This window comes from Quercus lobata, chromosome 1 (assembly GCF_001633185.2).
Source record: "Quercus lobata isolate SW786 chromosome 1, ValleyOak3.0 Primary Assembly, whole genome shotgun sequence".
Taxonomy (NCBI): Eukaryota; Viridiplantae; Streptophyta; class Magnoliopsida; order Fagales; family Fagaceae; genus Quercus; species Quercus lobata.
Window position 1 is genome coordinate 28,469,659 of NC_044904.1, and position 71,489 is coordinate 28,541,147.

A 71,489-nucleotide genomic window follows, 5' to 3' on the forward strand; every position below is an offset into this window, starting at 1 on the left:
TTAAATTGAACATAAAACAGCGTCTAGCCAAAATAATAATTAAAACTCTTGTTTGTATTTTTCTTTGTTTGTATCATTAAAACTCTTGAATAATTAAATAGTTTCACTACTAGCCAAAATACCCACATAGAAAAATACTCTAATTCTAAATAAAACTTGGAATTGACAAGAAAAAAATTATTAAGCTCTTACCTCAATTGTGCAGTCAAACCTTTTCTACTGGAGTAATTTGGGTAGTCTACACTCTTAAAATATCTCTACATATACGTTGACATAATAACCTTATATAGCTAGGGTTTTAACCTTATTTTCTAAAAATCCCTTAGAAATATTAATTATAAAATTGACCCCATAAATAAATTTACTTAAATAACCTTCCTCTTAATCTTTTTTTTATTTTTTTGGGTATTACAATTACATTTCAAAACGATTTAGCATCCTAGCTGGTCCATCATATCTGATATAATATTACCACTTACAAGCCGTGGCAAGGACGGTGTAAGGAACATGGCCAAAGAATGATCATATTGGTTGGACAGTCCCCAATAATTTTTTTGATAGGACAGTCCCTATTTTAATTCACAACGCCAGCCAATATAGCGCCTCGATTTCCAAAAAAAGAACAAGATGGGTATCTTGATTTAAAATATATATATATATTCTTTTTTAAACGATATTACCAGCTCATTATCAAATTTAGAGATCAAACTCAAATTGGATAGCAAAACAGAATCCAATAAAAGACAAACTTCACTGCAGTTTCTCACTTTCTTTCTCCTGCCCCAATTTTGGCCTCTTCTGAGTATGGAATCTATAATCTATCTAATTGCATGCCAAAGCTGTCACTTTACTTCTGGCAAATTCATTAATAATATATATTTTGCTAGGAATGGCTGGTGTAATATGATTTTCGTTTTTAAATAAAGCTCAAAGAGACAGCAGCAAGTAACAATTCAATTAGCTGAACCCCCCCTGTGCATGAGAGAGAGAGAGAGAGATGGAAAAGAATGGACAGAGATCTCGCCGGTTGGTTCTGTTGCCATGTCCATTCCAAGGTCACATAAATCCCATGCTTCAACTAGGCACCATCCTTCACTCCAAGGGATTCTCCATCACCATTGCTCACACTGAGTTTAATTCTCCTAATCCTTCCAACCACCCTAATTTCAAGTTCCTTCCAATACCGGATGGCTTATCCGTCCAAGATATCTCATCTGGGGATATACTAAGTCTTATACAGAGGCTAAATGTAAACTGTAAATCGCATTTGCAGGAATGCATGTCACAAAGAGTGACGGGAGGACAACAAGACGATATCGCTTGCATCATCTATGATGAACTCATGTTCTTCGTTGAGACCGTGGCTAATTTTCTGAAGCTTCCAAGTATCATTTTACGAACCACCAGTGCTGCCACTCTTATAGCTCGCACCACCCTTGCCAAACTCAAGCTAGAAGGTCTTGTTTCCTTAGAAGGTATGCGCAATATCCCGTCTTAGATGTATATGACCTCTATTTTGTGTTCCACATTATACTAATTATTATAGTTTATTTATATTCTACTCATTATTGCATCTTTTTTCTTTATAAATTAACCAAACACAAAGTAGAACTATGAGTCCTAAAGAGCAGTTACTTAAAAAAAAAAAAAAAAAAAGAGTCCTAAAGAGCATGTTTAGTTAGCAATTTACAATGTGTAATTGGAATTAGGAAAGTTTAGGTGGAAACAAAGTGCAGCCAAGGGAGGGGCAGGAGGGGGCAATTGCCCCTCTCACAAAATTCATGTATAAGAGCATCTCCAATAGAAGAGTTAAAAACAAAATCATAGACAAAGTTGAGAGTGAAGCCTTAAAAACCAAGTCTAGCAATATCTCCAAATGAGGCAAATTGTTTTTGCTCATCTACAATCACTTTCTCTATTTGGAAGTTATTTTAGATGAGAAAAATAATTTGTGGCTTAAAAATTTGTAAAGATGAACTGAAAAATTAATAGTTTCTTTTTTCTCTCTCTACATCTTTCTATCTTTTGAAAAATATAGTTGTTGGAAATGAATTAAAAAGATAAAATAAATTAATAAATAATATTTAAATAGGATAGGGAAATTATAAAAAGTCTGTTTGAAAGTGTATTTTAAAAATTATGTAGGAAAAATATAAAAGTAATTGCTTATTCTTCAAACAGTATCAAAATATGGCTAAGCTGCTTGACATGCTCTAATAATGGTCATTTATCATGGTTTGAAAGTTCAAAAACGTGTATAAACACCTTTAAACGTTTAGACCCCCAAATTACAACTTCACCAATTCAAGCAATATGTCAAACATCTAGTGTGCGGAAACTTAACATATGCTATAATATGGAATTGGTAAAAACTATCTAAGCCAAAACAAAATATAATCCACAGCAGATAATAAAAAGGCAAAGATAGAGAGGAAGGAAGATGCAAACACAAAGACAACACGCGATGTGTTATTGAAGAGGAAACCGAAGCCCTCGGCGTAAAACCTCTCCGCCGCCCTCCAAGCGGTAAACAATCCACTAGAAAATACAGTTGAGATACATGGACAGCAATAGACCCTCCAAGCCTAATCTACCCAGTGCACCTAAGCCCTCCAAGCTTCTTGCTCCAACGAGGTTGCGCCGAACCTTTTATTTTCTAGCTTCGGATTCCGCTACTAGACCGTAGCATCAACCAATGAAGATTGGTTCCTTCCTAACTGCTTCCCAGAAATCCAAACAATTGTCCCACAGTGATGATGATGGTAAGAACCAGGTTTGGTATAATGCCTCTCAAGGATTTGACAATGGAAGAAAGAGAGTTGAGGAATTTGAAGAGACTCTAAGGTATAGATTGTGGGTGAATCAATCTTGTTTTTCTTTAGGGTTTCTCTCTCAAAATTCTCTCTGGAAGCTCTCTCACAATCGTGGGTAAAAGGGGTATTTATACTGGAGTGGGAGAGGAATGTGAAACGTCAGGTTTTACAAAACAGGGATGGCTCGCGGCTTGACCAAGTCGCGAGATCCAATCGCGAGATAACCGTATGGCCAGTTGTCCTGTTTTATCCTGTAGTGCTCCAGCTAGCATGACTGTTCATCTTCCAGCATGCTTGGCACGTGTGCTGTGTCTGACGGCTTGCAGTCGCGAGTCACCCGCGAGTCCCAGTCGCGAGTCACCCGCGAGTCCCAGCCGCGAGTCTCTGTTTTCTTGCACACTCTTGAGCAATCTTCACTCTCTCTCACTCACTACCCTTACATCAAACCCACCTAAATACAGGGTTACTAAATGCTGAATTACAAGCAAATTTGGCACGGAATAAAGCCAATTAGATGGTTGAATAAATTCAACCTTACAATCTCCCCCTTTGGCTATTCCGTGACAAAACCCTAAAACAGACTCTAGACTTAACATGTGAGTTGGGAACAGTTGAACAAAACTCACTCACACCTAACTCTAGAAGCTGTAAAGCACTTGAATCATATGAACATAATACTCCTGAAACACAACAATACACCATGATCATTGTAAGCAGAAAATCATAAAATGCATATGAAACAGGCAATATGTGATCAAGCAAAGATGGAGTTAAGAAACAAACCATGGCTTAATCAACCAAGTGAACACCACAAGGTAGTGATCACAGTGCTCATTCACACTTGGAATGAACACAAGGACATACAAGTTAACAAGCACAAGGCAAGACACTTGTATGCTCAACACTCAACCAATGCATAATACACAAGGTATATGCATCTAGGAACAATCCTACAAGGGCACAAGAGTGACAGTACATAAACCAAAATGCAAGACATTTAGATTAAAGTACTGATTTCAACATAGCATAAAGGCTGCAATAAGCAAGGTACAAACCATAAAACCTACAAACTATGCATAAAACATTAACCCTAAAAGCTTACAAAAGCACATGGGTACAAAACACAAAACATCCTGAATAACATCATCAAAATATATAAAAGATTAAACCAAGAGTATAAGTTAAGAGTTAGAAACAACTATACACCAAAAACACAGTATCAAACCCATATAAACATTAAATAGTCCAACAAACATAAACCTAAACCTATAAGTTTAGAGGATAAGACTTAAAACAAAAGTATGTGTGTACTCCCCCTATCACGATGCACACTTCCCTTTGAACTTTCTCCCCCTTACTGAATGCTCTCCCCCTTTTTGGCACGAATAGCTAAAGGCTCTCGTCCATCTTTTGTTGAATAGCATCTAGCTGATTCTCCATAGTCTCAATACGCATTTGGACATGGTTGTTTGTGGAGTAGAGAAGTGCCACAATCTCATCAATGCATTTTTGAATATGCTCAAGTACACTCCCGACTCTATCAGTATGAGGAGCAGTCTGTGTTTGCGGAATACTAGCCGGTGAAGCTTCAGGAACAGCACGCGAAGTAGATGTAGTATGTGCAGGTGTCTCTGATTCAGGGACAGATGGAGTAACCGGAGAGATGTGAGCACTCCTTGGTGATTTAGAGGAGTGACTTCTGCTGGCTTGAAGAGTGAACATGGAAATGGGACGCTGACGGGTCAACATTTTTCCATCTGCAGGAGGAATAATGCCTTCACGAAGAATGAGCTTCATGATGAGACTGCAAAATGGAATAATTCCTCGAGCTGCAGTTCTACACGCGGTCTTCCTCAAGGTGTAGTAGATGTGAGCACATATATCAATGGGGGCTCCTGTAATAAGATCACAAAGGAATAGAGCTCTCCCAAGATTGATGAATGTAGTGTTGGACAGTGGGTAGAGATTGGTGAACATTATCAACTTCAGTGTGGTCAGCTCTGGTGCAAACTTTGCGGTGCTGATGGATGTTCCTGCACTGGATACTTCATGATCGGATCCTAGGATTTGTAGAATTTCTCCAACTTCTGGAGTTCGTTCATCGTAAGGAGTTAGATTCACATTCTGAGGTCTGGTGATGCCGAGAAGATCTGCGATGGAGTCTGGGGAAACACTAAACTCTGTTCCTCTGACCCAGAAAATGAGTTGAACTCCAAGATCAGTTGCATTGGAGAAGCATTCTTTGACCAGCTCATCCATTGAATCATCAAAGTTCCCGAACAAGTTTGTCCAATCTCGTTTCTCAAAGATTCGAGGGATAAAAGTGATCCCTAAGGTGTTAAACTCTACCACCCGTTCCACTATAGTAGTTGACTTGTCAAAAACGTTTGAGTAGGCGTGTGAGTTAAGCGGAAGTCTGAACCTATCCTCATTGGGGTCTTGAGATGCCTGAGATGATAGTCGAGTCCTTTTAGCAACTGGTGTTGCTGGTTCGTTAGCAACAAGTTCTTTACCCCTGGAAGATCGACGAGACATCTGCAAGAGAGCAGGCCCACAGCAAAGAACCAAACAACAGTACCACACAAGATAAATGTCAACAAGATTCAGTGCAAAAAAAAAAATTTCAATACATAAATACAAACTGAAAATAGTGCAGACCCAACCAAACTTCCAACAATACAAAGGAGCACAAAATGACAGGTACAGCAAAAAAATGATAGTGCACAAAGGCATAGAGAGACAAAACAACTAACAAAACTGTCAATGAGACAGGTTACCATGACCATGATATGCAAACAGATACAGCATTTGAACATTAAGAACAGATATCATAAAACATTCCACAAGATATATGAACCTGGGAAAATATTTCAAAATGAAGTCACAAAGCATCCAAACAAGAGCACATTGTTGAGAGACACACAATATGTTATCATAAAAACTCAGTAGCCCAATACCGAAATCCAACATCAACACTCAAGCAAGTGAAATGAGCAAGTCAAATAAGTACCAAACCCATTTACTAAAAGGTTTTCAGTCTCAACAACAGGCAAATATCAGAACAGTGAAAAATTACATTGTGACCACTCAACATGAAAACAGATGAGAACAGTAGCAAACATAACAAGCCATACCCATCACACAAAGAGAGAAATATATCGAACACAATATCAATCCAAACAGTAACAAGAATATCCATGAAATAGGGAAAATGAGATTGAGAAAACAAAACCCATACCTTTTCTTGATGATTTGGACAAGAAATGAAGCACCAATGAGATGTGAAAATGGATTCACGGAGTGTTTGGGAAGGAGATAGTTTAGAGAGAAAATGAACAGTTACAAATGTTCGAGGGAAAACTGAAAAAGATTTAAAACTGCTCCTATTTCTGCCAAACACGCGTTTTTCGCGACTTGATTAAGTCGCCACACAGTCACCAGTTCAAGCTGCCAAGACACTCAAAGACAAAAATTTGAAAAATTCTTCTAAGTGTTTTTCGCGACTGGAAGGTCTACCCGCGAGTGAGTCGCGAGCTGAGCCACAAAAATCTCTGAGTAACCCTCACGACTGGACCTTCCACTTGCGAACAAGTCGCCAAAAATGACCCGCGAAGACACGACTGAGGCACGCGACTTGACATACCCGCGACTGAGCCGCCAAAACAGGGCAAAACTAGATTTTTGAAATTTTCAGATTTTTCAAACAAAATACTTTCCAAAAACACCTAAAACACTCAAAAATCTTTTTGTGCTTGATTTAACAAAGATTGAGCATGTGAAAACACATTTCATCAAGTACAATCACACAAATGAATATGGCATTTATTGAACATAAACTTGTGTGTTGTGTGTGGATATCAACAATGAGATAGACTTTAGTCTAATGTGAAGTTTCAATGATCAATTCAACCAAGACATACACAATTAGCACTAGATCATGTGACCCATCTCAATTATAGAAATATGTATATATGACCTCCCACAAAACTTGATAACATTAATTTGGAGCTTTACATTTGACTCCACTTTTAATCATAACATTTGATCTTTTTGATCTTTTGAGTCAATCACCTCTCATTGTGAGAGTGATATTTGATATTTCACTTTAATAAATAAGCCTTTGGATTTTTGAATAAACATTCACTTTAATATAAGGTCGCTTACCCTTTTTCCTAGTCAAATACTAGAATGTGCGACAGGCTTTTGCAGCTCAATATCTCTTTTCATTTGGAGATTTACATTTGGTGAGCTCTTTTTAGCTAAACAAAAATAAAGAGTGGGAAGATATATAGACACAAGTCTATGCATGTCTCAAGATCAACAAAACCATTCACTAATCATTCATGACAAGTTTGAAGATCTATTTACAACAATCACATAGATTTCAAGATTTTTCCCACAGTGATATGACTGCATGAAAACAAGCAATGCTCGAAAATGCACAAAGCCATTAGCACAAAGGTACAAGGCAAAACAAGTTTTGAGACAAAAACTCAACAAAGACAATCAAGCTTTTTGATTTTCTAAATTTTTTTTATGTGATTTTTGGATTTTTGACACAAGAAACAAAAAGATTGATAAGACAAAATTAAAAATATGCACAAGAAGACAAGCAAACAACCAACAGCAAAAACAGCAAGCAAAACAAACAAACATTGTCACAAAGCATGGGAAGTATTAATACATGGACATGTTGTAATGCTTATGCATGAGTACCCTTTTTCACCCACACGTCACTTGCGTTTGGGGTGATTTCCTTATAGGATTGGGTATGGGAGTTAGAGCTTTCAAACCTTCGTGAGAAGCTTTCCAAGCAGTTAGTGAATGCACCAATCATCTTCATCACGTTCATCATTCCGGGATCACCATTCTGATCTCTAGATTGATCACCTGCCCAAATTCTTCTATCATTTCTAGGTCCTCCTGACCTTTGAGGAGTTGCACTATTCTTTACTCTCAGCTTTTGGCAATTTGGTCGAGTATGCCCTTGAAGTCTGCAGTAATGACACACATAAGTTGCTCTAGGACCTCTTTGTGGTCGTGGGCGTGACTTGGCTCGAGATTCAGACCTGCCCACAGATTGATTACGGGGATTCAGCATCCGTTGGTTCACCACATTCTTCTTCTCCTCCACCTCGAGCTTCTCACTAGTAAGGTCAGCTATAACTGGATCTTTGGCCTTTACAAACTTCACTTCTTTAGTGACATTTCCAGATGAACTACTTCCTCCGGTATATCCCAATCCGGATTTGTCTGAAAAGCTCTTTTGAGATGAGATAACATCATCTAGCTTCTTGGTGGTGACCCTCTCTACTTTAGCATTTGCTTGCACAACCTCATTCTCAAGAAATCTCACTTTTGTGTAAGTTTCGGACAACTCACCATTCAGTGTTTCTATCTCACATTTGGCCTCCCTATATCGGATTAGGAGACTTTTGTAGTCCTCCTCAACCTTCTTCATTTTTCTCACAGTAGCCTTGGCCACCCTTGTGTACTCACCCGACTTCTCCAAGAGTGAGTTATAATTCTCTTGAAGATTTGCTGTGCTTTCATCTTCTTCAGCATCTGATTCTTCAACAATTCCTAGTGATTCATCATCACTATGTTCTCCAAGGTCTCGTACAAGCAGATTCAACTCATCTGAAGACTCAACATGAGCAATAGTCATAAAAGCTGAATAGTTCCCCTCTCCATCACAGCTCTCTTCAGATTCTGAGTCAGACGAATCCGAGTCACTCAAAGTCGTGGCATACACTTTACCTTTCGATTTCAAATAATTCAGACATTCCTTCTTAAAGTGTCCATGCCCGTTACATTCGAAACAAGTGATACCTTGTGTGGGTTGGGATTCTTTTCCATCTTTCTTTTTGAAATCCCTTTTCTCCCTTCCAGAACTTTGGAATTTTCTTTTATCATCAAATTTGCCATTATTTTTGAATTTCAAAAACTTTCTGAAATTTTTGACAAGATATGCAACATCTTTGTCAACCACATCTTCTCCCGATGAGTCTTGATCTTCCACCTTCTCATTAATGGTCTTTAGAGCAAGAGATTTACTCTTCCGTTGATTTGACAGCGACATCTCATAAGTCTGCAGAGAACCAACCAACTCCTGTACTTTGATGTCATCAAGGTCCTTGATCTCTTCAATCGCTGTCACTTTAGCACGAAAACTTTCCGGCAATGATCGAAGGATCTTCCTTACAATCTTTGAATCCTCCGTTTTCTCCCCCAAGTTGAACTTGCTGACAACCACCTCATTTAGCTTCCCATAGAAAGAGTCAAAAGACTCATCCTCACTCAATTTGAGCTCCTCAAACCGAGTGGTCAGCATTTGTAACTTAGTGTCTTTCACTTTCTTCGTGCCTTCATAAGTGATTTCCAAAATCTCCCATGCTTCTTTGGCAATGGTAATGTGAGAAATCCTGTGAAATTCATTTGGAGACACACCACAGAAAATAGCATTGAGTGCTTTACTGTTAGCATTAGATGCAGCAAGTGCTGCCTTATCCCATGTGGATTTGGCTGCCTCAGGTCTGGTCCAACCAATCTCAACAGCATCCCAAACAGATTCATCAATAGAACACAGAAAAACTCTCATGCAAACCTTCCAAAATGCATAATTACTACCATCAAAATATGGAGGTGCATTTAGGGATTGAGACCTATCCATCTCAAAAGGGAGTCAAGGATCACACAATGGTAATGAAACCAATAGCAGTGTACCCGCTCTGATACCAATTGAAAGTTCAAAAACGTGTATAAACACCTTTAAACGTTTAGACCCCCAAATTACAACTTAACCAATTCAAGCAATATGTCAAACAACTAGTGTGCGGAAACTTAACATATGCTATAATATGGAATTGGTAAAAACTATCTAAGCCAAAACAAAATATAATCCACAGCAGATAATAAAAAGGCAAAGATAGAGAGGAAGGAAGATGCAAACACAAAGACAACACGCGATGTGTTATCGAAGAGGAAACCGAAGCCCTCGGCATAAAATCTCTTCGCCGCCCTCCAAGCGGTAAACAATCCACTAGAAAATACAGTTGGGATACATGGACAGTAATAGACCCTCCAAGCCTAATCTACCTAGTGCACCTAAGCCCTCCAAGCTTCTTGCTCCAACGAGGTTGCGCCGAACCTTTTTCTTTTCTAGCTTCCCGGATTCCGCTACTAGACCGTAGCATCAACCAATGAAGATTGGTTCCTTCCTATCTGCTTCCCAAAAATCCAAAAAACTGTCCCACAGTGATGATGATGGTGAGAACCAGGTTTGGTATAATGCCTCTCAAGGATTTGACAATGGAGAGGAAGAGAGTTGAGGAATTTGAAGAGACTCTAAGGTATAGATTGTGGGTGAATCAATCTTGTTTTTCTTTAGGGTTTCTCTCTCAAAATTCTCTTTGGAAGTTCTCTCACAATCGTGGGTAAAAGGGGTATTTATACTGGAGTGGGAGAGGAATGTGAAACGTCAGGTTTTACAAAACAGGGGTGGCTCGCGGCTTGACCTCGTGGCTTGACCTCGCGGCTTGACCTCGCGGCTTGACCAAGTCGCGAGATCCAGTCGCGAGATAACCGTATGGCCAATTGTCCTGTTTTGTCCTGTAGTGCTCCAACTAGCATGACTGTTCATCTTCCAGCATGCTTGGCACGTGTGCTATGTCTGGCGGCTTGCAGTCGCGAGTCAGCCGCGAGTCTCTGTTTTCTTGCACACTCTTGAGCAATCTTCACTCTCTCTCACTCACTACCCTTACATCAAACCCACCTAAATACAGGGTTACTAAATGCTGAATTACAAGCAAATTTGGCACGGAATAAAGCCAATTAGATGGTTGAATAAATTCAACCTTACATGGTTGAAAACTTGAAAGTAGTCTGCACATTGTACTAACAAAAAGGGCTCGTTTATTAGCGGTGTTTAAATATTGATGTTTGAAATTATGTAAAAGCTGTTGTTTAAAAGGTGTTGGGAAAACAACTACTTAAAGTACTCCTAGTGCAAAAAATGTGTTTTATACTATATTTTAAATAACATATTTTCAAACAGTATGTGTTTTTTTTTTTTTTTTTAAGTGATGGCTCATTGAGTATTTTATTGAGAGAGAGAGAGGAGTTTAAAGAGGTAGCATTGTAGGAGAAAAAGAAAAAAATCAAATCAAAAGAAAAAGCAAAAAACAACCAATACTATTTTGGTCAATTTGCTTCTTCGCATATTCACTTTCCCCATGGTAAAAGTCAAAAACTCAAGAATCAAGATTGAATAGCAAGTCCCACGATTTATTTAAAAAAAAATAATAATAATAAAAAATAAAAAAAAAAACCTTTCTATTCCTCTCTACACGTTAGTAGAAGTATACCACTTTACGCTCAAGTAAAGAAGTCACACTAGTCGCCCTTCTCTACCCATTTTTTTAACTAAAAAAAAAAAAAGTATACCACTAAAAGATGAGTAATGCTATTTATAAGTACATGATACTTTTCAAAATAAACTTTGTAACTTTTGAGTTGTGAAGTTGTTACTTATTTTTATTTAAGTCTATCACTAATATTATTTTATTGTCTACTATTTGTAATTTGTTGTCTTAATAATATTGTGAGGAAAAAAAATGGTGACTGTAGACTTAATGCTAAGGGCCCGTTTGGTAAGAGTATTGTAGTTTTTTTTTTTTTTTTTTAAATGTAAAAATTGTGATTTAAAAGTGTACTAAAACACGTTTTTTAAGTACTCATAATGGGAAAAAAAAAAAAAAGGGGTGTTTAATAACATATTTTTGTTATATTCTTTTAAAACTAAAAACACAAAATTGGGTGTTTGGTATGGGTATTTTTTATATAGAAAAAGTGTGCAAAACACGGACATGAATAGTGTAAAATAATTTATTTTATTGAAGAGAGAGAAAACTCCCTCTTGAATACCAACTGCTACTATAAATTTTTTTGTTCTCTCCTTCCTACTTTCTCTCATCTTATCTTCTTCCCATCTCCTCATTGTGTTTACTCTTCATTGCCGATATATATATATATATATATATATATATATATATAATCTTTCCTATAGATGGTCAACTATAATTTAAATTAATTAGGATACATCATGATCCATTTATTGGTGTGATGTGATATAATTGTTACCATGATTTAGAAGATATGGAGAGTCAGATGGGATATTCTAAGGAGTGATGAGCGGTAGTTGGAAGTTGAGAGGAACATCTAAAAGAATAATGTTGATTTGAGAGAAAGCAAAGTGGATTTGAGAGAGAGAGATAACGGTGAGATGTTGATTTGGTACCGATCTAAGATTAGAGAAAACTTGTCTAACGTGTGAAGGAGAGAGAGAAAAGGTAGTAGTGTTTTGTCAAATTAATTGACTATATGTGGGGCCCACGATTTTCACAATATTTATGATTATGTCATTCAGAACTGTAACTTAAGTGTTGAATACACCTTCTTATGTTTTCTCTAAATACATGTTTTAAGCTGCCTATATTGATTACTGCAATCTAAATACCCTTATAAAAGTTCCCCTACCAAACAACTCACTCCAAAGTGGGCCCCACGGTTTTTAACATTTAAATCACACAAAAGAGTCTTCAAATGACCTTGCCAAACGAGCCCTAAAAGAAACCTTAGAGCATCTACTAATCTTTTTCTTACACCTCTTCACATTTTCACAATTTCAAACTTTGAAATTTTGCTATAATTCAAAATTTTAACTACTTAGATGAATAGGGAAAGAAAATGTGAATTCTACTTAGATTTTTAAAAGCATTCCTAACAATGAGACAGGTATACAACTTTGTAGGCAAATTACAATATTCTTATCACTTTTGTATTGATTTATTTTTTTTCAATTTATTTGAAGAAATCATCAAATTAAATAATTAAAATTTATGCATTCAAGTTAATTTCTCAATTTTTTATTATCACTAACTATTTACATCAAAGGCACTTGAGTAAATTAAACTAGGTATAAAAAAATAAATTAAAGTTTACATTTATATTAGATTGCGTGTGACAATTACATTAGCATATAATTTGCTTATTTATTAACATTGAATTAATTTTTTTTTTAGATTAATTTTACTTTCAATATCTTATCTTTTAATCTTACCCCCCTAAGCTAAAATCTTGACTCTACCACTAGGTGGATATATAGCTGCTATTTGGTTCATGTTAGGTTTGTATTAATTTTCTCTTTTCATTTTCTGTTCTCATATTCTCAAACATAATTACTATAGTGGGCCTTTTTGTGGTTAAAGTGGGCTGGGCTGCCTCCGGCGGTATTAGGCCCGAGTGTTCTGAGTAAGGGAGTTGAGACCGGTCCAATTGTAACTCAACTTGGTCCGACTTGTGCACAAACTATGCCTCGTCTACCAAGAGCTCGCTTACGGCGGGCAGAACTATTGGTGCATGCCTGCCGTTCTAACTCTCTATCTTTTTTCTTTCCTTCTTTTCTAATATTCCCCTTTTTCTTATCTTTTTTCTTTCTTAATCCTTGTTTCTATTTCCTGACTTTCTAGTTTTCAATACCGTGGTGCTTATTGTTGTTGTTGTTCCTGTACATGGCAAGGGCCTCTTTATAATGCCTACCATGACCGGATTTTACTATTTTAGCCCTTAACCACCTTTGTCTAGTCTAGGTGTACCTGCCCACCACCACTAGTCCGTCTTCCCCATCGCTAGACAAAAGAAAGCTATTTTGTTTGTTTGTCTGCCGTGGCACCTTTTCCTGCTACGGTGTGGGTGCCTTCTCTCTCCCTATCCCTCATGACATACACCTAGTGGTTCTAACTCAGTTTTGCCCCTTTGGGTGGTATGTCATTCCAGCGGGACACTTCCCCCAAAAAAGCCCTAGTAGGAACCTCAAAATAGGTTTTACCCTCTCCTCACCACCAAACCATGCCCTCTTACCTCTGACCCATGACGTCACCATGTCCTGGATTAGCTGGGTACAGGCTGGTGAGGTCTGGGCCTTGCACGTGCCTCTCTTCCATGTATGTCCAAAATCTATTTGCTGCTCATGCGTCTGCCGTGGTTGGTTTGCACAGTCTGCCATTCATTCTTGTCCATTTTCTGGTTTCCCTTTCCTTTATGGCTTGCCCTATTCGGGGCTGGGCCTTGCTTGATGGTGGGCTTTGCTTTTTCTTCAGCCCACCCTTCTTCCTGCTAACATCTCCTGTCATACCACTTTATCATTCCTGCTGTGAAGTTGTTTTGTTTCAATCTAGCTGGGCCTCTTTGGGCCTACCATTTATTCTTCCCCTAATCGCCCAGCAAGACCATTGGTTCTTGTGTTACATTACTAGCGGGCTCCTATGTCCCATTTGTTTTCCCTTAGACGTCCTGGACCCGTTTGTTTTCCTTGGACTTCCTCGGCCCTTTTCCTAACTTCTCATTACCATGGGTTTTTACTGAATTCTTGGCCAATAGAAACCTACCCTTTAAAGTCTGCGGTAAAGGCTGACCTCCCCGCAGGATCCGCAAGTCTTGTCATGTACTTCTTTCAATTTTCTCTAGGCCTCCTCCTGCCCCACGCATTTGGACAAGACCCTACCAAGCATCCTATGGTATAGTTCTCCTCCCACCAGGGCATAGTCTTTCAGCACTTTCAGTTCTGCGGCACCTTCTTCTTTCATCAAGGCTTCCCTTATAGGGATCCGCCAATCCCCTTTGCATTGTTCCTCCCGGAATCTTTCCTTTAACACTTCAATAATGGATTCTTCCCTCTTGCTGACCACTACCCTGGTGTCATCCCCTTCGAACATTATTTGCAAGCCTAGTGCAGCCAAACCATCTGTGAACCGGTTTTCGTTCCTTGGAGCATGCTCTATTTCGAATGTTGAAAATTTCTCCTCCATCTTCTGGGCCATTGCTCTATATAGGGTTAGGTTGGGTTCTTTTAGGGAGAAGATCTCTTTGGCCTGGCAGACCACCAGGTTCGAATCACCCATCACCCTCAAGTGCTTAACTCCCATTTCAAGAGCCGTGGCCAACCCAGTTAAATAGGCTTCATATTCTGCCGTGTTGTTTAAACAGGGGAATTTCAATTTGAATGATAGCGCTACTACCTTATCTTCTTCATGGTACAACACTACTCCCATTCCCCCTAATTAGGTGGTAGAAGACCCATCAAATTTCATTACCCATTGCTCTCTAACCTCTTCTGCCATGGCTACTTCCCCTGGAACTTCATCGTCCAGTGGAAATTCTTCTTCTCCTGGAAATTGTGCCAATAGATCTGCTATAGCTTGGCTTTTCACCGCCCTAGGTGTCTCCATTCTTAAGCATATTGTGACAATTGTAACAACCACTGGGATATTCTGTCTGAGAGGATTGGTTGCTGCAACAGAGCCTTGATGGCATGGGACTTAGTCATCAGCCATATTTCGTAGGCCAAGAAATAATGACTTAGTCTCTGCGAAGCATACACAATAGCCAGACACGCCCTTTCTGCCCTTGGGTAACGAGTTTCTACATCTTTTAAGGCACGGCTGATGTAGTATACTGGTTGTTCAACACCACCCCCATCCTCTTGGGTGATTAATGCACCAATGGCATAAGAGTTGGCGACCAAGTAGAGTAGCAATGGCTTTCTGTGGACTAGGGTTTGTACCGTTAGGAGGTTCATCATGATCTGTTGTAGCCTCTTGAAGGCCGTCTGCTGCGTTTCTTCCCATTCAAATTTTTGCCCTTTCCTGAGCAATTTGGTGAAAGCAGAGGTGATTGATGCCAACCTAGGGATGAATCTCCAGATATACGAGACCTTCCCTAAGAAGCTCTTTAACTCCTTTACTGTGGCCGGTGGTCTCATAGTGGCTATGGTCGTGGCTTTGGCCGGGTCCACATCTATTCCCCTACTGTGCACCAGGAAGCCTAGGAACTTCCCAGAGGACATTCCAAATGCGCACTTGAGAGGGTTCATTCTTACTTTGAAGGCTCTACACCTCTCAAATACCCTTTTCAATGCGTGGAGTGCTCTTCTCTCCTCCTTGATTTAACTACTATGTCGTCCATGTAGTCCTCTAGTTCCTGATGCATCATGTCATGAAATATGGCCGTCATTGCTCGTTGATAAGTTGCGCCTACATTTTTTAACCCGAAAGGCATAACAGTATAGTAGAAGTTGCCCATGGGTGTTCTGAAAGCAGTCTTCTCTGCATCCTTTGGTGCCATTCTGATCTGATTGTATCAACTGAACCCATCCATGAATGAGAACATGGTGCTTCCTGCGGTAGAATCTATTAGTAAATCCATGTTTGGTAGTGGGAACTCGTCCTTGGGACAGGCCTTGTTGAGATTTCTGAAATCTACACAACATCTTATCTGCCTGTTCTTCTTCTTTACTGGTACTATGTTGGATAACCAACGCGGGTGTTGAATAGGCTTGATGAATCCTGCAACCAGCAATTTTTGTACTTCTTTGACTATTTTCCCTTCTATTTCAGTGTGGAATACTCTAGCAAGTTGGGCCACTGGTTTGGCTTCTGGGTCCACATTCAACGTATGCACTACTAGCCCAGGGTCTAGCCCTGGCATTTCACTGTAATCTCATGCGAAAACTTCTCTAAATTCTTTTAACAGCAGTATCAACTCTGATTTTTCCTTTTCTGTCAGACTTGCACTAATTGATATAGGCCTTGGTTCTTGTGAACCAAACCCCAAGTCAACTTCCTCTAACTCTTCTTCTGCCATAACTTGCACCTCCTTTTCTGCCGCGATTTTTTCATCCTTCTCTTTATTACTTTCTTCCCCTGAACTTTCTTGTGCCACGCTACACGCCAAACTCTTGCGTTGCCCCTCTTGGGTGGGGCTTGCTTGTATTTCACTCGTGGGCCTCGCGCGCTTTCATAATTTGTACACAATCCTGCCATCAGGGCCTCGAACCCTAACACATTAGGGTGTGTCATCTGATTCTACGGTAGGTGCTTCTTTTCTTTTCTTCTTTTATGCTAGCAACTCCCTTAAGTCAGGCTCTAGGTCACCTTGAACCTCTTCCCACTTAGGCACGAAGGTACCTCGTGGCTTTGATACTGAGCTTTCCCCAAACGGAGCCCATGGCTTTGATACTGAGTTTCTACTAAATGAGCTTCCGCCTATTCAAACAGCGAGGAGTTTGCTGCTATGCATATCATCCTATTGCTCAGCCTTCCTTTTACACACTAGTGATAGGTGGAGGAGACCAATCGGTGTTTGTGCAACCACGGCCTTCCCAAAAGCACATGATAGGAGACCTCTATTTTCACCACGTGGAACCATGCTAAAGAAGCTATAGGGCCTACTTTCAACCACAACTGAATGTGGCCTGCGGTGTACTCTCCCCTTTCGCCAAAACCCGTAACTTCCATTGGGCATCCCTGAATCTTTCTTTTCGAAATTCCAGCTGCTTGTAAAGTGTTCAATGGAATGAAATTTCAGAAGCACCTGTATCTACCAAGACTCGCTTGATGGGGATTTGATTTATAGATGCTGCCAAGTAGAGGGGCCTTCGGTGATCTAGGTATCCTACTTCCATATCCTCATTACTAAAAGTGATCTAGGTTGACTCCTGTAGGAGGGCTATGTCATCTGGGACTTCCGCTGATAAGCATTCTACTTCTGCCCCAGAGGCGATGCTCACTAAAGCCTTCGTGGCTATCTTTCTTTCCTTTACTGTGAGCCCCAGCTGGTCAAAAAAATTTTTGAATTTGGAATTTCGCTGCAAAGTGGCAATTGCTGCGACAGGCAGGGCTGGATTTTCTTCTTCGTCTTCCCTTGGATCTACGCAAATCACCACCGCTGCTACACCCTTCCCTTTGTGATTTGAGAGTGGGTTTCTTTGAACTTCCTGCTGGGATAGTTCTAGAGTCCCTTCTTTGATTCTGCGGTGCACCAATCTGCGAAGCACCCAACACTCTACAGTAGGATGTTGCATGTAGTTGTGCAAGCGGCAGAAGCGGGGGTCCCTCCACTCCTCTTCTGTGGGTTCTCTAGAAACTTGATTAGGCTTAAAAATTCCATCTGCTATCCATTTTTCTAGCAGCACATCTAATTCTTTTTGAGTGCATGGTATTGGTGGTGGAGTATCATATTCCCTTCCATCAGTCTTCCTTCTCCGCTCGCCAGTGGATACTGCCATAGCTTACGAAGTGTTTCTTTTGTCCGAAATTGGTTTTACAGACTAGGCAGTCTTTTTGGCCTTTTGCAACAACTGCGTAAACTGGGAGATTTCTAAGTTTTCCAAGACTGCCCTGTACTCCCTGATCATGTTCGTCATACACATTTCCACCAATGTTCTTTCTTCACAATGATCATAGCAATCAAGTGCTACATCCCTGAATCTTTTGATGTATTCCATCAAATCTTTGCCATTCCTTTGCTTGGTTGCTTGCAGGGTTGCAAGCGTTACTATTTCTTTTCCATGGAAGTACTTAGTGCAAAATACATCCAGCATGTTATCCCAAGTTGGAATCAATCCTGGCTTTAGGCCGATGTACCAGGTGTATGCCCGGTCACATAGCGACTTCAAAAATTCTCAGAGACATAAGTCTTTGTCTACAGCGTAAGGACCAAGAGTATCAATAAATTTGCTTACGTGCTCAACTGCACTTCCCTTCCTGCCATCGTATTATGCAAAGGCCCTCAGCTCATACCTCTCGAGGTAGGGTTTGCTGAGTACCCTTAGTGGGTAAGGAGGCCTTCATGCGTAGAATCTCTCCTTAGGCGCTCTGGCTCTCTCTTGTTCCAGGAGAGCCGCTACTTCAGCCATAGTAATGAAAAGTTGTTCCGCATTCGGTGGGACACCTCTTGCTGGTGTCTCTTCTTTGTCTGCCGTATGTTCTGGGTCATGCTGACTTCCTTTTTACTTTGTTTTGTCTATTTTCAGCTGATGGATTTCTTCCATCATTTGTTGCTGTGAGTGTTGTAAGGACTGCAAAACCTCAATGAAGATGTTGGCATTGTCAGTAGGGATTCTTGGCTGTGGCTGAGGTCTAGCCCTCACTCCGTTGTCACCTTCCACTTGGTTAGGCTGCTGTTGGTGAGGCATCATTGGCCTGGACTCTGCTTGTGAGGGCACGACACTAATATTTCGCGTTGTTCTGGACTTTGGAGGCATTTGTTTATGAGGGCTTCTGTCCCTATTTGCTTCTCAACTCCCCAGTGAAGTCGCCAATTTAATGTAGTGGGCCTTTTTGTGGTTAAAGTGGGCTAAGCTGCCTCCTGCGGTATTGGGCCCGAGTGTTCTGAGTAAGGGAGTTGAGATCGGTCCAACTACACCTCAACTTGGTCCAACTTGTGCACAAACTATGCCTTGTCTGCCAGGAACTCGCTTACGGCAGGTAGAACTATTAGTCATGCCTGCCATTCTAACTCTCTATCTTTTTTCTTTCCTTCTTTTCTAATATTCCCCTTTTTCTTATTTTTTTTCTTTCTTAATCCTTATTTCTATTTCCTGACTTTCAAGTTTTCAGTACCTTGGTGCTTATTGTTGTTGTTGTTCCTGTACACGGCAAGGGCCTCTTTATAATGCCTGCCGTGACCGGATTTTAATATTTTAGCTCTTAACCACCTTTATCTGGTCTGGGTATACTTATCAACTACCACTGGTCCGTCTTCCCCATTGCCAGACAAAAGAAAGTTATTTTGTTTGTTTGTCTGTCGTGGCACCCTTTCCTGCTACGGTGTGGGTGTCTTCTCTCTCCCTATCCCTCATGGCATGCACCTAGTGGTTCCAGCTCAGCTTTGCCCATTTGGGTGGTATGTCATCCCAATAGGACACTTCCCCCAAAAGTGCCCTAGCAGGAACCTCAAAATAGGTTTTCCCCTCTCCCCACCATCAAACCATGCCCTTTTACCTCTGACCCATGACCTCACCGTGTCCTGTATTGGCTGGGTACAGGCTGGTGAGGTTTGAGCCTTGCGCGTGCCTCTCTTCCATGTTTGTCCAAAATCTGCCTGTTGCTCATGTGTTTACCATGGTTGGTCTGCACAGTCTGCCGTCCGTTCTTGACCATTTTCTGGTTTCCCTTTCCTTTATGGCTTGCCCTATTTGGAGCTGGGCCTTGCTTGATGGTGGGCTTTGCTTTTTCTTCAGCCCACCCTTCTTCCTGCTACTATCTCCTGCCATACCACTCTATCATTCCTGCTGAGAAGTTGTTTTTTTTCAATCTGGCTGGGCCTCTTTGGGCCTGCCGTTTATTCTTTCCCTAATGGCCCAGCAAGACCACTGGTTCTTGTGTTACATTACTAGCAGGCTCCTGTGTCCTATTTTTTTTCCCTTGGGCATCCCGGACCCGTTTGCTTTCCTTGGGTTTCCTCAGCCCTTTTCCTAACTTCGCATTACCATGGGCTTTTACTGAATTCTTTGGGCTTCCCCAGCCCAATTACGTTATTCCTCATCCTTAGAGTTAATGAGCTTGCTATCAACCCCTTACTTTCTTTGCTTTCATTACTTTGGGCCTACCACGACCCATTCTCACTTTTCCACATCATATACTGCCCATGATTTGCTTTTTCTCTCTTTCCGAGCTCCTTTAAGCCATTTACCTCTTCAAGATCCATTTTTTTATCTCATGGGCCTGTGATCCATTATTCTTGCCGCTTGAGCTTAATGAGTTTTCTATCCGTTTGCCAACTCCTTTCTGTTCGTGTTACTAGGCTTCTCCCTTCCACTTGAGCTTCTGAAATGGCCATCAACAATTACTTTGGCACAAATTTTCAAACATACTTAATTACTTTGGCACATAATAATGATAACAATGGTAATGATTATAATTATGACCGTCAAAAGAGAGAAAAACCTTATGAAAAATATTAAAGATATTACAAGGTTTACTACATAAAACTTAAAAACTCATGTGGCAATGAATATGATTGGTGAGTTTCAACTATCTCATAAATATGTATTTGAATTACCTATTTGTGATTGGTGACATATCAATTTGTAAACTCAATTTAGTAAAATTTGTAATACCCTAGTACTAATCAAACTTTATTTATAGTTACATGAAAAAGTGTACATCTGAGAGTATTTATAGAAAAATAAAAAAATGTAACCTAATCTTATTTTAATCCTAGTCAGACTAAGTTATTTGTGGTGGAAATATAGGTTTGCAGATGCTTGGGCTTTCACAAACTTATATCCTAACAGATCTAATTTGGTTCTAATAGATCTGAAATGACTATGGCAATGCCCTAGTATCTTTTTACCATTAAGTAATCAGAGCCCATGAATCACTAATACTAACCAATCCTAATCTGGATTTCAGATTCTGTATCACAGGACCTAGTTCCTAACCATCACCCTCTCAGGTTTAAGGATCTACCCTTTCCCATTAGTAGAAAATTGGAAAGCTTTTCACAGCTAGTGATTGATATGTACAAAATTAAGACATCTTCATCAGCAATCATTTGGAATACCATGGACTGCCTTGAACTATCATCATTGGCACGTATCCAACAACAATACCAAGTTCCAAACCTCCCCATTGGTCCTCTGCACAAATTTGGTCCAGGCCCTCCCAATAGTAGCTTATTGAAAGAAGACACTAGCTGCATGGCATGGCTAGAGAAGCAAACTAAAAACTCAGTTATATACGTAAGCTTGGGAAGCATAGCAGCCATGGATGAAAGAGAGCTAGTTGAAATGGCGTGGGGACTAGCCAATAGCCAGCAACGTTTCTTGTGGGTGTTTCGGCCAGACTCAATTCGTGGTTCAAAAAACGAAGTATTGTCTCAAATTTTCAAAGAAACTATTGGAGAGAGAGGTTGCATTGTGAACTGGGCACCACAGAAGGAAGTTTTGGCTCATAGTGCAGTGGGAGGGTTTTTGAGCCATTGTGGTTGGAATTCCACCCTTGAAAGTATTTGTGAAGGGATTCCAATGATATGCAAACCGTGTTTTGGAGACCAGAGAGTGAATGCAAGGTATGTGAGCCATGTATGGAGGGTAGGCCTGGAATTGGAGAATGAGTTGGAGAGAGGTGAGATTGAGAAAGCAATAAGAAGACTAATGGCAGGAAAAGAAGGGGAAGCGATGAGGGAAAGAGCCAAGAATTTGAAGGACAAAGTTGAACTTTGCATTAATGAAGGTGGTTCTTCCAACAATTCCTTGAATAAGTTGGTAGAGATGATCATGTCATTTTAATTGTATATATTCCGTCATAATATCAAACCAGGACTCATTTCTAAGGGGTTTTTTTTTTTTTTTAATTAAAAAGCTCTTTTTTACGTATTGATTTTTTTTTTTTTAATTTAAATTTGATATTCAAGGAACAAGGAATTTGAACCATGGATGTTGAAGACATTAAGAGGTGTTAAGAACCTTGTAATGTATTGAAGTGCTAATACTTTTATGTATTTGTATTATATTTGGAGGTCCAAACTCTTCCTTAAAATACTTAATTGGTCATTTAGTTTGGTTAACTGCTAATAAGAATTTCATCAATTAAACCAATGCACAAAGAAATATATGTAGTATTTTGAGTTTTTCTTGAATTATGATTCAATACAAGATACTTGGTATCTTTTCAATTTTATAAGAACTATGGTTTAAATCCATATCTCACTTGTTGTAATAATTGTGTTTGTGTGTGTGTGTGTGATCTATTGAGATGGTAAGTTATTGACTGCCTCTAAGAAAAAAGATAAAGTTATTGATTGTTCAAAATTTATATATTTTTATTATTTGTCATTAACAACTTTTGTTTTTGGGAGAAACATGCATACACACAGGAAAGAGAGAATGAAGTTCTAACACAAATTCACACCACAAACTTCACTTATTAACAACTTAAGCCCCGTTTGGTACTCGAGTTTCAGCAACGTTGTTTGTTGTTTAAACACCCAAACAAGTGGCCCCATGCTAAGTTATGTGTTTGGTAAGTGATGTTGTTCAACTGTTGTTTGAGTTTATGGTGTTCAATTGTTGTTCAAATGGTGTTTGACATATTACCGTTTGAGTGAAACACACTGGGCCCACCTGACGAGACATCTCAACTCTCTTCTCTCCCACGCATCTATGCAAAGTGTCTTCCTGAAGCTCTTCTCTTCTCCCTCTTGCACAGTGGCTGTCCCATCACCTAGCACATACGCTTGCAGCATTAAGCCTCCATTAATCTCACACACCCACCCGAATCCCCTATAACTCATCCCAACGGCCATCTGATCTCATTCATAAACACGTAGAACCCCCAAATACGAAGCCTTAAATTCACCCAAATTTATCCTCAAATCGTATGGCCTGATCACCTCCCCAACCACCATATTTACTCGCACAGCCCAGCCATACCTTTGATCACTGAAGCCCAGGCTTCAATCATCATCTGCGTCGATGGAGATAAGGGAAGAGTACGCAATGGAAAATGTTGCTGCTTGCGTTGGTGCCTCAACTCCTAGTGAATTTAGGAAAAAGAAGATTGGATTCACTCTTAGAGTTGAATCTGCAAATGGGTATCAAAGATTTGGTTTGGATTTGCAAAGAGATAAGCAAAAAGTGAGGAAGAGATCTGGAACAGAGGCGAGAGAAACTGGGGAGGATGTTGTGTGGTGTGAGAGGCAGTATCGTTGTCAATGCCGTTGTGTGTTTTGTCTTCTCCTCTGATGTGTAATCAATTCAAAACAATACCGTTGTCAGCTTTAAAAAAAATAATAAAAAAAAACGCGCACATACCAAATACACAACTTATATTTCTAACACCAAAATATGTTATTTGAAAGACATTACCAAACACATTTTTCTCTTTATGAATACTATAAATACGTATTTTTCACAACACTTTTTAAAGTACATTATCCACATCATTTTAAACAGCGTTACTCAAACTTCTCTATCAAATGGCCCTTATTACCTCAACAATTGTAATATATATAATATAATAAAAGATTGGGTTTATAAAATCCCATCGTCCCATTTTGTTTGGTTTTTTTAGAAAATCCAACTTTTTTAAGAGAATGTCATTTAATGTACAAATTTCTAAAACTACCTTCCTTAACTTAAACTTTAGTAAATGAGAGATACAGTCTTTTTAAAATAAAGTGAAGGGTATGTTAGAAAAATTATCTATCTTGAGACTTTTCAAATAAGAAATATGACATTATTTTGGGGCATTCTAAAATAGAATAGATGTCAAACAATTTGAGATGAAAAGAGTATTGAATAAATTAAGGATCAAATGCACGAGTTTTTGATCAATATGTTACTAGATATAAATGTTTGTTTAGAGTCTTTAGGATTTCCTCTATATGTGTGGAGCTTGATGCTGAGCCTATTGTTTTACTGCTTACCAATTGCTTGATAAATAATCTTATGCAAGAGCCTATGATTGCAAGTCCCTATTGAAGAAATTCCATAGATCAACTATCCAACACATATTCAGGAGGTAAACCAATGTGTTGATGCATTGGTTAAGTTTGGAGCACCCAACCTTCTGACTATGCTAATGATAACCCTCCATCTATAGTGGAGGACTTGCTAACTTTGGACAAAGCCAAGCTTTATTGTAATAGACTTATTCATATTTAATACTAGTTGCTAACCCATGTGGTGCACTAGATAATTAGCAAATGTTAAATATTTCCCAAAAAAAATAGTGCTTAATGCTAAAATTAGATAAAATCGAATGAAAATCAATAATTCTAGACTTGATAGACCATTCTATTATAAATATATATATAAAAAATTAGGATTAAATCCTAAACTTGATAAAAGGAGGTACAAAAAAAAAGGACAAAAAAAAATCGAAGAAAGAAAGAGAGGATGATTTGTTAAGAGGATATAGAGTAACCATAGTCATGTAAGATTGTTAAGAGCATGAATCTATTTGAATATTTGAACTATTTTAAGCCCATGAAAATTTTCGTTTTTTTATTTTTAACCCATTGCAAATTATAACTTTTGATATATGTGGAATATTTGGTCTTATGTAGAATGTATTGTTTTGTGAATTGGAATTTTTATCAATATTTGCATAATCCAATCTATTCGAAACTTATCGTGTCTAAAATTTCAACTAAAAAGTTTCTCAAATTTGATTCACATAAAACTTCAAATATTCTTTCAATGGCAAAGTTTTGGTTCAGTGTAATCCATCACAAAAAATCAACTAGATACACACAATTCAAAAGAAATCAATACCTATATTAATTAACCTGAATTTGGGGTACCATTTCAACTATTGTTTATTTATAATTCTCAACATTTTATTTATTTATTTTTCAGTTAAATACAAACCTAAATTATGAAATTAGAGATAGAAATTTAAACTAAACAAAAGTTGCAATATAGTTTTTTTTTTTTTCTTATAAAAGATGCAATACAATTATGCAGTAGCATGGTGCACTTAGAGGGAGAAAGAGAAAGAAATAGAGCCACCAAAATTACTCAAGCAAACTTTCACCCAAAACGATGTCAACCTTGCCATAAATCTTCTCTAAATAAACAAATAATAATAATAATAATAATAAAACAAAAAAAAAAAAAAAAAAAAAAAAAAAAAAAAAAAAAAAAACCCTTACCATAAAGACTCACCTAAACCTACAATAGGCCAAAGAGTCAAAGACTCATTTATTTTGCTGCCTCAACTGTGAGTGGTGTTTATTGTTTAGAAGAAATTTTAGTGTTTACAAATTTGAATATGATAAAATAAAAGATGAATGTATAAGCAAAAAAGCAGCCTCATGGAAACATGGAAACAATATTGATGCCGATTCAAAACTCTGATAGTGAGAATCAAATTTGTAGGAGTTTGAATTTGTAGTGTTTGACTGAGATGAAGGGAGACACTGATGAGCAAGGGATAACAATAGGGTTGTGTTAGGTTTAGGGGGTGTTTGGTAGAGTAGTTTGAGTATTTTTGATATACGTATGGGTGAAAAAATGTGTGGAAATGTGTGTAAGTGTATTTGAAATGCTCAAAAAGTTGCTCAAAATAGGCTACCAAAAAATAATAAATAATAATGATGTGGAAAATTATGAAGGTTGCAAAGCTTATGAAGTACATTCATCTTCGGTTTTATATTATATATATAGAATAGATTATTTCAATGTTGGTTTATCAAAATATATATATATATATATATATATATATGGGCTTAAAAATAATAAAAAAATAAAAAATAAAAACCTATGAAGCGGTCCAGTGGTGTTGCTAAAGATTCTTACAATCTTAAGCCACATGGAATGTTTGCGACAGCAATACGAAGAACCTGTCATAAAGAGACGCATACTTCCCACTTTAAAGAGGCACAAGCACAACCAACTAATCATGATTTGCTCAACGGCCGGCAAGCATATCCAAATCTTGATTTAAAGAACTGCACGGAACAAATGAACGAAAATTACTCATACACCCTCATAATTCACCTCGAGATTTTTTATAGTGGTTGGGTCAATAAATTTTTATTAGTTCATATCTAAACTCGATATAAATGAAGGAATATTCATGATTGTAAAATTAGAAAGTTTTCTATAGTGGTTTCACTATTTTTAGGAAAAAAATATAAAGTACGACAGTGGAGTTTATCTCTTTAAAGCAATATACTAAATCCTAATCTGAAGCGACAACATTTATATTCTACACAATAAATTTACAATAGGCAAAAAAATTTCTGGCTTGGACCTATTAGCTCAAGCCTCCTCTATGAGCTAAGTTTTAAAAAAATCTCTCATTAAAAACTGTAACACTTATATATTATGTCGAATCATAACCTGCATCAAATGCAAATAGCTGAATAAACATAACATTTCCCTTTTTTTTTCTTTTTTTCTTTTTATGACTATAAACTTTCTAATTCAGTCGACTTAAGTCTGCCACCATTAAAAACATAATTATTAAAAAAAACTGTACCTTTCGTGGTTTAAAGTATAAACTTTAAGACCGAAACCACAAGAAAAGATTACGGACCCCATATCCTATAGACCTAATTTTTTTCAACCACTAAGTCATAATCAGAAATTCAGAATGCAGCACTAATAAATAAGCACGAAAAAAGTATCAAATAAAAGATGAGTTTTTAACGACCAACAAGTCACAATCGGAAGGCAGCACGAATAATAAATTAACACGAATAAGCTATTCATTCATCAAATAAAAGACTAATTCAATACGCTTTCTGTAGTCAAAAGCTAGCATGCTGGGCTTACTTGCCATCGATGTGATCGTTAATCCACTACAAATGTTTCATTGTTAAACCTTCGTCATTGCATACGCACTGCAGTTGAATATATCTCAAAATATAGGTCATTTTTGAATACTGAATAGTACTACTATAGTTTGGATCACTCTTTCAAAAATATAATATAGGTTAAATTATTAAAAATGGTCAAAGTTTAAACCTTATTTTAGATTAGGTCTTAGGTTTTAAATTTGTTAAATAAAAATTTTAAATTATGAAACAATTTTCAATTTGAATTATCTGTCCATTTCTGTTATTCGTTTTTATTATTTTGAACAAAAACAAAGACAAGAAAATAAAGAAATCCTTAAAAAAAAAATTATTTCACCTAAATAACCAATTTTAATTTTCTGATAATTATTTCTCTACTATAAAGTATAAACAAAGCTAAGCTTTTTCCCTCTACTACCTCAATTCAACAGCTACAACTACAAAAGTTAGGCCATTTATGGTTGTATTCTGGTTATATAATGTATTATAAACTTGGTTTAAAATACTATTATTTTTTTTTTTTATTCTAATAAGTATTACTATTTACTAAAAAAATATAACTACTAAATTGATATATGAATAAATTTTAAGTAAAATGTAAAGTTAATATTTAAATAATTTCATGTTTTTCTCTTCCTTGTTGCTATCCAAAATAACAAATGATTAAAGGAGACGAACAGAAGTTTTAAAATGAAACAATTTCATAAGGTTTTTTAGACATTAATTAAAATATTAAGAATCATGAATTTAATATTAAAAAATAGTATAAATTCTAGATATATTTTATGCAGTTGCAACAATTATAAAGATTAACTAGTCTGACTTTTCGCCTATATCCATAAGTGAAGTCAAGGAGAAAATTTCACTTAAAAAATAAGAAGGTTACAAAGGTGTCACAAAAGTATTCTCTCAAAAACCAAACCTCAAATACACTAAACTTAAAGAGCTCACTCTCTCACCAAGAATAAAACATGAAAAAAAAAAAAATCTCTTTTATTTTACTATTCTGCAAAATACACAAATGAAAGAACTTATATATCTCTCTATATATAATTAGTATAGTTGGGTAGGGTATCATGTTTGCCACAAAAAAAAAAGATATAGTCGGTAAAGAAACATAATTCTGCAAAGAGTCATAACTTTACTAGTATCTCCTTATGTTTACGACAGAAAAATTTAATATTCAAATTCTCCCTCTCCAATGTCAGTATATATCGAATTATATATATATATATATATATATATATATAAATAAAAAATAGATAGACAAATAATAATGCAACACAATTCTATTCTCACTTGAATTTGACCAAGACAAGCGACCGACTTAACAATATATATAGAGAGAATGACTTAATCAGACCGGATAGTTTACTTCATGGTATCAATATCTTATTCAATATCTTACTTGACACGTTTATAGTTTTACCTAAATTTGAAGCAGGCAGAGAAAGCAAACAAACCAAGCGGCAACCTTTGTGTGTGTGTGTGTGTGAGAGAGAGAGAGAGAGAGATGGAAAGGCAACGAATGAGACCTCTCCGGTTGGTGCTAGTTCCATGTCCATTCCAAGGTCACATAAACCCAATGCTTCAATTGGGAACAATCCTCCATTCCAAGGGCTTTTCAATCACAGTCGCTCACACCCAATTCAACTCTCCAAACCCTTCAGCTCACCCTGATTTCAGCTTTCTTCCCTTACCTGATACCTTACCTGACCACAACAGCTCAACTGGTGATTTAGTAGCTTTTGTTTGGGAACTTAATGTGAATTATAAAGCTCGTTTCCATGAATGCTTGGCTCAAGTGATGGAGCAACAGGGGCTTGAAGATCGAATTGCCTGCGTCATCTACGACGAGGTCATGTGCTTCTCTGAAGCGGTGGCTATGGAGTTGAAGCTTCCAAGCGTTGTCTTACGCACTGCTAGCGCTGCTACTTTTCTTGCGCGTACAAGCATTCTCCAACTCAAGGCAGAAGGCTATATTCCCTTCCCAGGTATCTATATATGTATGATATTTTCCCTTAATATGGAAACTAACATACATGGTTTATAGAGAAAAAAGAAATCATTCCACCAATCAAATCCTCTTACATGTTTCCTTATAAAGTAACCAAATATAAAATGAAAACAAAATTAAAAAAATAAAATATAAAAAAATTGAACCGCATGTTTCACTACAATTAGTGAAGTATAGAGGGAAACACCAAGAATGGAACAAACACTTTTTATTCATTTTTCTCTATACACATAATCATGAGGGAATCAAATATTAGACCTTTGCAATTAGTAATGACTACCGATAGATTAATAGTAATTTGTTAATGACTACTAATTAATGCATGCCTTTATTTATTTATTTTTTTTGTGGGGGGGGGGGGGGGGGAGAGGAGAGAAGAGGTGGTTGAGGGGCTAAACAAGTTATTAATGAAAGATTTTGAGGTCATTCTCAAGGGATTCCTTAGTAATTGGAGATTACAGTAGGATGTTGAGATTTCTCATAGCAAAAGTTGTCCAAATAATAAATTTAACTCACAAAAAAAATATATCTTATCAAATACTCTGTAATAAGAGCCATCACATTTTATATAGAATACACAGCAGAGTTCTCACTAAAAGAGGAGTTTTATTTATATTTATTACACACTTTACCACACACATCACACTTGCTTTCTTATTTCACTTTTAGTTACTAAACAGTGACATGCAAAATACATACCCATTTGACGATACAAAATGCAAAAAACACAAACTACCAACATGCAAACTAACTAAAAAGCAATATGCAAAATGCTTCGGAAACAAATCACCGGCCTATTGCTAGAATCGATGATAACTCTTACATAGTACGCTCATTTGAGAGATTATTTAGGTATCTTAACTAAAAGCCTTTTGGTTACACGCCAAAAAAAAAGGAAAAAAAAAAAAGAGCCTTATTTTAGAGTATGTGTCATGTATTACGGACATACATAATCTTGAGAAAGGAATAAACATCTTCTTATCACAAGTGCGAACAGAAAATAAGGTAACATATACACGGAAAATGAAAAAACTTTTTACTTATGTTACATACATTTATTTTCCTAATAGTAAATGATTGATATAATATAATCAATTCTTTTAGAACCACATTATTTGCCACAACTTTTAATACAACTTAATGCCACGTGTAATTATAATTAATGAAGTATTACTTAATTTCATATATACTCATCATCTTTTTATTATTTTGAATCTAAGTAATCTCTAATTCTCTGCATCTATGGATTTCAGAATCAATGTCACAGGATCTAATTCCGGAGCTTTACCCACTCAGGTTCAAGGATCTACCCTTCTCCGTTTTTATAACATTAGAGGACCTTGTGCAACAATTGAGTACATTTACCAACATTAGAACATCTTCGGCCATCATTTGGAATACGATTGACAGCCTTGAAAAATCAACATTAGCAAAAATCCAACAACAATGTCGAATTCCAATCTTCCCAATAGGCCCTTTGCACGAGATTGCCTCGGCCTCCTCTAGTAGCTTATTGGAGGAGGATAGTAGTTGCTTGGCATGGCTTGATAAGCAAAGTTACAACTCAGTCATTTATGTGAGTTTCGGAAGCGTAGCATTCATGGACATGAAAGAGCTAGCTGAGATTGCTTGGGGACTAGCAAACAGCCAACAACCTTTCTTGTGGGTGGTTCGACCGGGCTCAATTCGTGGTTCTGAATTGATTGAGGTATTACCCAAAGGTTTTAAAGAAACGATTGGGGAGAGAGGTTACATTGTGAAATGGGCACCCCAAAAGGAAGTTTTGGCACATGACGCAGTGGGCGGATTTTTTAGCCATTGTGGTTGGAACTCTACATTGGAAAGTATTTGTGGAGGAATTCCAATGATATGCAGACCATGTTTTAGTGATCAGAGGGTAAACGCAAGATATATAAGCCAAGTTTGGACGGTAGGCTTGGAATTGGGGAATGAGTTGCAGAGAGGGGAGATAGAGAGAGCTATAAGAAGACTAATGGTGGAGAAAGAAGGCAAGGAGATGAGTGAAAGGGCCAAGATTTTGAAGGAGAAAGTTGAACTCAGTATCGGGGAAGGGGGTTCTTCTAAAAATTCCTTGAATGAGCTAATAGAGATTATCATGTCATTTTAATGGCATAGAAGCCTTTATCAAATCTATAAGGGGCTTTTTTATTATATATTTTTATTTTTATTTTTAAATTCTGAGGGATCATGCTTCATATGTATGGTTGTCCCAAAAAATAATAATAATAATAATAATAATAAAACAATATTTTATTTATGTTTGTCTACATTTGAAGTGTACCCCCCCCCCCCCCTTCTCCTCTCTCAAAAAAACCCCCTATTTTTTTTGTTTCACATCTATAATTTATTATACAATATTGTGATGACAAAATTTTCTCCTTTTAATTGCTTTTCATAAGAAAACATGAAGCAAAAATGGGCCAAGCATATAAAGTTACTTGGAAAATTTAATAGTTTGTGATGATAAAAGTACTTCTCCTTTTAATACCCAAACAACATAAATGTATAGGACTATAAACAAGTTGGGCTAAGTATTAAAAATTCAAGATTGTTCATTTCTTTTTCTTTTTTTTAACAAAAGTTAAGTTCAAGCCCATTAACAAACTTGATTACATATCCAAACTTTGTTTGATTTCTTATCAAATAAGCTTGAGCTTATTAACAAGCTTTCTAATTAGCTTAATCTTTTCCCATGCAGAATAAACATCACAACTAAATCTTTTTATCCATTTACAAATCTCTACCAATAAGTAATAATTAAATTATAGCTAAAATTGTATTATTTTAGTTAATTAAATATAAATATTTAGTTTATGAACATTAAATTATTAGATTCATCAACTTTGTAGTGTTAAAAATTATATGTAATTTTTATTGCAAAATGTATTGTCCACTAATATATTACAAATAATAAATTGATATATTATGAATTTTTTTACAAACATACACAATCCAATACCAAGATAAGTATGTTTTTATGCTTGTATACATATATATAAATATATAATACTACATAATACATAAATCAAACATCATAATTGCGAGCTTGTTCAGTAACACGTTATTATATTTGAGCTTGACTCATTTAATTGTAGAGCCTAAATTTAGACTTGAACTTGACTCCTTACTAAGCCTTGTTTGTTTTGTTGAAAGACCTTTTATAAAAATAGTTTTCCACATTTTACAATGTTTGGTAGCCAAAAAAAAAAATGGTCAACAGAAAACTATCTTTAGTCAACGAAAAATCCTAATAAAAATATTTTTTTTTCTATAGGTTGTTTTCCAAAAAAAAAAAAATTGGAAAACAATCTCTCTCATGATAAACTCTCTCACTTTTTCTCTCTTCCCTTTACTTTTTCACTCCTCACACCCTTATTATCACTAACTTTGACCTCTCTCTCTCTCTCTCTCCATATTTCTCTTCCCCTTTATAACATAGTTCCCTGATTAGATTTTTTTTCCCTTAACTAATCGGTCAATAGTTTCAACTTGCAAAGGAGAACAGATTTGCAGCGGCAATTATTTCATTCTTCTTTGCCAAAATCTCAATTCTTTACTTTAAATTTCAAGCTTGATTTTCTTTTTTTCTTTAAGAAATTTTTAGTTTGATGGATTCCAGGCAGAAGTTACTTCTTTTTTTCACATAAAAGTGCAAAAAAAAATTAAAAAAAAAAAATAAGAAGAAGAAAGATTGAATGAAGTAAATGACAAAAATTTTAAACATAGTGCCTATATGGCTCTAAATTGCTTTTACATAAGACAATATTTATGGTAAATTAATAATATTGTTATATAATAAATGATAATTGTTTAGAAGAATTTCTTGACTCCTTACTAAGCTCTGTTTGTTTTGTTGAAAAACCTTCTGTAAAAATAGTTTTCCACATTTTCCAATGTTTGGTAGCACACACACAAAAAAAATAATAAAAAAATTGGTCAACAGAAAACTATCTTTAGTCAACAGAAAACCCTAATAAAAATAAGACTTATTTTCTATAGGTTGTTTTCCAAAAAAAAAAATTTGGAAAACAATCTCTCTCATGATAAACTCTCTCACTTTTTCTCTCTTCCCTTTACTTTTTCACTCTTCACACCCTTATTGTCACTAACTCTGGCCTCTCTCTCTCTCTCTCTCTCTCTCTCTCTCTCTCTCTCTCTCTCTCTCTCTCTCCATATTTCTTTTCCCCTTTATAACATAGTTCACTGATTAGATTTTTTTTCCCTTCACTGATCGATCAATAGCTCCGACTTGCAAAGAAGAATAGATTTGCAACGGCAATTATTTCATTCTTCTCTGCCAAAATCTCAATTCTTTGCTTTGAATTTCAAGCTTGATTTTTTTTTCTTTAAGAAATTTTCGGTTTGATGGATTCCAGGCACAAGTTACTTCTTTTTTGCACATAAAAATGCAAAAAAAAAAAAAAAATATTAAAAAAAAAAAAAGAAGAAGAAGAAGAAGAAAGATTGAATGAAGTAAAAGATGAAAATTTTAAACATAGTGCCTATATAGCTCTAAATTGCTTTTACATGAGACAATCTTTATGGTAAATTAATAATATTGTTATATAATGAATGATAATTGTTTAGAAGAATTTAACAACTAATTTTGATTGTATTTATTGTCAAAATTTTAGTATGAAAACCAAATTCATTCTTGGTTTTTTTATTTATATTAATTATATTAGTTTGTTTACATAATACACATGTTTTAAATTATACAAGAAATATATAATAAAAAATTGCATACTAAATACCAGAAAACATTATTAAACTCATCTTTAAGGTTGTTACCAAACATAAAAAAATGAGATAGCTTTCTAAAAAATATTCTTTGAAAAATGAACTATTATCCAAAAAAGGGTAATACTAAAACAAACCGAGAGTAAATAAACAAGTTTTTTTTTTTTTTTCTCTAACTAAATCCAAATTGTCATAAACACCTTAATTCATTTATTATAAGCCTAGCAATGAAATGTTGGGTGGACTCGTATCTAATCTAGACGTCCATCAGTCTTTGGGAAAATCCACGGTAGTTCGCGAATATGGGAGAGGTTCGTAAAATCAATGTTGCGAAACCTCTTCTCCCGAAAGTACTAGAATGGTGCTCAGATTACTTTTAAATACCCAACCTATCCCACTTAATTCCTTCAAAACATTGAGAAACGACGGCGATTCCAAGCAGCTCTCTCATAAACTAGACAATACGATACCCAATCACCTACGTAACATCAATACTCTCGAACGAGAATGTCGATCATCCCAAGCTTTTTTGGTGGCCAACGAAGCAGTTTTCCATTTGCTTCTTCACTTTCAGCTTCTTTCCCTGAATTTTATCGGGAAAATTCTGCTATTGTCAACTCCAAAATCGACTGGAAAGAGACCCCAGAAGCCCACGTTTTCAAGGCTGATTTTCCGGGGCTTAAGAAGGAAGAAGTGAAGGTTGAGATTGAAGATGAGAGAGTGCTACAGATAAGCGGAGAGAGGAATGTAAAGAAAGAAGAGAAGAACGACAAGTGGCATAGAGTGGAGCGCAGTAGTGGCAAGTTCTTGAGGAAGTTCAGGCTGCCTGAGAATGCTAAGATGGATCAGGTAAAGGCTTGTATGGAGAATGGTGTTCTCACTGTGACTGTTCCTAAGGTGGAGGTGAAGAAGCCTGATGTCAAAACTATTGAAATTTCTGGCTAAATTACTAATCCGTGTGCAAATAGATCAGACAAGTATGTACGTCCATTTGTTTAAGGTCAATTGTAAGAAGCTTCTCTGTTTGTAATAAATAATAGAAAGAATAGCATTTTCTTTTTTTTTTTTCTTTTTTTAAGTAAAATTGATGAAACTGTGAACTTCTGTAATTTGGTTTTGTAAACAGAGTCATGTTGGCTTCAATGTGATTTTCTAAATTTCGAATAGAGTACAGACTTTTTGCAGAACAATTGGTTCTCACAGCTGCATGCTGCTTATTTTAGTGGGGCTCATTTAAGATAAAGAAATTTCTCAAATGTAAGCCTTAATCCTATTAAAAACCCCTTATGTTCCAATCAATTATCATCCTATATTTTGACTTTCTGTAAATTGATATGTTGTCAATAATTAGAAACGAGTCTAACTACTACTACTTTTAAAAGCAGTTTCAGAATGAATTGTATTATAGCATATTCATATTTATATTATCAAAAACAAGAAGATTGAATAATAAATAAATAAATAATTAGAATCATGCATATAAGCAAACAAATGAAACACATCGCTGAAATTAGACAAATGAAACACACTTGGCATTAGGGTATTATAACAATTAATAAGAAATGGCCTAATGAATCTTACATATACTACCAACACTCAAGCTGAAGCTAAATTAATCAGAATTAGCTTTGATTTTTTCCACTTTTCCTGAACGCCCAGCAAGGAAGAAGGTGCGAACGCACATATTATTCAATTGTCAACATGATAACATTTTAAAGTGTTATTATTGACTGAAACAGAGCAAAATGGAAGATACCATAATTTTATACTGCCCGTTCCTATCCAATTAAACTGTTGACAATACTATAGCTTCCCTTTGACAAGGAATCAAACTTATTTATAAGCTTCAAGTTGCCGCCTATCATCAGCTGTTTTTGGAGAATTAAAAATGCCTCAACAGTTTCAATTCCTTGTAACACAAGCCTTCTATTGCGTCTCAAGGAAACTAAAACCCCAATTAAAGAGTCTACATATGTATATAAAATGACTTAAGCTGACAATAAAATATAAAGTACTAACATTTCCCAAAGGACTAAGATTGAAGTCAACATTTCCCAATGCTAGCAATCTAATTCTTCCTCAGAGAGAAAAACACAGAGAGATGGAAGAGCAAAGGCAGAGACACCAAAGAATAGTGCTGGTTCCATGTCCCTTCCAAGGCCACATAAATCCGATGTTTCAATTGGGCTCAGTTCTTCATTCCAAGGGATTCCCCATCACAATCGCTCACACCCAATTCAACTTTCCCAACACATTAAACCACCCTAATTTCAATTTCCTACCCATTGTCGATGGCTTCTCCAATTGTAATGTCTCCTCTGTGAATTTTATAGATGTCATATCTGGTTTCAATAGCAACTGCAAAGCTCCACTTCAGGAGTTAATGGCTCAGATGATGGAAGCAAAGGAGTATCAAGATGAGATTACCTGCATCATTTATGATGAATACATGTATTTTGCAGAAGCAGTTGCAAACTATCTCAAGCTTCCAAGCATCATCTTGAGCACAAGCAGTGCTATAAGTTTCCACACAATTCTTCAGCTCCTAAAGGACAGGCACAATTCTACACAAGGTACTTAACGGTTAACTCAGCAAAACAAATTTACAACTAAAGCATTGTTGTCAAAATTGTACCAACTAATGATTTCATCCATCTGAATTTTAACAAGTAGGTATCAGATTATTGATAAATTGATAATCCAAGATAACTAAGAGTAATCTTCAGATGCAGATTCGATGTCCCCGGAACTAGTACCAGAGCTTCAACCTCTCAGATTCAAGGATCTACCTATTTCCAATTTCAACAACATAGAAGACTTATTGCAGCTAATAGCTAAAGCAAACGAGACAAGAATGTCTTCAGCCATCATTTTGAACACCATGAACTGCCTTGAACAAACATCACTGGTGCAGCTCCAGCAACGATGCCAAGTTCCACTCTTCACGATAGGCCCTTTTCACAAGATAGCTCCAGCCGCATCCAGCAGCCTAATGGAAGAGGACAATAGCTGCATTGCATGGCTTGATGAGCAAATGCGTAACTCCGTCATCTATGTAAGCTTAGGGAGTATAGCATCCATGAAGAAGAAAGAGCTAGAAGAAATGGCATGGGGTCTAGCCAACAGCAAGCAACCTTTCCTGTGGGTGGTTAGACCAGACCAAACTGATGGTTTGGAATGGATAGATCCACTGCCTGATGGTTTCAAAGAAGCTATTGGAGGAAGGGGTTGCATTGTGAAATGGGCACCTCAAAAGGAAGTGTTGGCACACAGTGCCGTTGGAGGGTTTTGGAGCCATTGTGGTTGGAATTCAACCCTCGAAAGTATCTGTGAAGGTGTCCCAATGATATGCCAGCCATTTTTTGGGGATCAGAGGGTGCATGCAAGGTACTTGAGCCAAGTATGGAAAATAGGTATGGAATGGGAAAACAACTTGGGAAGAGGAGAGATAGAAAGAGCTGTAAGAAAGCTTATGTTGGATAGAGAAGGAGAGGAGATGAGGCAGCGGGCAATGGAGCTGAAGGAAATGATTGATGATTCTATGAAGGAAGGTGGTTCTTCTTACAATTCTTTAAATGAGTTGGTAGATTATATCCTGTCACTTTAATTTCCTAGTCTGTATGTCCCAATTAGTATCTAATTTCCCAGTTTCTTAGCGAAGTAATAGCATTGGATGTTGGATGATAATTGAGATACTTGTTATCAAGAAAATACATAGATTTGACAAAGTGTTACTATATAAAGAGTTTGATATATGCATGGTAGACAACCAATACAGCTCTAACATAAGCAAGCTAAAACAAGTTTATGAGAAGTATAGGTTAATCCCATGGTTTTTCAAGATAGACAATGCAAACAACCAATACAGCTCTATATAGAGTTCCTTTCTCTGCTGACAAAATTCATGTCAGAATCAATTATGAGATTTTCACATCCATGAACTTATTAAGGTCATAAAGCTAAACATGCTTCGATGCTATATCCTCACCTCAATCGGATCTGGATTGGGATATCTCCAATGTTATCAGTAATATTTTAAATTTCGAAGTCTTTTTCTCTAGCTGCAATTTTCGTTGGGTCAATAGAGATTGCAACAATTCAGTTCATGTGGCTGCCAAGCTTTCTCTAAGGACATCTGAATCTTTCTGTTTTAATAATCTCAGTCTTCCAGAGGTTTTAAAAACCATTTGTGAGGATAACTGCTTGTTTCGTTCTCCTTTTTAAATAAACATTTAAGTTTACCAACCAAAAAAAAAAAAAAAAACCTCATATACTTTAAACTCTAAGCTGGCGATGTTAGAATTTGTTAATAAAATTAAATAGTGTTGCTTCTGAATTAAGATTACCTCTAATGCTCCAATACCATTCTTCTAAACGAGTATTAAATTATCACTAAGACCAGTCTTGGTTAGCTGGAAATTTACAACTACTTTTTTCTCCCCAGAGCAACAATATTTGAGAACATTATTTATTTAATTATTTCCTTTACACCAACGACCATTCCAAGATACACAAAGTTCACCTTAATATTACAGTAACCGACTCAACTATCAAACACACACACACACACACACACACACATAATTACTTTAGACGCATTATATCAAACACCTTCATACTATACAATAACTCAAGAGTTCCCGATGACCCATTACCACTCCACCGCTAATCACACACACACACAACGAGAGACAAAAGAAAGCCCTCCAATTTAGCCAGAGATATCGATTACCCTGATATTGGGTCTACTAGTACTGGCCTCCACTTTGGGAACAATGACAGTGAGAACCCCATTATGCATGGACGCCTTCAGTTGCTCAATGAAGCCATTGTCTGGGATCTTGAACCTGCTCATGAAGTTGCCGCTCTCGACACTGACCTGGAGGACTCGATCATCTTGGAGCTCAACCAACACGTCCTCGTTCGGAACACTAAGCTTCAACACGTGGGCTCTCGGGGTTTCCCTCCAATCGAGCCTGGTGTTCACAGAAGCACCAAAAGGAAAGTAGTGAGGGGAGAAGAAAGTGGAGAGTGAGTGTAACGGAGAAGGGAAAGGAAAATCGCTGAATGGGTCCCAGTTCGAGAGGTCTAAGGCCAAAGGGTCCCAAAGGTCTTGGGTGGAATCGTTGGAATTGGAGACACTTCTTTCTTGGTCACTGACTGGGACAATCGACATGTTTGCTGAATTGGTCAAAATGGAGATGAGAATTGCAGAAGGTAAAGCAAATATGAGTGGAAGTAGAACTTTGCAGAAGCGAAGGATTGCTTCAATTATGGAGCAACTTTCGCGAAGAAATTCTCTTTCTAGTTTCCAGAGCTTTCGCCAAGTGTACGTACATGGGCTTTTTGAAGCAGTATGTGGTAGAAAGCCCCATCCAGCGGTCTAATAAGCTTTCGACATGGTTCATAAAGCCCACCCACGCTTGCTTTTCACATGGTCAAATGGGCTTTGGACAGGTTTAGGACCATTTGTTTGGAGAAATGCTATTCTCATTGCATTTTTCTAACACTTTTATAATAAATTTGAAGTATTATGTTGTTACGAGTTCTTATTAATGAAGTAAAAAAGTAATTTTAATGGTAGATTCAAATTATAATTAATAACAACTAATTACTTATAATTTTTTGTAAAAATATTATGAAAATATCACTTCTCCTTTATTAGAGAAAGGTGAGTCTAAAAAAAACTCACTTATTGACTACCATATTATTCTCTCGTGATCTTATGAGTCATGAGAGTCTAAAAAGGGTTAGGACCTATTTATTTTTATATTTTAAAGTAATGTAAAGCACTCACATCAATCAATGTAAAATAGTATAAGGGTTCAATTTTGTCCATATAACTTCAAAAATCAATTATATCAGCATATAAACTTGTGTAAATTTTGATTATTGCTACATGCAAATCTATTTTTTTAATACTTTTTTTACTCATATACAAAGAGAGAAAGAGAGATAATTTGAGAGAGTAATAAAAAATTGATAAGAAATAATATTTTAATAAAATGTAGTATAAAATTGATAATTTGTTTGAGTTTTTTTTTTTTAAATGATTAAGTAAAATAATAAAATTATGTGTTTATGTAAAAAAAAAGTCCGGTTAATGTATGCCTTTAAAACATATATTAATTATCAATTTTAAGAAATTTTTTATGAGGAATTGAAAACGCTATTAAATAAGTTAATTAGTTTTTTATTTTTTCTTAAAAATAATTTATAAAATAATTTACTAATGCATGTTCTTAGAACATATATTAGCAAAATTAAAAAAAATTTAAAAAAAAAAACAATAGTAGTACAAAGAAACTAAGGCCTTGTTTGAATTTTTTTTTTTTTTTTTTTTTTATCACTCATCACTCCTTACTCAATTTCCGTCACTCATCACTTAAAACACCCCACCCGTTTGGTACCATCACTCACTTGTCATCACTCAATATTTTTCAACTATTTGTGGGCCCCATACCTGTAACTTGGTACAACTTTTACTTTCTTTCTTTTTTTTCCTTCAACTCCCAGTACCCAAACTCACCAAACCTAGTGAAAAAAAAAAAAAAAAAAAAAAAAAAAAAAAAGAAGAAGGAACAACCCAGCCAACGTAGAAAGTGGAAAAGAAAGAAAAAAAATGGTCAAAAGTTGCGGCTAACCCTGACAATGGGTCTCTCTAAGTGTGTTTAATTACAAAAATATTATTGAAAACAAAGTTATGAAAACTAAAAATAGCTAAAATGTATTTTCAGTTTCCATAATTCATTACTCAAAAATCAGAGAATTGAGTGATGGAAACAAAAACTGGAAACAAAGTTATTAAAATTCAAACAAACTTTTGAGTCATAGGTCCTATCATTTTTGAATTATGAGTTATAAAAACAAATTTATGAATTATGGAAACTAGAAATCTAAAACACTCCCTAAAGAAAAAGAAAGGGACAATGAAAGAGCTTCAAGAAATTAGCAATACAAAAGTAGTCAAAATCAACCAACAATGAGTACAGCAAAAATATTCTGGTTTATCTTATCAAAAAAAAAAAAAAAAAAACTCAGTTTGGGACCACAACGCCCTTATCTTTTTGTTTTCCCTTCAAAAAATACAACCTCCCCACTCTTTCTGCGAAGCTTCTGGAGGGCTGTCCTGTCCTTTCGGTGGAATAAAGAAGAGCAAGTATATCATTTTTTTTCGGTATTCGCGGCATAAAGGATAACGATGCATTGAAACAAACAAAGATAGTCACAAACATTTTTGCTTATCAATCTGACATGCTTTCAACTGTGCATTCATGTGTGTGACACACCATCCACGTACAGTTGCGTCAATTTCTGCGGACAGAAAGTAAAATAAGCGTGCGTTTGGAAAGCGTGTTTTGCGCTTTCCACATACACGTTTTACGTTTTCTTTTTAAGTTGTGATCGTTGATTTTGGGATGTAAACGGTATATATACATTCATTTTTTCAACAACTTTTTAGTTACAGATCCACGAACCTCAATTTTTAGCAATTTTTTATAAAAAATAAGTTCCATGATATTATTCACATATTTAAAAATTATTTCGTTAAAGTATTTTTTAGTTTTTAATTTTTAGCTATATCCAAACGGACGTTAAACAGTCACAATTGCATATGTGGATCTGTGCAATACCACCTAAATTCTTCACAAAAAATTTCAACATTTTTCATCTTTTACTTTTTCTAACTTTTAACTTTTTTTAAAAAAAAAACTTTTAAATCACTTTGATTCAATGGCTAATATTAAAAGTAACATTCTTAACTATTAATTATAACCATTAAAAAGGAATTGTATGGTACAATAACTACTTGATCTCAATTGCATTAAGCAATTTCTGACACAACACTTCTACTAAGAGCACTTGTATTGAGGGTGTAAAAACCCTCTGTTGCTATTTAACAACCAAGACACAAAAAAAAGGCCTTCTTCTAGGTATCGGTATATAAAATATTTTAGTAACTGTAAACAGTAAGGTTGTGTATATATACAACCTTAGAGCACTAACATCCAGGATTAAAAAATAAAAAAATAAAAAAACCTTACTTTGTTTGATCAAACACTACTTTATCTATTTTACAACTCACCCACATCCTATTTTTATTTTTACATACAATCTAATAAAATAATATAAACTACCTAATAAAATAATAAAAAGTACTATTCTCTTTCTCTTTTTCCTCCCACTCTCTTTTTCTCTTCACATACAACCATAAGATTAATTTTATTTTTTTCTTTACAACCCGGATGGAATGGGTTTTGGGTGTCTTGGGTTATAAAATATACAACCCGAATGGAATCGGTGTGGGTTGTGGAATCAATAAATCGGTGGCTGGGTTGTTAAATCGATGAAATTGTGGAATCGATAACTGGGTTGGGTTGTTTTGGCGGTGCTTGGGCTTTAGTTTTGATGGCTAGTGGCTAGGGCTTGCATTTGAACCGATGGAGGAGGTGAGAGAGAGAGAGAGAGAGAGAGATTTATAATATTTTATATTGTAGTTATATTATTTTATTATGTTGATTTATATTATTTTATTGTGTTGTAAAAAAAAAAAAAAAAAAAAAACTGAGATGTAAAGTGTATTGTAAAGTGAGATGGTATACTAGATAAAGTAGTTTTTTAGGTTGTAAAATAGCAACTTTTATACCACCCTGGATGCTAATGCTCTAAGTACTAGCATTGGAGGTGTATAAACCCTTCAGTTGCTATTTTAGCAACCAATAAGCTAAAACTCATCCCTATCCGGGTATGGGTTTCTTTTTCTTTTCTTTTTATTTTCTTTTTTTTTTTCCTTTTTTTTTTTTTCATTTTTCTGATTCTTTATCTCTCGTTCACTTCCTCTATGTGACTCACTCCCTCTATTTGCCCCTTTCACTTCTCTCTCTCAAATAATCTGATGCTAGCGTGGTGGAAGTGTGGGCCATATGGTGGCAGCAGCAGCAGCTCGGCACGTGTGGTGGAGGCGTTGTGGGCTTCTACTGGGGTTTTGGGGCTTCTATTGTGTTTTGGGGCTTCTGCTTTTTGTGGGTTTCTGTTGGGTTTTAGGATGGTGCGGTGGTTATGATAACGGTGTGTAAGAGAGAAATAGATGGTGGCCGGGGTTTGGGTTTGTGATCTAGGTTCGAGTTTAGGTGTATGATCTGGGTTTGTGATCTAGATTTGCTTCATTGGTGTATGTAGCTTCAGTTATGGGTGTTGGTTTTGTGGTGTATGGGCGCAAGCACCCGTGACATGGTGTTATCCTCCTTCGTGGGAAGTTTGCCTTGGCCTAGGGTGGACCATGGTGAAGGGTGTAAATGGAGTAGTCACCTAGTTTAGGTGTAGGAATCATAAATATAATGCTCTTCATGGAAGGATTGATCTTTACCAAAGCACGTGTCTAGAGTTTAGGTATTGGGATGGGAAAGTATTAGGCACCCAATCCTATCCGATTCGTGGGTTGGCTTCCACTCATTTTGTTCCAAGTCTTAATCTTGTTAAAGGCATATTTAACATGTTATTCTAACTCACATACACTCTAGCATGCATCTAAAGCAATCAACATGGCATAATTATCCCAAACCTAATCATTCATCTATCATGGCATTTAAAAAAAAAAAAAAGGCACATCCAAGGGCAGAAACATCATAAACAGATCAAGATAAACATACTATGGCATCTAGACATAAAAAACATGGGGTTCAACCAAGCATATCAACCATATCACATTAACCAAATCAAATGCATGTTCATAGTATTATGCATGACTTACCTTACTACATCATAGCACCTATGCATCAATGCATGATCATATTATAATGCATGTTCATGATATTCAAGCAATCTAAAACCCTAATTATCATCAAAGATATAAAACGACAACAAAACAAAACAGAGAGACGGAGACTTAAAGGCACGTAAACTAGGTTTAAAAAAAAAAAGGCTAAACATGTAAGTAAGATAAAGGAATGACAAACATAAGTGAATTAGGATATTTGGGCAAGAGTATGCGTGAGCATACATAAGGCATGCGTACTCAGCTCATCTGTATGTGTACGTATACTACGAGTATGCGTATGCATGCAAGTAGCATGCACACATGCCCTAAGAACTCTAACCCAGAAACTACAAAACAGAAACACAAAAACAAAGAATCTAACAAGCTAACATGCTCAGAATATAAACACAAAGTAAATCTAGGCTAAACAAACATGTTACAAACGCATAAACACATATATAAACACAAGATCAAAAAGAAAAGCAAAGAAAAGTGAAGAGCCAAAGTTAGAAACTTTACCTCAACACTAAAACTCTTTAGAGTTTGGTTCTGACCATTCTCCTCAATCAATTTATTCACAACCAAATCAAAGATGAGTTAGTAAACTTAGAACTCAAAGATCAAGACAAAAAAATGTCCCAATCAAAACAAAATTTGACTTGAGAATATTTTGTGAAAAGCTTATTCTTTTATTCACTATTTTCTAGTAAATCTTATGTGTTTTTCCACCAGAATTCGTCCTCCTTAAAAAAGTATCATGTATGCCTTTATATAGTCGAAAAATATGGGTTTAAGGCGGCTCCCAAACAATGTGGGATCCATTCCAAACTTAGTGTAAATGCAAAAAACTTGTCTTACATAGTTTTTGGAACCTTAACATGCGCATGCATGCACGTTATGTGTACACATACTTATGCATGCTTGCGCATACGCATATACATGTACGCATGCCCTAGGGTTTTCGTGGTCTTTTTTTTCCAAAAATAGTTTATTTTGTCCAAAATTAAGTTATATTTTCTATAAATACTTTCCTCAAGTTAATTTCATTTGATCAAGCCCTAAACCAATCTTGGACTTTAGAATTCTAAAATTATTATGGAATGAAGACTCGAGTCGTAAAGAGTATAAAATGCAGTATCTACATGGTAGATGGTGGTTCAGAGGAGGCTGGTGGTTCAGTGGTGGCTAGTTTTTCAATGAAGGGGGTGGGTGGTTTGATGGTGTTTTTGGTTTTTGTGGACAGAGAGACAGAGATGGAGAGGGAAGATGGAAGAGAGAGAGAGTATTTTTTTATTTGGTATTATAGTTTATATTATTCTATTAAGTTACATGTAAAAATAAAAATTGAGATGTTGAGTGTATTAATAGATGGGTTAATAAAATAGATAAATTAATGTTTGAGAATGTAAAATAAATTTATTTTGCATTCCCAGATACTAATGCTCTAAAACATACAACATATCACCAAGACGTAGTAAAAAGAAAAATATATTGCCAAAAGACAATGATTTTCTTAATGCGAAATTAATATTTTTATTATAACAACGTTAATTACATTCACTTTCATTAGTGCTTCCACACTATGTAGATTGCATCAAACACTCAAATCATCAACATCCACATATAATGACCCATTGACCCAGTACGTCTAACTAAACCACAAACCCAAAATACAGAATTAACAAGGATACAAAATCAGACCCTTATTAGCTAGATTACACTGCAACTATATATATATTCTTCATGTCGCATGGTGAGAGATGACCCAAAATGATTTCACAGAGTTCAACCTGAAATTTCAATGGTCCTGACATCAGGCTTCTTCTCCTCCACCTTAGGAACAGTCACAGTGAGAACCCCATTCTCCATTGCAGCCTTAATCTGATCCATCTTAGCATTCTCAGGAAGCCTAAACCTCCTCAAGAACTTGCCACTGCTACGCTCCACTCTATGCCAAGCATCATTCTTGTCTTCCTTCTCAACGCCCCTCTCTCCACTTATCTGGAGCACTCTGTCTTCTTCAACTTCAACCTTCACTTCCTCTTTGTTGAACCCAGGAAGATCAGCCTTGAACACATGAGCTTCTGGGGTCTCCTTCCAGTCGATCCTGGTGTTCACAAAAGCTGAGGTTTCCCGAGAAAACTCAGGGAAATAAGTTGAAAGTGAAGAAGGGAAAGGAAAGTCCTTGAATGGGTCCCAAACATCAAGAGCAAAGGGATCAACGTTGTTGCTTCGTCGGTTACCAAAGAAGGGTGGGATCAGCGACATGTTTGATGTTTTTCTTTGCTTGGTTACTTACTTCGTTGCTTTGAAACGAGGTAAAGAGAGGGCTATAAAATACTAGAAGGTTAGGAACTGAGAGTGGTTGGTTGCTGAGGAATTAAACCGAGAAGATGCTTTGTGTTACTTCACGCTACATTTGGATCAGAATGGTTTGGGTTATTTATAATTCTTAGAGGAGCATTCTAGTACTTGCGAGGTGAGGTTTTATAAATTATCATGGAGTCCCAAATGGCCAGCATGATTGCACTATCGCACTTTGATTGATGACGAACGTTCTAGGCTAGAGCCTAATGGGATTCTCTCAAAAGTCAATATTGCCATTTAAACTTTAATGATAAGCCCACGGGTTATTAATGGGTCATCCAATGGGCTTTAAATGTCCTGCCTCAAAATCGGATACCACTATATGATGAGGAATTGCATTTGTTTTCAAAATGCTTTAAATTTTAGTTCTAAAAATTTACTATGATTAATATGGGGAAATGCTAACAAGTGTCCTTAGAATACTAGTTAAGAATCTAATTAAAAAAAGTTTTTATTGAAAAAGAAGAAAAAAAAAAAACAATTAGGTTATGTTTGGTCACAGTTTTTGTTTTCTATTTTCAAAAACTTGTTTTTGGGAATATAAAGAAAAAATAATTTTTCTTGTATTTTTGAAATCAAAAACATGTTTGGTTAGTTGAAATTAAAAGATAGTTTTTTTATTAAAAAAAAAATAGAAAATACTAAAATATGTTGTAATTAGGATTTGAAATTTAATGTTAACTCATTAAATAAGACAAATTCATTAAATTAAATGTATGTTTTCATTGACTTTTGAAAATTAGAAATTGAAAATAGCCTTTTGCATTCAATTTTCTTCACAAATTGAGTTTTGAAAACAATTTTTGTTTTCTGCCCATTTTGAGTTGCCAAACAAGTTTTTCAGTCTCAAAAATAGAAAATTGTTTTTGAAAACAGAAAATAAGGGGAAAAAAAGTTACCAAACATACCCTTAATGTTTTAACAATTTTTTTCATTTCCCATAAAAGTGATGTCAAAACTTTTCTAAAATGGATTTTTAACTAGTACCCTAAGGGCATTCATTAACATAACCCATTAATATATTCACACATATTGTATGCACTCATATGTCAAACAATTATATAAAAATAAATAAATAAAAAATGCAAGAAAACCATTGTCAAGTGTCTAAAGATTCTTTCTCAAAAAAAAAAAAAAAAGTGTCTAAAGATTAATGTGGGGGCTACGACCCAAAATAATGAGTTGGGCCTTGGGCCCGTCCGAGGAGGCAATGTGGCTCAATGATCCACGTTTTAAGCCTTATCACGAGAGACAAAGAAAAAAGGTCTGAGGAGGAATTCCTCCTCAGACACTGAAAATTCGGAACAGAGGTATGTCTAAGTCACTAAAGCCCATCCCCTAAATACGTGAAAAGGAAGGAAACACAAAATATCTCAGCAAAAACTGCCACCACCACATTGAATGCACTACAACTACCTTCCTGGCCGCATTAATGTAGAGAAAACCCCTAAACAGTGTTGTTTTGGCTACCACAACTCACAAAGGACTGAAAGAGGTGTCTAATGGGATGAGTGCTTAAGTGGAGGTTTGGATGATCAACAAGTGTAAAACCCAGATGGTAAGGAATGGCCTATATAATGTATAGAAACCCCCATAAGGAAGGGAGGCAGAAAAAGAGGTCAGAATACTGTGACATGCAAAGAAACCCTAATGTATTGGTCTGTATACATAAATTAAACTTTGAATCTCCTCGGACTGTGAGATTTTTCAACGTAATGGCTTTTGTTCTTGTCCATGTGTACCTTTATCCCATGCAAGTCTCTGTCTAACTTATCTAAACTTAGTTCTTAAACTCATACTCTACAAAATTCATTGTGTTGGGCTTTTTGAATCAAAACTTCACACGATTGGGGTTTGGGCTCCAAAAATTGTGACCCTACAATTGGCACCGTCTGTGGGAAAGAACTTGAGTGTTAGTAAGTACGACGGTTAAGCATGGCAGGATCAGGTCCACACCAAAAAAATCCACACCAAGCTGACCCTTAGCAGACAGAACCTATTGGGCCCCAACGGCAAAATAATCCTCCTGACCCTAGGCCAAATCCAAGTAATGGAAGAAACCGAGAGGGAAGCGTACATACTACTCAGACGAGCCAAAGGCACTCCCAAGTAGGTAGTTGCATATCCCAAAGGTGAAACAACTATCAGGTCATGCAGCGAGAGATAGACGACCTGAAAAAAAAAGTTGCGCCGTGCACAGCGAAGGCAGTCCCTTTCCAGCTCAGATACATCCTCTAACGAGGAGGAGGATGTCAGTTACAAGCGGAGGTCAAGAACTCCCCCAAGTGAAACCTTTTCTTACGAAAAGGAGTCGCGCCTTGAACGAAGATATAAGAGCCCATCTAGCAAGGGTTTGGGTAATGATGCCATGAACAAGGCACTGGATCAGATCTCCAAATCACCCTTCGCGCACAGGATAGAGGGGCTAAATTACCTCGACGCTTCAATCAACCTACGTTTGCCATCTACAACGGCCGAACAGACCCCGTGGAGCCCATGAGCCAGTTTAACCAGAGAATGGCTATCCATTCCCAGAATGACGCTCTGATGTGCAAAGTTTTTCCGTCCAGCTTGGGACCAGTGGCGATGAAATGGTTTAACAGCTTGAAGATGAACTCCATAGATTCCTATAAGCAGCTCACTCAGGCTTTTTGCTCTCGCTTTATTACAAACAGTAGAGTCCCTCGACCCCTAAGTTCGTTATTATCCTTGTCTATGCACGAGGGGGAAACCTTTAAGGCGTATTCGGATAGGTATTGGGAGATGTATAACGAGATGGATGAAAACCACGATGACATCACCATCAGCACGTTCAAAAGTGGTCTCCCCACCGAGCACGGCTTAAGGAAATCTCTAACTGGTAAACCTGTCACCAGCGTTCGCCAACTAATGGATAGAATTGACAAATACAAAAGGGTGGAAGAAGACCAGTTACAAGGAAAAGGAAAGGAGAAGATCATCCCCCCTAAAGGGAATGATTACAGGTCGGAACGATATAATAGTAACCAGCCGAGAAGGGCTTTTTTGAGATAGGTTGGACAAACCAACATGCAAACGGTTAATGCCATATTCAAAGAGCCGGTGCAACAAGTTCTGGAGAAAGTAAAAAATGAGCCTTTTTTCAAATGGTTGAGTAAAATGGCCAGAGACCCTCAAAGCGCAACCAGAACCTGTATTGTCATTATTATCAAGACCACGGGCATACCACCGAGAATTGTAGGAATCTATGGAATCACCTGGATCAGTTGGTCCGAGAAGGAAAGTTACGCCACCTTTTACACCCTTCCAGCGGTCATCTAGGCTAAGCAGTTCAAGAGCCTCGGAAAGATGTATCTTTGAGACCTCCCATGGGGACGATACACGTCATCCTCACCACCCCAGGGAGAACCGGCTCTTTTCCCTCTGGGGTACTGTCTGTGGCTCGGCCCCCTGCTGAGGATGGTGAGAGAGAGTCCAAAAGATCTAAAAAGGGAAACTCACTAATGTTGGGGTTCTCGGACGAGGATAAGGGGGGAACTATCCAACTTCACGACAATGCTTTGGTGGTTACGTTGAGGATTGGAGGGTTCGACGTGAAGAGGGTACTAGTAGATCCAGGCAGTGCAGTGGAAGTAATGTACCCTGATCTGTACAGGAGGCTGAATCTAAGGCTTGAGGACTTAACGGCTTATGACTCTCCTCTTATAAGTTTCGAAGGGAAGACTGTCATACCAAAAGGGCAGATCAAATTACCTATACAGACCGGATCAGAGGTAGTGGAGGTGGATTTTATCGTGGTCGACGCCTATTCACCCTATATGGCCATAGTAGCCAGACCTTGGCTCCACGCCTTGGGAGTTGTGTCTTCTACACTTCACCAAAAGGTAAAATACCCATCGGGGGGCCAAATGGAAGAGATTGGTGGAGATCAAGCCATGGCTAGGCAATGCATGGTGGCCGCCATCTCACGCCGGTCCAATGCCGAGTCCTTGGCTTCTGTGAAGAACTTATAGCAATCAACCACCTCGGCAGCACAAGTCAGCAAACTAGTCGAGGAGATAAAATGTGAAAGTTTAGAAAGGGTTGCCGTTGACAAAAATCCAGAAATATTTTTTCAAGTCGACTCAGAATTACCTCTTCAAGAAAAAAAGGAACTAGTCGGGTTTCTGAGGAAGAACGTTGATGTATTTGCATGGGATGCCTACGATGCCCCAGGGGTTGACCCTAGTCTCATTTGTCACTACCTAAACGTTAACCAATCTTCTATTCCAAAGAAGCAGCCGCCCCGGCACCCGTCAAAAGAGCATGCTGACGCTATTAGGGATGAAGTGATGAAGCTAAAAAAGACAGGGGCTATCAAAGAAGTATTTTACCCCGAATGGCTGGCAAATACTGTGATGGTAAGAAAGAAGACGGGGAAGTAGCAAGTCTGCGTAGACTTCACAGACTTAAACAAGGCGTGCCCGAAGGACCCGTTCTCGTTGCCCCGGATAGACCGATTGGTAGATACGACTGTAGGCCACCCCCGAATGAGCTTCCTGGATGCCTTCCAAGGTTATCATCAGATACCACTGGCTCTAGAAGATCAGGAGAAAACAGTATTCATGACACCCGTCGGAAACTACCACTATAAGGTGATGCCTTTCGGTTTAAAGAAGGCAGAGTCAACCTACCAAAGGATGATGACCAAAATGTTCGAACCACAGCTAGGCAAGGCTATTGAAGTCTACATAGACGATATGGTAGTAAAAAGAAAAGTGGTGTCCGAGCACGTGAAAGACCTTGAAGTCATTTTTAGCATCTTAAGGGAGTATAAGCTACGCCTCAATGCTTCTAGGTGTTCATTTAGGGTCGGGTCTGGGAAATTTCTGGGTTATATGGTAACTCACAGAGGAATAGAGGTAAGCTCGGACCAAATCAAAGCAATTAATAGCCTACAAGCTCCTCGGAACCCAAAAGAAGTATAGAAACTCACTGATATGATTGCAGCGTTGAATCGGTTCATCTCCTGATCTACAGACCGATGTTGACCTTTCTACCTCTTGATGAATAAGTGGAAAGGGTTTGAATGGTATGAGGATTGTGTCGTAGCCTTCCAGCAACTTAAAGAATACCTGTCACGGCCACCCATCATGTCCAGCCTTGAGGCCGACGAGGTTTTGTTCGCATACATAGCAGTGGCCTCTCTCGCTGTAAGCTTGGTATTAATACGGGTTGATAATGGGATACAGCAACCGGTATATTATGTAAGTAAATCGTTACATGAAGCTGAAGTGCGCTACTTACCACTGGAAAATGCAATTCTTACAGTAGTGCATGCCACACGAAAACTTCCCCACTACTTTCAAGCACACACGGTCATTGTCCTGACTCAACTCCCCCTCTGATCAGTGCTCCGAAGCGCCGATTACACAGGAAGAATCGCCATGTGGAGTACGCTTCTAGGGGCTTTCGATATTAAATACATGCCTAGGACCTCTGTCAAGGGCCAAGTCCTCGCGGATCTAGTCGCTGAATTTGCTGAACCTCTGTAGAAGCAATAGCCGAAGAGGAAAACATGGATGGAAAATCGGTTGGCACAATCTCTACACAAGGAGCCTCGCGATGGAGAGTCTATGTGGATGGCGCGGCAAATCAAAAAGGATCTGGTGTAGGGCTAGTTCTAATATCGCCCGAGAGGATTACCATTGAAAAGTCATTAAGACTTGGGTTCTCGGCTACAAACAATGAAGCCGAGTATGAGGCTTTGCTGCAAGGAATGATTATGGTGCAAAAAATGGGCGGAAAAGCAATGGAAGCGTTCTCGGACTCCAGACTGGTTGTTGGCCAGGTAAGAGGCGAGTTGGAGGCTAGAGATGCGAGAATGCAGGAATACCTCGGTCAAGTCAAACGCTTGCAATCAAACTTTGAATTTTTTAATTTGACATATGTCTCTAGAAGCGAGAACACACATGCGGATTCACTGGCCACTCTTGCCACGTCTTCTGCGTAGGATCTACCACGAATGATCTTTGTTGAGGATTTATACAAGACATGTACAATCGAAAGGGATACAGTTCGGATCCATCAAATCAGAAGGAATCCGAGCTAGATGGATCCCATAGTGAACTTCCTCAAAGATGATGTATTACCCAAAGGGAAATTGGAGGTCGAGAAGATACGGAGGAATGCTTCTCGGTTTTGGTTGTTAGAGGACTATAAGCTATACAAGTGCTCCTATTCTGGGCCATACTTACTGTGAATACACCCAGAGGCATCAGAGTCACTGCTTAAAGAACTGCATGAGGGAATTTGTGGGAGTCATATGGGAGGAAGATCGCTAGCGCACAGAGCACTCACCCAGGGGTACTGGTGGCCGAACATGCAGAGAGAGGCCCAAGAATATGCAAAGAAGTGTGATCAATGCCAGAGATTTGCCCCAAATATCCACCAGTCGGGGGGAGTCCTTAACCCCCTTTCCAATCCTTGGCCGTTCCCTTAGTGGGGTCTTGATATTGTCGGCCCTTTCCCGAAAGTAGTAGGGAACAAGCGATATTTAATAGTCGGCATTGATTATTTCACCAAATGGGTAGAGGCCGAGCCTTTAGCCAACATTAGGGATGTGGATGCAAAGAAGTTCATTTGGAAAAACATCATTACGTGCTTCGGATTTCCTCGCACCCTCATCTCGGACAACGACCTTCAATTTGATAGTAAAACCTTCAGGAAATACTGCTGCAACTTTAGGATCACAAACCGATATTCCACTCTAGCCTATCCCCAAAGAAATGGGAAAGCCGAAACTGTGAATAAGGTCATAGTGAGCGGGCTAAAAAAGAGGCTAGATGATGCAAAGGGAAGATGGGTGGAAGAGCTACCACACGACTTATGGACCTACCGAACCATGCCACGACGGTCAACGGGAGAAACTCCTTTTTCAATGACTTATGGGGCCGAAGCTGTGCTCCCCCTGAAAGCTAGCTTCCCAACATTGAAATCCAGCACTTTTACCCCAAGAAGTAATGACGAGTTATTAGGGAGAAGTCTAGACTTAGCCGAGGAGAAAAGTGAAAAAGCAATGATCCAATTGGCCTATTACCATCAAAAGTTAAAGCAGGGGTACGATATTAATGTAAAACTACGAACCCTAGAGCTAGACAACCTTGTGATGAGAAAAATTTTTAGCAGCGCCAAGAACCCTTCTTGGGGCAAGCTGGGACTCAACTAGGAAGGACCATATCGCATCACCTCAATGGCAGGAATATGTGCTTATTATCTAGAAGACCTAGACGAGAAAACTGTACCTCGCCTATGGAATGTAATTAATTTAAGAAGATATTATTATTAATGAGAACAGCTATGCCTGTGTTGTGTCCCGTGATCATCGCGTATTTGTTGGCTCACTTTTATCTATCCAAGTTTTAAACAGAACCCAAGTTCTGCATGACTCCTCAGACCACAGGCTTGGGGGAAATTAACAATTTATGACATCTATCCAAGTTTTAAACAGAACCCAAGTCTTGCATGGCTTCTCGGATCACAGGCTTGGGGGAAATTAACAACTTATGGCATCTATCCAAGTTTTAAACAGAACCCAAGTCCTGCATGGCTCCTCGGACCACAGGCTTGGGAGAAATTAACAACTTATGGCATCTATCCAAGTTTTAAACAAAACCCAGGTCCTGCATGGCTCCTCGGACCATAGACTTGGGAGAAATTAACAACTTATGGCATCTATCCAAGTTTTAAACAGAACCCAGGTCCTGCATGGCTCCTCAGACCACAGGCTTGGTAGAAATTAACAACTTATGGCATCTATCCAAGTTTTAAACAGAACTCAGGTCCTGCATGGCTCCTCGGACCATAGGCTTGGAGGAAATTAACAACTTATGACATCTATCCAAGTTTTAAACAGAACCCAGGTCCTGCATGGCTCCTCGGACCACAGGCTTGGAAGAAATTAACAACTTATGGCATCTATCCAAGTTTTAAACAGAACCTAAGTCCTACATGGCTCATCGGACCACAGGCTTGGGAGAAATTAACAACTTATGGCATCTATCCAAGTTTTAAACAGAATCTAGGTCCTACATGACTCCTCGGACCACAGGCTTGGGGGAAATTAATAACTTATGGCATCTATCCAAATTTTAAACAGAATCCAAGTCCTGCATGGCTCCTCGGACCACAGGCTTGGGAGAAATTAACACTTATGGCATCTATCTAAGTTTTAAACAGAATCCAGGACCTGCATGGCTTCTCGAACCATAGGCTTAGGGGAAATTAACAACTTATGGCATCTATCCAAATTTTAAACAGAACCCAAGTTCTGCATGGCTCCTCGGACCATAGGCTTAGCGAAAATTAACAACTTATGGCATTTATCTAAGTTTTAAACAGAACCCAAGTCCTGCATGGCTCCTCGGACCCCAGGCTTGGGGGAAATTAACAATTTATGGCATCTATCCAAGTTTTAAATAGAACTTAAGTCCTACATGGCTCCTCGAACCACAGGCTTGGGGGAAATTAACAACTTATGGTATCTATCCAAGTTTTAAATAGAACCTAAGTCCTGTATGGCTCCTCGGACCATAAGCTTGGGGGGAATTAACAACTTATGGCATCTATCCAAGTTTTAAACAGAACCTAAGTCCTGCATGGCTCCTCAGACCACAGGCTTGGGGGAAATTAACAACTGAGGACTTCTATCCAATTCTAAGGTATGTTCACAGTTTTACGTGATAGCTTTTATTGTTTTAAGTACATTGCACGATTTTGCTTCCTCTCATTTGTTTATATTGGTAGGGTTGTTGCTAATATCAACTAAAGAAACAATAACATTAACTTGGAACAATATAATAAAATTCCATCAACATCAAGGAACATAGAAAAAGAGCACTTGTATTGATAACCAAAGATAATACAATGAGCGGTTTTTACAAAAAAAAAAAAAAAAAAAAAAAAAAAAAAAAAAAAAAAAAAAAAGGACAACACAACTTCTGTCCGAAATGAAAAAGATAATAGCAATGATAAGAACCCTAGGAGCTAAGCCTCAGCAGGAGGATCTTCTTTTTGCTTTGGCTGAGGAGGAGGAACATCTTTGGCTTTTGGATCCGCCCCATGGTCCTTAGCCTCAATGATTGTCTCCTTACCGAGATCCTTGGCCTTGGAGGAGGGTTTCTTTCCCTTACCCTTGCCTTTACCCTTCTCTTCCTCCATATCCTCGACCTGGACGGCGACCTGGCCAGAGCCCCCGGCAATTTCAGCCAAAGGGATAGCATCAAGAACAACCGTAGGCTGCTCGGAAGCTTCAGTGGTATCGACAGGGATCTCCCGGATCTCTAGGGGGAAGAAGATACTCTCAGGCAATCTTAAGTCAGAGTCTGTAGGGATCCCTGCTGTATTAAGGGCCTGGCCCATGAAATACTGCAGTAATCCCTGCATACCTCTGGCAGCTCCTCCGAGAGTCTTGCCTCAGTCTCCTCCGCCCCAAGCTGGTAGGCAGCCCTTTTTTTGGCCTCAGATGCTTCCTTGGCTATCTGAGCTACTTCATTTGCAAGCTGGGCCTCTTCTTGGGCTTTCTGCAATGCGGCCTTGAGATCCAATACGACTTGCTTTTCAGTAGCAAGGTTGGTCTCAGTCACGTACAGTTTTTAACGTTGATCTTCGGCTTTTTTTTCAGCAGTCTTTAAGCCAGCCTCAGCACTTTTACATCCTGACTCAGCGACCTTGAGCTTCTCAAATAGCTCATAATGCTCCTACTTGAGGGCTCCCAAAGCCTTCTCTACCTCGGCACGAGAGAGGGCTTCGTCATCAGTTAACTTACGATTGTCGTGGCACCACTCCTCGGCCACAAATACTTGCTGAGTGATCTGCCCAAAAAATGAAAAGATAACAAGATGACAGATTAAAACATGATATGATCCAATGATCTTACAAAGGAGAAGATAAATTTCCTTACCATCGCAAGATCCCTCTTCAGGGATAGGAAGAGTTCAGGCTGTGAAAATCACTTGTAAGCCTCCATGTCCCTAGGAAGGAGCACGGGCTGCTCCAGGGCTTTAGCAATATACCCCGCTCGGTCCCTGTTGTACTCTCAGACCGAAGCGTTATATGGAATTGCTGCTCCGTCCACTTCAAGCTGAGGGCTCTAGGTGTGCGGAGGCATACGCACTTCAACCCGCTCCATCTCTTCTCGGCTTTCCATGGATGGAGCCATTTTGTCCCGTTGCTCCTAGGTCATTTTTTGCTGTTTACCGCCCTGGCGAGGACCCACCTTACCTTCCTCGAGGGACTCAACCGGCCTCTTCTTCTTCAGGTCAAGATTAGCCTTCAAGCCAAGATCGGTTGGAATCTGTAGAGGGGCTGGAGGAAGGTCAAAGTGGGTCTGGCTCTTAGTGGGTGCCTTCGAGGTTTGCCCTTTACCTCGAGCAGCCATCAGCTTGCACAAACTCTTTCCTTTGGAACCCATGTTGTCAACTTCCTCGTCGAAAGAACCGTCCAAACAGGCAATCACAATAGGAGGAGCTCCGATTATGGAATTTCTATCTGGCTCACCCTCAACGTTTAAGAGTTCAATTAAAGAAGCCTTTGGAATATCTTCCTCAAAGTAAAATTCGTCTATCTCTTCTTCTAAAGAGAGACGAGAGGACTCAGTCTCCTCCTTAACAAACCCTGTGGCTTCAAGATTTTCTTGTGGAGGAGGTAGTGCGGCTGGTTGAAGGTTCTAAAGGACGGGCAAAACAACGGGTGGGAGGTCCCTTCGAGCCAAAAATCCTGGCTTCGACACGTCAATCCTGGCTAACCTTGGACTACCAGCTCTTATAGAATGATTGACGTCCGTGAAAGCGCGGGATAAATGTTCGTAACCTAGGATCAAATGAGCAGCACGCAGTTGCCCATCCGCATGAACAAAAATCTATGACCTTAGGAGGTAGTTCAAGGCTTGAATGTTCGTAAGACTCAGCCGAGGAGCGATGTGGCGCCTATCTGTAAAACAGCCGAGAAGGAAATTTGTAGTTAAAAAAAAAATGGGGTGTTTGAATCTTCAAATGAAGTAAGACTAAAGGGCTAAACTCCCTTCCCAAGGGATTGATCCTAAAGGTACCGCATCTGGTTCTCCTGCCCGAGTTGGACAATGAAGACCGTTGCTCCACTCCCCCGAGACAATTAGGAAATCATTCTTCATACTCTTATTGGACTTAGGAAGACATGAAATTAGCCTAATGACCTCAAACCGAGATTTAAGGTAGTACCCCGCTTTGTCAAGATGGTGGCACTCGTACATGTGGACTACGTCGTGTTATGTAAGGCCTAAGACCATCTACTCGTTCAAAATGTCTATGCTACCTAAAACCCTAAATAGGTTGGGAGCGCATTAATGTGGTGTCAACCTATGGTTAAGTAGGTAATCCTGAGTAATCCTACGCATGGGAAGTGTCATTCCTCTCTCTATAAAAGCGATCATGGGAATGACAACCTAACCCACTTCCCTATCGGTCAGCACTCGTTCCGGAGGAAAATACTCCAAAACCACCCCCTGCGGGACGCGGTACCTAGCTCTAAAGGCCTCCATGGCGGCCGGAGTATCTACTAGACACTTGAATTTACCCATCTAGACAATTTGATAGGCCGAGAAGGAGGGCCGAGATGAAAATCGAGATTACGAAGAGGAAGGAGAACTTACGGGTGTCCTTACAACAATCTTTGAAGCACTTAGAAATCTCTTCAGGGAAAGACGTCTCATGGAAATAACTACGGAAATTCAAAGGTCTGGAATGTTCGTGAGTATCTGGGCACTGGAGTTCTCTGGACTTCTTATATGTTAGTAAAAGAGAAAAGTAAAAAAGAGTCTCCTTAGGGTTTTATATAGCAAGGGGGAAAAGAGAAGGTCACTCCCGCTCCAAGATCTAGGAGAAATGTCAACCGTTGGATCTGCGCTTCGTCGTTGGATATGGGAGACACAAAGCCACCTAGATTAATAAGTAACGCCTCGTAACTTACAACGTGTCAAAATCAACTGTCCCTACACGCGCGAACCGGAAATTAATTGGTTATGTCCCTTAAAAAGTCAAAACCTTACTTTTCTCCTCGGATGGATATAAAAACCGGAGTTTTGAGGGGCTATTGTGGGGGCTATGACCCAAAATAATGAGTTAGGCCTTGGGCCCGTCCGAGGAGGCAACGTGGCTCTGTGATCCACGTTTTAAGCCTTATCACGAGAGACAAAGAAAAAAGGTCCGAGGAGAAATTCCTCCTCGGACACTGAAAATTCGGAGCAGAGGTACGTCCAAGCCACTAAAGCCCATCCCCTAAATACGTGAAAAGGAAGGAAACACAAAATATCTCAGCAAAAGCTGCCACCACCACATTGAATGCACTACAACTACTTTCCTAGCCGCATTAATGTAGAGAAGACCCCTGAACAGTGTTGCCTTGGCTACTGCAACTCACAAAGGACTGAAAGAGGTGTCTGATGGGATGGGTGTTCAAGTGGAGGCTTGGATGATCAACAAGTGTAAAGCCCAGATGGTAAGGAAGGGCCTATATAATGTATAGAAATCCCCATAAGGAGGGGAGGCAGAAAAAGAGGTTAGAATACCGTGGCATGTAAAGAAACCCTAATGTATTGGTATGTATACATAAATTAAACTTTAAATCTCCTCGAACTGTGAGATTTTTCAACGTAATGGCTTTTGTTCTTGTCCATGTGTACCTTTATCCCATGCAAGCCTCTGTCTAACTTATCTAAACTTAGTTCTTAAACTTATACTCTACAAAATTCATTGTGTTGGGCTTTTTGGATCAAGACTTCACACAATTGGGGTTTGGGCTCCAAAAATTGTGACCCTACAATTAATTATAAAGGAGTTCTTCTACAGATACAATAAATCCTACAACAATTTCATAATAAGTTGAGATATCGAATTGTCAATAAACTATAACTCAAATAAAACAAAATAAGAAGAAGAAAAAATTAAACCTAGACCCGCTACAACTTATAACAAATATTTTGTAAAAGGATGGTAAAATGTGTTGTATCCATGGGCTTTTTTTACTCTAAGTTGATAAAAAAAATAAAATAAAATAAAAACTCATCTCAAACTTAAAAGACTTTTTTCCCTCTATATTAACTTTGGAGTGGATGCAATGTGAGTGCATGCAATGTGTGTGAAAATGTATATGTATACGTGACTGATGGAAAAAATCATAGTAGACTGCCTAAGTCAACACATAACAAGCCCAACAGGGCATAAATATCATACATTACAAGCCCAACTGGCCATATATTATTTTTACAAAATAACAGTAGATTTCCAACTGCCTAAGTCAACACATGGGATCAAATGCTCTTACCTCCTATTTAGAACTTGCCATTTGTTAATCCACTATAGAAAATTGAAAATAAAAGAAAAAGTTATTTTATAAATGTTTGATGAAAGTGTTCAACCCTCTAAAAGACAGTTAATTCAAGAAATATCTTCAATTTTTAATTCTTGAAATATTAACCTCTATGTGGGGTTTTCAATTAACTCACTTGGTAAAATGACTTATCGTCAAATAAGAGATCTCGTGTTTAAATTCCCATATATACCAAAAATTAATTGATATCTTAGAACGGATGTCATAAGCTTAAATTCTATTACACACACATAGATATATATATATATATGTGTGTGTATATATATATATATATATAAATATATATACATTCATGAACAATCAAGGCTAAATTAAAGAGAGTCAATCTATGGTATTATGTTTCAAATACTTTCTCTATGGTATTCTATTATGAAGAATTGATGCTAATTTTGAGAGGCCAATAATGTATACAACACTTTATTTCATAATCTCAAAAGGTGGAAAAGAAACTATAAACCATATGTTAGGGTTGATTTGGTTCCTTTGCCACATGTTTTGTGCCTAACCACCCAAGTTAAAGGACCAAGTCAAATTCGCTACTCAATTCAATGCCATAGTAATGAAGGCTAGTGGTATGCTATGAAGGCTCACTTAAACACTACCATTCATAGAAAATCGCACTAATTTAAAACAATGCTTTCATTCTAATATAACAAATCACAATTACAATATAAAAGGTTGGGATAAAAGGAATGAGATGGTGAGGGAGAGAAAGAGAACCCTACTTGTGCTGTCAGACACACATACACACCCTTTTAAATCTTTTTACTTTATGTTATGTAATCTGATATTTTAAATAGTAAGGAACTTAGCAAGGTAAATGTGGTTGGTAGGGGTAGATGGGTTGTTGTTTAATGCTTTAATTTGGTCAAGACTCTAGAGAAGAACAAAGGAACATCTATGATCCAACTTTAAGCAGTGAATAAGGCCTATAGTTGTTATATTAGAAGGAATAACCACCCTGTGTAGTTGGTTTCTTTGGACACTGCAACAATCTGGTTTAACTCCAAAGTAAGAAAATTTAGGGTCTATTTGGTAATATTGTTCTACTAATATTATTTATATTTTTTAGAAATAAATGTTGATGAAAAAGTATATAAAAATATGTGTAATATTGTTTAAACGCTAAAAACTGTTATTTAAACAATGATAACAAACTACCTCTAATTAGCTAAACATGCTTCACTATGCTTTACTAGAAGAAATGATCCCTTCAAAACTTAATAAATCTGAAGGGATCTTGTCAGTTAGCATTAAATGAGTTAAGATGGATTTCATGGTTTACCTAAACTTCTTTTTTTTTTTTTTTTTAATAAACTTGTTTACCTAAACTTAGGAGACAAACAACAAATTATTAGGGCGTTATTTTCGGGGCTTGTAGCTTGCACGTGGGTCTACTACTTATAGCTTCATGGAATTTGCAAGTGCTCCAAGTCCAAGCCCCTATTCAAAATCAGCACCCTAGTCCCATGGGTAAGCTTAAATAGATTCTCCTTTTGATCTCAAATCTCAATACCACAGTACACTCCTTCAAAATTTACCATTAAAGTTACACAGGTTTGGGGCAAATAAAATAAAAGAAACGAATAATGGGCCCTAAAATAATGAACAAAATTTCTCTCTAAATTAATTTGGAGAAAACTCTTCAAACTTTTTATATATCTCTTTTTTGGATGTGAATTTTGAAAATTTAACCGTAAAATTTCATGTTCTTTATGTTATTAACATGCACATCAAATTTCATTCAAATCAGATGTTATTTACTATTCGATCAATAAACTTATTTTTTATACACAATTTTAAATAACAAAAACTTGAAATTTTAACATTTGTTTGATCACATAGTAATTGATCTTTGATCTTCTTGAAATTTTGCAAACATAAAGGATATAATAAGAATATGTAATATAACGGTTAGATTTTTAAAGTTCACATTCAATATAAAGATATATAAGGAGTTTGTAGGATTTTTCTCCAAACTAGTTTGGAGAGAAACTTTGTTCTAAAATAATTGGGCTATCTTTTTCGTGGGTTTTTGGTATTAAAAAAAAAAGAAAAAAAAAGGATATTAACCAATATGTACTTAATCGTACAAATTAAACGAGTAGAAAATACATCAGAGTTATTCAGAGGTGTGTAATGGATTACAAAACTTCTACCTGATACAATTCGTCTTGGCAAGCACATCAACAAAGCTCTAGTTGATGCTATGTGCTAGCTAGCATTGCATTCTGTTACTTGTCTCCGTTCAATACTTCAATATTTAACAATTTATAAGAATTAATATGACTTTGTATAGAGTTACATATTCATGCACGTACACTCAATTTTTGTTAAATACAAACTATTGAGAAGAGAAAATATATGTTTTTTAAAGTAATTATTTAGTGCTCAAGGATTAAATCCACGTCGATCTCCTTCATCTCATGTTATAGAATATAAATCCTCAATACTATTTTTTGTGTTCTACTTTATGTTTCATCAATTACAACTTGTCATATATTTGTTTAACTTTTCTTATAAAAAAAATTAAAGTTTAAAATGAAAAAAATAAAATAAACACACGACAAATTTGTAATTAGTGGAACATAAAGTGGAACACAAAAAGTGGTAAAGATTATTTGTATTTCCCGTTATAGGAGATTATATTAGTTAAACTTATACCACCACACACTTTTGGTATGATGGTCACTCTACAAGTATAAGTGTTTGTGAGATATACAGGGCAAAGGCCGGAAACAAGTTTCTAAAAGAGAGTTTCACATATATATACACTTTAATTAAATTAGAGTAAAATTATTATCTTGTAAAATATATATATATATATATATATTAGTTAAATTTGTGGTTGGATTTATTATTTATATGAATGGTGGAAATATCGAGTCGTTGTGCACGAAGAGTGTTGAACAAGTTTTATTTTTTTTGTCGGTCAGGTTTTTTCTCAAAAAATAATAATAATAATAATAATGCATTCACAAAACTTTGGATGACTAATGGATTAGGCCCAATACGTACGGGTATTTGTGGGCATTGTGTGGCACAGCTAAGTACACACTGGGCTAGATTTGCTAGGTCCAACAGAAGGTTCGCAAAGATGCTAGAGAAACTGGAAAGTTCACTGGAAAACAAGAAAGTTCGGGAACGAGACCAGATCGAGGAGACAAACAACTAATAGAATTCGCGAGAAAACACTTGAAGAATCCTCCCAGCTCCCAAGAACCTATAAATACACAAAACATTCTTTCTTTCCAAACCAATCTGAAGTCCCAAGTGTCATTGTAAGCTTTCCCATCAAACAACAACTTCAAAGGTTTTCTCTTAACAATAGTTAGTAACTAAAATGTCTCTGATTCCAAGCTTCTTTGGTAGCCGCCAAAGCAACATCTTGGATCCATTTTCGCTCGAGATTTGGGACCCATTTAAGGATTTGCCGTTCTCATCTGAATCTCAGTTTGCAAAAGAAACTTCTGCCTTGGTTGACACTCGTGTGGATTGGAAGGAGACCCCAGAAGCCCATGTGTTCAAAGCTGATCTTCCTGGGCTCAACAAAGAGGAGGTGAAGGTTGAAGTTGAAGATGACAGAGTGCTGCAAATAAGCGGAGAGAGGAAGGTGGAGAAGGAAGAGAAGAAAGACACGTGGCATAGAGTGGAGCGTAGTAGCGGCAAATTCTTGAGGAGGTTTAGGCTTCCTGAGAACGCAAAGATGGATCAGATTAAGGCTTCAATGGAAAATGGGGTTCTCACTGTGACGGTTCCTAAGGTGGAGGAGAAGAAGCCTGATGTCAAGTCCATTGAAATTTCTGGCTAAATTGTGATTTTGGTAACTATATTGCCAGAGTAATTAATATATAAGCATATGCCTTAATCTGTGATTGCAGAAGATTTCAAAAAGAAAAATTTTGATTGCAGAAAATAAATAGTCACAGTTCTGGGAAGGTGTTTAGTTTTATGTTTGTTTGATAATTGTCATGATGTGTCCACGACTACCTGTCCGGGGAGTATGTAAACGCTTTGGTTTGTTTTGAAAGTTCTAAAAGAATGTAAAAACAGATTACTTAAAATGTTTTCGACCCTCTTCAGTTTGTTTTCACTTTCTTCCTCGAACTGACAACATCGAATCAGAATGTGTATGATTCCATCAGTTTTCTGTGGAGTAACAAATTTCAGATCTTTCTAAGATCAAAGCGCATCAACGTTCCGATTCACCATCTAAATGTATCTTAGCATTTATTTATTTATTTATTTTTTTATGTGGAAGGTATGAGACTCTTCAACTATTAAAAATTTAAAACAAGAAAAATCCGCAGGTAATACCTTAATAAAAAATCTATCCCCAAAATAAAAATTAAAAATTAAAAATAACACCACCAACAACAACCGCCGCAGGATCTGTGACTAGTGACTGTGAGTCTCTTCATGATTTCATCTATTCAATACCTTAATAATTAAGATCTAAATGTAGATAAGCATTTTTATGTGGAAGCTAAGAGACTCTTCGTCTATTGATAGGTAACCTTACCTCTTACCACTAACTATGTAGGATAGGATTACCCAACCAACAGAGTGACAAATCCACTATTTCTTTTAAGGGGACACCTCCATGCATCTTCTTATGTTTCTCTACCCTCAATATATTTTTGTTTCCCAAACTCCCATGGTTTACCTAGTGTGAACAAATTTTGTTCAAACTGAAGATATGGAAATTTCTTATACATGCTATGTTATGCCAACATAGAGGTCGAGCTTGATATGATAACAAATGTCATCCAGCAAAAGCAGTAGGTTTCCTATTTGAGTTTGGGAATTGGTCTTTGTAAAACAAAATGGAAGGAAGGTTATGACCTTTTCCAAACCTTGTAAAAAATGAGAGTTTTATGCTATTGATATGACTTATTTATGAAATGCCAACATGTTAATTGTATGATTATAAATTACGATGAGTGAGAAAGCTCATTTGTTGGCGGGGACGGACCTAAGAAGGGGCCTAAGGGGCCAGGCCCCCCTGGGTCCAAAAAAAAAAAAAATTTAGTAGGTAAAGTTTTTCAAAAAGAAAAAAAAAAGGACTTGGCCCCCTATCCTAGCCGGCCGGCCCAGTCAAGAGCCCATCAGCCCATGTAAGTTTAAAAGAAAAAAAAATGTAAAAAAGAAAAATTGAAAACCTAGCAAAAGGAACAAATGGAACAAGCGAAAACCGAAAACGAAGGAAAAAAAAAAAAGAAAAGAAAAGAGAGGCGAGATTGAGAGGCGAAACAGACACAGTGAAAAAAAAGCTCATGCCGCCGTTCACTGGTTCACTTCGTCGCTCACGCCTCACACCTCACGCTGCCACCGGTTCCCATCGCATATCCAAACGAGAAATGGCCACACCAACGCCACCACCGTCCCCATGCCCATGCGAGACCCATCTTGATTCTTGTTGCCGGTTGCTCGATCTGCCCAACCCAGCTTCATTGTTCTAGCTCAACTCACAAGTATTTAATCTATCCTTTCCTAGTTTCTTTCAAAACCTAATATAATATTTGTGAATCTCAGAATCTAACAATCTGTGCTTGTGGAGTTTATTGATGAGTGATGAACTGAGTTGTTAATTGTGAATTGAATCTGTGCTTTTTTTTTTCTTCTTCTTTTTTTGGCTTTTTGGCTTTGTGACTTTGTGTTTATGACTCTGTAGAGATTAGAGAATATATTAGTGTAGTGTTTGACTATTTGTTGACTGGTTGTTGGGCAATAATAGGGACAACTGAAAAAAAAAAAAAAAAAATGATTCTACTAATGTGTGGGGTACACAATAGTAAAACCAATTTTAGAAAAAGTTTATTGAAAATTGACCCAATAAAACTTTTTCAAAAATAGATTTGTTAAGGACACACATTAACCAGACAAAAAAAATGGTAAAGTTATGAAAAGTTTACACAGTGTCGGTAGTGGGATTGGGTAGGGAAAAGTCTTTGTTGCTACTGTAGAAATATGGAGACAAGACAAAGACAAAGAGATAAATAAAGGCAAAGACCAAAGACAAAAGACAAAAGATAAAAACAAATCATATAATATAGAAATTTATCACACAAATTTAAGAAAATAACAGTGATTCACTTGCGCCTATTGTTAACTCATAATGCTAAATTAGATAAATTGAAAATAAGTGAGAAATACTAAATTTATAATTTTTTTTTTTTGATAGGTAATAAGAATATTATTAAAACAAACTGCAAACAAAAGCAAGCCAATACAAGGTGTTCATGATTGTGAACACAAGGAAAAACAACAAACACACAAACAACAACAAAGAACAAGAAAAACCTTAAAGAGCAATACTAAGAGAAGAAATAAACTCGAATGTAGTGGAGCAATCCGAAAAGCCCCAACACCTAGACCAATCAAATAAGGTCTTCTGGCAGTAAATTTATAATTAAATGCATCATGCATATTACCGTTTGTGAGATAATATATATGATTCTTATTTTATTTGTAGATCATGAAAAAACCAACTACAATGTTTGATTTTGTCAAAATAAAATATTCAAATTTTTCAGAAGTCAACGTAGGATTGCCAACAACTAATCTTGCTATTCCAATTCCAGAAAATGTGGATGTTCCAATTCTAGAAAATATTCATTCCCCAATTCTGAAAAATGTCGATGTTCCAATCCCAAAAAATATTCATTCTCCAATTCCAGATGATTGTATCTTAATAGTGTTTCGTGTGTTTTGTTTTTGTTGGTAGATGATTGTATCTTAATATTTGTCTTGGTTGATAGTTTATTAATACTATATGGATGCGTATTTGAAATTATTTTTTTTTGCTTATCTCCGACCCCCCCCCCCCCAGCTTGAAATCCTGGGTTCGTCCCTGTTTGTTAGTGTATGTATCTCTCTAATGTGGAATGATGTAAATGAACCAAACTATACATAAATAATTTAGATTCAACTTTAAAAAAAATTTATATTTTTTATTTAGTAAAAAAGTTAAACTAAAACATAATCAAGTACTAGATTTGAATATATAAATATATATATATATATCTATTTATTTATTTATAATATGTAAACTTATTATTTGTTATTTATTGATAATATAAAACATTTTATTTTGTAGTAAATAATTATATATAATTTTTTATAGTATTAGGTAAATATAATTTTTATAAGTTAACAAACGAAAATTAATCTATCTCATGAACTCAAATAATTTAATTTTAACTTTAACTAGGTTGTAACCAATGCTTACAAAAACATTTAATTGAAGCAACAATAACATAGTCTTACCTAGGTGAGTGAAGTGGTCATTTCTACTTTTGCATTTAGTATTATGAATGACTTACTTGGCATCCAAATAAAAAAAAAAATAAATTGGACATGTAAAGCAAAATTAACAATTAAAAACAAATTTAAATAAATATTTTGCTTCGATTTCAATATAATATAATATATTATATTATATATGATTTTTTTTGAACCAAAATAAGAGGGCTCACATGTGTAATCATTGCCCCCACACCTCATGATACATTGCCACTTAGGCTTTTGGGTAAGCCTATGGTTACCACCATTGCAAAGTAAAGTCTGTTATTACTCGAACCTACAATCTTTTGGCACTTGGTTTAAAGTTATGGGTCTTTTCAAGTGCTTCCTAGCCCTGCATAAAACTTGCCGATGGTGATTATTATTAATTATTATTAAAGAATTGTGAAGGCGGTACAAAATTTTAGTTAAGGTGTTTACTGTATAGAAAAATAATAAGTTAATCAAAGAGTTCACGCGTAAACTCAACTCAACTTTAAATACTCAACTCAACTCATTTACAACCCTACAAATATACAACTTCATTAGTAAATTACTCAAACATACCTTAGTCTACTTTTGTTACGTCTCCCTACTTTTGTTCATTACTAATCCAGAGTCCTTAAAAAAAATTATGGAACTGATTGTGTGTTTGTGTGTGTTTGTGTGGGTGTATACATTTCCTTGCCAATTATGATTTTTCCTTCTTCCTTGATTTGCTGTAACTTTTAATAAGAACAATGTTAGATACACAAATTTTGTCACAACTTATTAAGGTGTTAAGTTTCAATTGGAGCAGTTCTAAAATAAAAAAGTTTCAATTGAAGCAACATCATTTTACATGGGCCAACTACTAATACAAATTTTATTGTGTAACAATCACAACAAGTTGTAATAATAGTAGATTCAAAAGAGTGAGAACATTTTTGTCCTTAAATTATTGTTTTAATAAATACCACTTTTATGATGAATTACATTGTTTTCTAAATGATCCATTATTTTACACTGATTAAAATTTTAGTGCTTTTATTAAAAGTTACAAGAATTAATATTGCATATATAGATATTGACACACATTTCAATTAATATTATTAAATTACTAATACCACCCCCTCCCAAATATATATATATATATATATATATATATATATGTAGGGCCGGGAAGCTTATGATCCGGCCCACGCTCTATCCGGGCTTAGGGCCCGTGCCAAGGAGGTAGTGTGCCGAGGACGAGTGATCAAAAGCCGAGGGGTTAAGGGGAACAGCTGAGGACGACCCTGTTCTTGGCACTCTAAGGTTTTGATGAGAGGAGCAACGTCTTAGTGGAGGCTATCCCCAAATAGTCCCCTGAAGGGGATGTGAGTGGGATAGGGCCCACATGGAGGTACGGTGCGAAATAGGTTCAAGGAAAATACGTTTCCCCCCCTGCCCCGCATTAAATGCACCGGCCAACGTCCTGATCATGTTAATGAGAAAAGACGCTTAGACGGTGTAATTTCGATCCTCGCGACTAAACAGAAAAGTAAGAGAGGACAGCTGATGGGACAGGTACAGAAGTAAGCACCTGCCTGACCAACAAGTGGAGGGATAGGATCAACCAAGAAGGACTATATAATGTAAAAGTTAGTGCGCCAAAAAAGGACTGGGAAAAATGGTCAAAAACCAGAACCTCCCAGCCCGCCTCCAGGAGAAAGACTCTAGGGGCGAAGACAACTTAACCATGCATGAACATCACAAAAAACCCACCGCCTGGTGACCAAAGCCTTACCTTTCAAACCCATGCTCTACAAATGATATTGTTTGGGCCTTTTACGTGCGAACCCAACACTGTTACGGTTCGTTACAAAATCGTGTCCTTACAATTGGCGCTGTCTGTGGGAAAGGCTTGTGTGTTGGCATAGGCGGTAGGTCGTGAGAGTTCCTTTGTCATTTCTAACAGCTGGTTATAGAGTTCTAGTGTAAAGTTCCGCTAGGGGCTAGGATTCTTAACTAGGGGCTACGCATGGTAACGTCAATCGCATGGATGGTTCTAGGGGCTTGGCTGAGGAGCTAATTCCTCTAAAGCCAGGGTCCCACGCCAAACTGAGTTTTGGACAGAATCAAGGTATTGTATGGTCCTCAGACTCAAACCTATGGGGAAACCAACTACTTGGACGAGAAAACTGAGTTTTGGACAGAACCAAGGTATTGTATGGTCCTCGCACTCAAACCTATGGGGAAACCAACTACTTGGATGAGAAAACTGAGTTTTGGACAGAACCAAGGTATTGTATGGTCCTCGGACTCAAACCTATGGGGAAACCAACTACTTGGACGAGAAAACTGAGTTTTGGACAGAACCAAGGTATTGTATGGTCCTCGGACTCAAACCTATGGGGAAACCAACTACTTGGACGAGAAAACTGAGTTTTGGACAGAACCAAGGTATTATATGATTCTCGGACTCAAACCTATGGGGAAACCAACTACTTGGACGAGAAAACTGAGTTTTGAACAGAACCAAGGTATTGTATGGGACTCAACCTATGGGGAACCAACTCCTTGGATGAGAAAACTGAGTTTTGGACAGAACCAAGGTATTGTATGGTCCTCGGACTCAAACCTATGGGGAAACCAAACTATTTGGATGAGAAAACTGAGTTTTGGACAGAACCAAGGTATTGTATGGTCCTCGGACTCAAACCTATGGGGAAACCAACTACTTGGACGAGAAAACTGAGTTTTGGACAGAACCAAGGTATTGTATGGTCCTCGGACTCAAACCTATGGGGAAACCAACTACTTCGATGAGAAAACTGAGTTTTGGACAGAACCAAGGTATTGTATGGTCCTCGGACTCAAACCTATGGGGAAACCAACTACTTGGATGAGAAAACTGAGTTTTGGACAGAACCAAGGTATTGTATGGTCCTCGGACTCAAACCTATAGGGAAACCAACTACTTGGAGGAGAAAACTGAGTTTTGGACAGAACCAAGGTATTGTATGGTCCTCGGACTCAAACCTATGGGGAAACCAACTACTTGGATGAGAAAACTGAGTTTTGGACAGAACCAAGGTATTGTATGGTCCTCGGACTCAAACCTATAGGGAAACCAACTACTTGGAGGAGAAAACTGAGTTTTGGACAGAACCAAGGTATTGTATGGTCCTCGGACTCAAACCTATGGGGAAACCAACTACTTGGAGGAGAAAACTGAGTTTTGGACAGAACCAAGGTATTGTATGGTCCTCGGACTCAAACCTATGGAGAAACCAACTACTTGGACGAGAAAACTGAGTTTTGGACAGAATCAAGGTATTGTATGGTCCTCGGACTCAAACCTATGGGGAAGCCAACTACTTGGATGAGAAAACTGAGTTTTGGACAAAACCAAGGTATTGTATGGTCCTCGGACTCAAACCTATGGGGAAACCAACTACTTAGACAAGAAAACTGAGTTTTGGACAGAACCAAGGTATTGTATGGTCCTCGGACTCAAACCTATGAGGAACCCAATTACTTTAAAGGAACCTGGGCTCTAAGCAGGACTTAGCTACTACGCATGACATCTAAAATGGTGCCTATGTCTTCGTGGAATAAGGGTTAGAAATGAATCCGAGGCTCTGCGGGTGCAGGTAAGCTAGGGTTTTGAAGCATGATGTTAAAATGTATCGCATGCGCAAATATTCAAACATATTAAGATAAATTAGTTCAGAATTCATAAACAATAGTAAGTATCGACAAGGGCAACTGACAAGTAACTAGAAGGGAAAAGGAAGAAAAAGATTTCACATATATATATTCAACAGGTTCAAACTACCAATAGATTACAAAGTTTTCAAAATTAAAAAGAGACAGGTTAATTGTTAAACTGAAAACAAGTACGGAGCCTAGCCAGGGGTTCTATTTCTTTAGTTTTGCGTCGGCCACGTCCTGGGAAGGCGAAGCGGAATCAGCTTTGGCACCCTGGAGGATAGCCCCTTCTGGGGAAGGCTAAACAGGGTCAGTATCGGTGCTCTAGGGGACCACAGCAGTGGGAATTACCTGTGGGGGCTGGGCAAGTGTGGCTGGCTCCTCAACACTAGACATCTGAGAGCCAACCACGGGCTCAGCAACTTCTTTAGGTGCCTCAGGATCCGTATGCTGAGATGTTTCTATCACATCCTGAAATTCTCCCTCTTTGAGCATCTTGCCAGGAGAGCCGCTGACCTGTAAGTCCTCCGACTGAGTGACCCCTTCCTCGGGTTGGTCCCCCGTAGCCACGGAGCTGGAGGAAGTGGGGTCGCGGATGGCTGTAGGGTAGAATATGTTCTCCGCCTTCCATAGATTAGATGAAGCATCCACCCTAGCTCGCTTCAATGCCTCTTCCCAGACCTGGGAGCAATAAAACCTGCATACTCCAGGAATCTGGGCTTTAAGGGTGGCTTGGGTTTTAGCCACCCCCGCATTATAACCATCATCCTCGGCCGTTTCCTTGGCAGCCTCTGCATCATTTCTGGCAAACTCGGCCTCCTGCTTGTCCCTTAGGGCTTCATCATGGGCATATTCTACCACCCCTTTGTCATGCTTGGCCGCGGCCAGCTTCTTATTTAAACCCTCGATCAGATCTTTGGCTATTCGCAATTGATCCTCGGCTTCAAGTAGATGCTTTGTTTGGTCCTCGGCCTGTTTTTGAGTGCTAGATAGGCCCGACGAGGCGCTATCCCTTGCGCGAATAGCAGCTGTTAGGTCAGCCTTGACCTTGGTGAGTTCATCCTCAGAGGCTTGGAGAGTCTTTAAGGTCGTTATGCGCTTGGTGCGTTCATTCTTGGACACCTTACTCTTATTGTTCACCTCTTCCTCCATCCTATAGGTGGCCTGGAGAGCCTGGTAAGGGAAATAAACGCATAGTTAATAACAGACCAGGGGCTAGAATTAATAAAGTTTTAGGTTTCAAGAAACCTTACCATGCCCAAGTACCTCTTAGTACTGAGGAAGA

The 71,489-nt window shown here is 37.6% G+C and overlaps 9 protein-coding genes across 9 annotated transcripts; 7 read left to right on the top strand and 2 right to left on the bottom strand.

The window, feature by feature from the left end:
- The first annotated feature begins 997 nt into the window (after positions 1-997).
- LOC115992929 (UDP-glucose iridoid glucosyltransferase-like) lies at positions 998-21,989 on the top strand. Its single transcript, XM_031117208.1, has 2 exons — positions 998-1,475; positions 21,068-21,989. The coding sequence occupies exons 1-2, from the start codon at positions 998-1,000 to the stop codon at positions 21,943-21,945; spliced, it is 1,356 nt and encodes a 451-aa protein (XP_030973068.1). The 3' UTR covers positions 21,946-21,989.
- A 6,359-nt stretch (positions 21,990-28,348) lies between these two features.
- On the top strand, positions 28,349-31,258 carry LOC115985739 (UDP-glucose iridoid glucosyltransferase-like). Its single transcript, XM_031108643.1, has 2 exons — positions 28,349-28,957; positions 30,234-31,258. The coding sequence occupies exons 1-2, from the start codon at positions 28,477-28,479 to the stop codon at positions 31,106-31,108; spliced, it is 1,356 nt and encodes a 451-aa protein (XP_030964503.1). The 5' UTR covers positions 28,349-28,476; the 3' UTR covers positions 31,109-31,258.
- A 2,898-nt stretch (positions 31,259-34,156) lies between these two features.
- LOC115993014 (class I heat shock protein-like) lies at positions 34,157-34,789 on the top strand. The gene has a single exon (XM_031117313.1). The coding sequence runs from the start codon at positions 34,249-34,251 to the stop codon at positions 34,684-34,686; it is 438 nt and encodes a 145-aa protein (XP_030973173.1). The 5' UTR covers positions 34,157-34,248; the 3' UTR covers positions 34,687-34,789.
- Positions 34,790-35,784: 995 nt separating this feature from the next.
- LOC115993095 (UDP-glucose iridoid glucosyltransferase-like) lies at positions 35,785-37,348 on the top strand. The gene is made up of 2 exons (XM_031117407.1): positions 35,785-36,314; positions 36,468-37,348. The coding sequence occupies exons 1-2, from the start codon at positions 35,843-35,845 to the stop codon at positions 37,346-37,348; spliced, it is 1,353 nt and encodes a 450-aa protein (XP_030973267.1). The 5' UTR covers positions 35,785-35,842.
- An 847-nt stretch (positions 37,349-38,195) lies between these two features.
- On the bottom strand, positions 38,196-39,098 carry LOC115993200 (18.5 kDa class I heat shock protein-like). The gene has a single exon (XM_031117453.1). The coding sequence runs from the start codon at positions 38,915-38,917 to the stop codon at positions 38,453-38,455; it is 465 nt and encodes a 154-aa protein (XP_030973313.1). The 5' UTR covers positions 38,918-39,098; the 3' UTR covers positions 38,196-38,452.
- Positions 39,099-45,006: 5,908 nt separating this feature from the next.
- On the bottom strand, positions 45,007-46,048 carry LOC115985745 (18.5 kDa class I heat shock protein-like). The gene has a single exon (XM_031108649.1). It carries the CDS (start codon positions 45,764-45,766, stop codon positions 45,284-45,286), a length of 483 nt encoding a protein of 160 aa, XP_030964509.1. The 5' UTR covers positions 45,767-46,048; the 3' UTR covers positions 45,007-45,283.
- A 2,334-nt stretch (positions 46,049-48,382) lies between these two features.
- LOC115952042 lies at positions 48,383-48,898 on the top strand. The gene has a single exon (XM_031069137.1). The coding sequence runs from the start codon at positions 48,383-48,385 to the stop codon at positions 48,896-48,898; it is 516 nt and encodes a 171-aa protein (XP_030924997.1).
- A 314-nt stretch (positions 48,899-49,212) lies between these two features.
- On the top strand, positions 49,213-49,857 carry LOC115952049. Its single transcript, XM_031069145.1, has one exon. It carries the CDS (start codon positions 49,213-49,215, stop codon positions 49,855-49,857), a length of 645 nt encoding a protein of 214 aa, XP_030925005.1.
- A 12,519-nt stretch (positions 49,858-62,376) lies between these two features.
- Positions 62,377-63,264, top strand: LOC115993360 (18.2 kDa class I heat shock protein-like). The gene has a single exon (XM_031117463.1). It carries the CDS (start codon positions 62,589-62,591, stop codon positions 63,054-63,056), a length of 468 nt encoding a protein of 155 aa, XP_030973323.1. The 5' UTR covers positions 62,377-62,588; the 3' UTR covers positions 63,057-63,264.
- Positions 63,265-71,489: the final 8,225 nt, after the last annotated feature.

Coding starts and splice junctions, on each gene's coding strand:
- LOC115992929 (XM_031117208.1), top strand. CDS start 998: ATGGAAAAGAATGGACAGAGATCTCGCCGGTTGGTTCTGTTGCCATGT. Junction 1,476..21,067: donor AGGTCTTGTTTCCTTAGAAG/GTATGCGCAATA, acceptor TCTGGATTTCAG/ATTCTGTATCACAGGACCTA.
- LOC115985739 (XM_031108643.1), top strand. CDS start 28,477: ATGGAAAGGCAACGAATGAGACCTCTCCGGTTGGTGCTAGTTCCATGT. Junction 28,958..30,233: donor AGGCTATATTCCCTTCCCAG/GTATCTATATAT, acceptor TATGGATTTCAG/AATCAATGTCACAGGATCTA.
- LOC115993014 (XM_031117313.1), top strand. CDS start 34,249: ATGTCGATCATCCCAAGCTTTTTTGGTGGCCAACGAAGCAGTTTTCCA.
- LOC115993095 (XM_031117407.1), top strand. CDS start 35,843: ATGGAAGAGCAAAGGCAGAGACACCAAAGAATAGTGCTGGTTCCATGT. Junction 36,315..36,467: donor CAGGCACAATTCTACACAAG/GTACTTAACGGT, acceptor AGTAATCTTCAG/ATGCAGATTCGATGTCCCCG.
- LOC115993200 (XM_031117453.1), bottom strand. CDS start 38,917: ATGTCGATTGTCCCAGTCAGTGACCAAGAAAGAAGTGTCTCCAATTCC.
- LOC115985745 (XM_031108649.1), bottom strand. CDS start 45,766: ATGTCGCTGATCCCACCCTTCTTTGGTAACCGACGAAGCAACAACGTT.
- LOC115952042 (XM_031069137.1), top strand. CDS start 48,383: ATGGCTATCCATTCCCAGAATGACGCTCTGATGTGCAAAGTTTTTCCG.
- LOC115952049 (XM_031069145.1), top strand. CDS start 49,213: ATGGGGACGATACACGTCATCCTCACCACCCCAGGGAGAACCGGCTCT.
- LOC115993360 (XM_031117463.1), top strand. CDS start 62,589: ATGTCTCTGATTCCAAGCTTCTTTGGTAGCCGCCAAAGCAACATCTTG.